Below are 72,089 nucleotides of genomic sequence, written 5' to 3'. Positions count from 1 at the left end.
TGATCAGTACCATAGTACCATTTGTACCATAGTACCAAGGACTGGGAGCTGCTTTGTTCGAATTCTTCCACCGGTTGTGCTCTCTCAGGTTCTCCCAGGATTTTCTGGCAGACTTCCCAGACAAATACCAGAACAGTCTGTCCAGGACGCAAACTTACCCTCTAGAGGAGTTTGCATGAATACAACCGAAGCGTATTGAGGCCACTTGTCGAATTCAATCCTCCCATGCCTCCTCCCATCCCTCCTCGCTATGAAAGCACATCGCATCCAATTCCCTAAACAAATATGGATCGAGACGATGAATGCGCATGTAAAGAGCGCATGTAAACGGGAGATGTGCATCAGGTAAAGAGCGAGGCGCATGTACGACAAAATGCGGGACGTGTCGTGTGATTAGTCGCAGAGTTTCGCGTCACGCCTTGTCGCATACTGCATGCGCGAACACACGGACCGCGAGATCTCTACGACATCCCCACTCCGAACCGCCGTGTTGGTAGAACAGCGCGGCCGGAAACACATTCGCTTACACGTCATGTAGCATAACGAAATTCCCTGACATACTTAAACACTATAAACGAGAATAGAATAAAATAGAAATAGAAGTTAAAAAATAGATCGCATTGGTGCGACCAGCTGTTCCATAACGCTTGATATGTGAAAGCACTGAATGATTAAACGAGAACAATTCCTTCCTTATTTCGTTTGTTTTTTCAATTAGCAGCACGACAGAATGAGTCACCCGTTGCATTCCGTATAGAATATTTATTTCACTTGTTTACGAAATGTGCATGGTATGACCAAACATGACCGAACACGAACTGTTCTAAACGCGCACTGTCCGCCATTTTATCACGGTCCCACCATATCTACCAGCGAGGCAATACCGTTTGATGCTTGGTTCGAGACGTCACCGCCACCAGACGACAGCCCGCCGACGTGAACAGATATATCGAGCAGTTTGTGGCGCTGCGACGACCTCTTTCGCCAGAATCCGTCTCATTTTGGCCGGGTTTTGCCAACGTCGTTTAACGTTTGAACCGAGATCAACGGCCCCTTTACTTGAATTTAACGCTTTACTCTGCTTCATTAAAGAGAGTTATTGTCACTGAAACATTCATCACGTCGCCAACTAACGCTTGTAAACAAGAATTGAGTGTTAACTTTAAGTTTTAGAAACCCTTGATCTCGGTGCAAAGTTAACCAGCATTGGTGGTCTAACACGTGTCTCGCCCTTTAAGGAAGTGTTATCGGAATGCGTCCGCTGCGAGTCGTCTGGACTCGACTGCTGCCAGCTGAGAAAATGGCGGTAAGTTCATCGTCAGGGGCTGTTTTTCTTTTCTCTCTCGCGCGCGAGCAAATGCGAGCGTTCGGGGGGTAGAAGTCGAGTGGACTTTCAAAAAGTTCGGGGAGAACCGCAGGCTGTATCTATGTTACCGGTGGATATGGCAGTAGCGGAGTATACATCGGAAGAATTTGAAGTCCAGGCACAACAATACATTTTCATAATGCTAGTTTTCATATGACCTTTTCTTTATTAAGAAACCAGTGGACAGGACCAGGCTGTGATCATCTTCGGTGCAAAGACGGCGCAACACCTGAAATAGTCCAAGCCCAAGTGCACCTTCTACTTTCACATATGACACCGCGTAGCGCCACCTTTGAGACAGACTCGGTTCGCATGCATGTAAATGGTGATGTATCCACTTCGTTAGAAGTGCATATATGGAACAACATCGAGTGATTGTTCCATCCATTGGACCGCGCCATTGCCGAACCTTTGCTATGCTGCAAATAACGAGACTACAGAAAAAAGATAAAAAAACGTTCACCAAGGTCTAAAAATTAGCCTTAACATCGCTGTAGTGGTTCCGGCGAATCGTTTTAGTGATTCTAGCACACTTAAGAGCACATCTTCAGGTCTGGGTTACTAAAGAGCTGTTGACCACTCATTCTAATGAACGCGCTTCAATAGCGTGTAACAACTGTTACTGCTCCGGATATGCGATCAATCTGCTCTGTAGTCCCTTGCACTTCAATACATGTATCTAAAAACAGAAGGAGGAATACAAACTGTCTTCAGGAGATTGGGCACATAGAGGAATCACTGCTGAAGACATGATTCGTCTCATCATGACAAGTCTAGAGTCGGCTACCACGACAGTGAAGGTCTGCGCCGGACACGCAGGTATCAACCCAGAAGTCGAGCGTCTTCGGACGCACAGAAGGCGTGCTGAACGTAAGCCTCGACGCTCTGGTCAACTGAACGATGTCCAAGAGGCATTTTTTTGTCCAGAGTCAATTTAACCTGTTGCTTACGCGATGTCCTTGAGCGAATAGTCTTACACAGGCTGGATAAAGGATACTGTTGCTTCATATAATGGTGAGATAACCCCAAGTTTCCGCATTCTTTCTAAGTCTTCTCGTGTCTTTTTGAAGAGAGGGAGTGGCACGCGGCGCGGATAAACGGCAGCATAAGGTTTTGCATCTTGTTTGAGAACAAGAGTATATTCCTCCTTGAGGTTACCGAGTCCATTGAAGAGCTGAGGGAAGTACTTACACGGATTGCCTTGGTACCCTGTGTCTTGGTACCCTCAACACGAAGGGTAGAAGCCACGTCGTTCACTTGTGGGAACAAACAAAACTTTTCTATTGCTGATTTGCCAAGCAACGACTTCCCTTTGCCACATAGTTCACTTGTTTTACCTTTTTGCCATTTAGCTCGAGGTCACAATCGATCGTTCCTGGGATTTGGAGTGGTTTGCCGTCGGGACAGTGTAGCTTTTGGGCTTTGTATGCGTGATGCCTGGCTTACGGTGCTGACAGAACGTTTCATAAGATATAACGGGGGGGGGGGGATATGTTTATTGCGAAAAAAAAAGAGGCAGGTAAAAAGGAAAGGTCAGCCAGGCAGGAGCCGACTTGCTATTCCTTGTAAAAAGAAAAGAAAGAAAAGGAAAAAAAAACAGAAAGGGAGAAAGACGCAAGCGGCACATGGGCAGCAGAGGGGCATGAGTACACGACCGCTCAGAGGCAGTCCAGGAGCCCAGTGTCACCCAGGAAGCATATGAGCGCTCTGGTAACAGCCCAAGCAACAGCCAACAGCCAGCAAGCAGATATAACGGGTTCATCTGCTCCCGTGTCTATTTTGAAAAGGTGTGGCCTACCGTTGAGGAGTACCTATATATCCCAGCGATGCTTACGAAGCCAACGTCCTGCTGTGCTTCAATTGCGTGCACTGTTGAGCAGGATTGGCACACGAGTGCGAAATGTGCTTTCTTTTGTACTTTGCAGATGGCACTTTTCGCAGGACACTGCTGTGCCACATACCCCTTCGCTCTTTCAGCCATCGGTACCTGCCAATATCCCCTCACAAGGTCTAGGGTAGGTATGTATCTCACACGGCTGACTTTTCCCACCCTCACTTCCACGTTCGGTATTGGGTACACTTGGTTCTTCGTTACCACATTCAACTTTCGGTTCACGCGAAGGAGCATGCTTCCATATCGTCTTTCTGTGGCTAGACAGCAGCTCCAGTACTCCACCTCATGCAAGTTCTTGGGTGTAACGCTGGACACCCGGCTCTCGTGGAGAAGGCATATAGCGAGCCTAGAGGCGAAACTCTCCAAGGGGATCGCCCTAATGCGACACATTGCTGGCCTTATATAGGTGGGGCTGCGATGCGCGATCTCTCTTGGCCATTCATCGAGCCTTGGTGCGTGGTCCGCTCCTATACAGCCTTCCAGTATTACACGGAATCTCGCCATCCTCCGAGTCTAAGCTTCAGTGTCTTCTGGCACGTAGCATTCGTGCGTGTCTGGGCGTGTCAAGAACAGCGGATACTTGTTTGGTCATGGCAGAAGCGAGAGATACTCCGCTTGCTATCCAGCGCTTTAATGAGACGAGCCGTCACTATCTCCGTATGTTGGCTCATCACCGGCGGCACCCTTTACTGCTGAAGCTTTCCCCTCGCAAGAATAACAAGTTCCGGTCCTGCATTCAACAGCTGAAGCCTGACCTGCCACGTTTTCAAGTTGAGCCCCAGGCGCGTCCAACTCTACCTTTGACCCTCCCTCTACCATCTGCTTCGCTATCCGTTCCCGGGCTGCAGAGAAAGGATGATGTCGCTGCAGGTGTGTCCAAGGCGCTCACACTGGATATGATGAGCGAGCTGTATGCAGGCTTTACTCCTGTTTTTACGGACGGTTCGTCCACAAAAACCAGCTCCGCATGCGCCTATATTATTCCATCCGAAGACATAACTGGTATCTCCCGTCTCTCGCATCCGACGTCGTCAACATGTGCTGAGCTGCATGCTTTGCTCTTTGCCATGCGCAAAATCCTGCAATGTTCAGCTCGGCCATGGGTCTTTTACACAGACTCGAAGGCTGCTATCCAACGCCTCGCAACAATGGGCATTCGCGGTCCTCTCATGTCCATTGTTGCTGCCGTGCTTGAAACTTACAAGGAGCTGCTGGACTTGGGCCACTGCACAGTATTACAGCGGGTACCTGGTCATGTCGGCGTACCCCGCAACGAAGACGCCGACCGGGCTGCCCTACGGGGTCATCAGATATTTTCAGCCCACTCTATCATCTTGCCCAAAGGTGATCGTCAGGGCCTCGTCCGTGCTCCTTCTGCAGACAAGACAAGATCACAGTGGCTGCATGACATTACACCCTACTCTCTGCTCCACGCAGTGGATCCGTCTCTTTCACTGTCGCTTCCTCATCGCCTTCCGCGACACTGCGCATCTCTTCTTCACCGCATGCGGCTGAATGTTGCATTCACACCAGTTATGAGGCAGCGTATTGGTCGTGCGCCATCGGACCTATGTGCATCATGCAATGTGCGCCCAGACCTGCACCACCTACTTATGGACTGCCCGGGCTACCAGCGGGAGCGCGAGATCTTGCAGCACGAACTACATGCAATCGATCGGCGCCCATTTACCATAGGCAAGGTGCTGGGCCCATGGTCCAGTACCGCTCATACGCACCAAGGTCTCCGTCACATTTGGGATTTCCTTTCATCGACAGGCCTCTCCACCCTGCTTTGATTACCGGACTCCTCATCATCTCCATCATCATCTCTCATTACGTACAAGTGGCACTGGGGCAGCACCCAGCCTGCTGGCCGGCATCAGCCCCACTCATCATCGTATCTTTCTCTGTGTGTGTATGTGTGTGTCTGTGTGCGATAATCGATACAAGGTCTGGGGTCCTTACCTGGTACCTCCATGATGATCATCGGCGAAGCATAATCACTTTCCCCCGCCTCGATTATTCCCAAATCAAGCATGGGCTTGAGTTCTTTTCTCATTATCCCTTCCTGGCGTGGGGAAACCTGGTAGCGGCGTGAGCGCACAGGGGTGTCCGAGGTGAGCTCTATGTCGTGGGTCAATAATTCAGTTCTGCCCGGTGTGTCCGAGAAAAGATCCTCAAGGACAGGCACTATGCACAATATCGGATTTCTGACTGCTCGGTAGCGTGGCATGGCCGACAACCATGTCCACAATAGCATCTACGGTCGGATAGGTATCCCTATGTCACCCCACTCATGGATCTCATCGGGTTGTTCCTCGGGCGCATTTAGAGCCACACTAACTACGTGCGTCGAACTAATGTAGGGCTTCATTAGGTTCGCATGATAAGTACGCACCTCTTTTCGTTTCCTCCTGAATTCTACCATGTAGATGGTATCAGAGAGCTTGCGTAACACTTTGCATGGGCTGTCCCAGTGTACTTGCAGTTTGTTGGCTCTCGTGAGCCGCAACCTTGAGCCGCAACACCTTGTCGCCCTCGTTATAAACTCTGTGTTGGACATTCCTGTCGTAATACGACTTAGCCCTTTTCTGTGCTTCTCGCATGATGATCTCGGAAATGTAACGTGAATCCTGCAGTCGTTGCAGTACGTCGAGAACATGCTCTACTACTGTGGTGTCACTGTGCTTGCTTTTCCAGCTTCCTCTAATCAAACGCGTGGGTGAACGAAGAGTCCGTCCGTAGACCACTTCGGCCGAACGGAAGCCGGTTGCCTCGTGAGGCACAGATCGCAGCGCGAACAGTGACCCAGTCTGCCTCGTATTCACACGTTAACGCCCTCAGTACACGCTTCAGTACATGCTTCAATGGCGAGATGAGTCGTAACATCGGTCATCAAGGAATATGAGTTATATTTACGCAGTGCGGTCCGCGCGTTCAAATTTCACGTGTAACCTACGTAAATCAGTTGTCGGAACTTTGCGTTCCACAATCTACAACAATAGTCAACGTTGAATTTACCCTTCATGTACCATGTGGTGGTGGTGGTGCGGGTGAAAGGGCTCGCCGTTATCGGCCTCACAAAGGTGTCGGCTTCTAAGGGAACTGTGTCGAGATATGTATGAAAGCGTCTGAGGAAAACCCAGGAAAAACCCCAGACAGCACAGCCGGCACCGGGATTCGAACCCGGGTACCACGTGCCATGTGTGTTGACTGTGTAGGTGCGACACGTGCATATATGTAGCTTATCCAGTCTTATAGGCGAACACCTGCGTACTGCGAAAATGGCAGGTACTCCTGTCGCACGGAAACAGTTATTGTAAAGACTTCACGTTGAAACCTACCGAAAGGCATGCGACAGGGAACAGTATAACGGCTCGTAGCAGAATCGGGTCGAAATCAGATGTGGCCAGCGCACAGACCTGTATACTAACGAAACACTTAGCCCTCACAATTACTGCCATCAACACCGAACAAGCGAAATATTGGACTCTTCTTCGCAGGCGCGAACACCGAAAACCACAAGACCAAAATGTTGTTTACTGCGTTGACAGGATCCTGAGATTTTTGGACAACACATAAGCCATTCATCATCATTGTTATCGTTCTTGTGACATGACGCACGAGATCGTACGCGTATACGCACGAGAGCGCGTAGCCCCACATTGTCATTGCCATCCTGGCTAAGTAGCATTCCACTGCTCCTAAACTCGCTGGTGGCTTGTTACAGCTTGACATACCGGTACTTGGCCAGTTGCTCCTTGAAACCACTGCACAGGATCGCGATGACAGAGAAGCAGTCCGAAGCGTCTCGCCCCTCTGCCCCACCTGGAGAGCAAGACCTCAGTCTAGTCGCCAGCGGTGGCACGGATGCCGGCCTTCACAGCACTCTGCTAAGTACTGAGCATGAACCAAGCAAAACTACCAGTCTCACTACTACCACACGTGGCAGTACCACGCTCGGCAGTGTGACATTTGATACTGCTAATACTACTGACACTTCTGCTGGCGCTACTACTCTTGACATTACTCCTAGCAGTACTGCTGGTACTACTACGCTTGCCATTACTTCTGCTGGCACTACTACGCTTGGAACTACTACTACCGCACTGACGCAACTAGAATCCATGCAGTCTGCAGTAGGACCCCACGAAGTTGGCCTTGCAATGTTAGTAGTGCTACATCCATAATTGTGTAGCTTGGTGTGAGCAACGTACGTCAAAGAAAAATATGCTGGACCGTTGCGCTGGACCTAGCAAAATATATTTGTGACCCGATAAATGTGTCGATGATAACTTCAAAAACACAAAATGCTTGCTGTATCAGATGTGTTTCTGTTTCAGTGATAGGGATACTGTGATGATGATGTAAGTACAAGCACCTTTCTTCGTGTTCTGATTCAGCATATCGCCTAAATGTGCGGTTATAAACCGGAGCATTTACATAGGTGGTATATGCTGGTATATGACCGGCATAGACCACCTTTGCCGGCTGAGCTATGTTGCACCCGACTTCCCCAACTGTGAGCAGATGTTTCCTGCTATACTAGCATTTTCCTTCGGTTTCAGTCCCAGTTCCGATAATCAATTTCGTGCGGCAGTAGTGGCAAGCATCTTCCTCGCGTTCGTCAGTGCCACCCTCTTCGCCTTCCTGTTCAAGCTACTATGTCAAGAGAGTATGAGCACATCTTTTCCCTTGTCTTTTTTTTGAGTGTGTGTGTGTGTATGTGTGCAAAACTTCTCAAATCGCTCTCATTGCGATATTTCAGCAAAGCTCGAAGACGACGGTGACGCTGCCATAAGAAGTAAGGTTTTCCAGTAGGCTATCATTGTTAAGGTTGTGAATAAGGGGTATGTTTCTCGCGGGTTACACACAAATATACACAAAATGCGGCATGTCATCGGCAAATGAGTGCAGCGGCGGCGGCGAGGTAGGTTGAAGGTCACGACATCTGCGTCTCTATAGATAGGGTCACTGTTCTCGTAAGTAAATAACTCTCTGTCAATCTTTGCATTTTTGTTTGGCGACATTTATTTCTATTTATTTATTTTTGTACAGAATAGTATTTGCCTGTAATTAATGATGTCCTACAGGTGCTCCGACCGAAGAGGTCTCCTATCACCCTGTTTCTCCAGCTCCGTCGATGTACCAGCTTCAACTACTCAGTGCATAGTCCACACAACGGACTTACCTACCAATGTTCAACAAACTGAAAAATATTTATAGACTATACCAATCACTTGACTCGATCAATATATTTTAGATTGTGACTGGCGGAAAACGTTGTCAGCTGTGCTGAGTATACGCACGGAGCGAACGCCCTTGCCCAAGCATAAAACGCAAGTTGGGGCATTGTTCCATATCTTCATTGCTCCCAGCAACGGTTTCCTGAATATAAGTAAACGATTTTGCTGGTTTTCGTCTGGCTCGTTGTGGTAGGAAAGGACACGGCTCCTGTGTACGCGTTACTTTTAATCGTTAGTTGCAAGTACAGCCAACCTTCACCAGCTCCCGTGGCTCAGTGGTTAGCGTGCTGGCCATGTCACGTCGAGACTGGGAGGTACGCGGGTTCGAATCCCGGTGCCGGCTGTGCTGTCTGGGGTTTTTCCTGGGTTTTCCTCAGACGCTTTCAGACATCTGTCGGCACAGTTCCCTTAGAAGTCGGCCCAGGACGCACATTCCCCCAGGGCGTGAGTCGTGACGTTGCCCACATACGTGAGGCCGACAACGGCAAGCCCTATCACCACCACCACCACCACAGCCAACCTTCGATTTGCTCCTAGAAAAATCGTTCATAAATCGAGGAATTCATAGATGAAGGCTTGGAATGAGAGAGAGACAGCTCAAATCTTGCAAGAGCAACAGGACATGCATTGTAGCACGCGATTACGTCTGGGTTTGGAAACAGTTTGTGTTAGTAGCGCTATATGCACCGATGAGCTAATCGTGCTCGGGAATGCGATGAAACAAGATGAACGGAGGAAATTGAAAACGGACCAACCTGAGAATCGACTTGATAATGGTATGGCATATCTGTTCGCCCAGCGTCGCATAATAGAGTGGTTTAGTGCATCGTACGCTGGCGCCGTTGCGTTCGTAAGGAATAGCGTGGTGGTTCTGCTTTCTTTGTGTTTAGTGTGTGCGCAGAACCATCTACGCTATCCCTTACGTACACAAAGGCGATAGCGTACGACGCACTAGAGTTGGGGGTTGACGTGACACATTCCAGGCATTTTCATGCGCAATCATTTTGAACGCCCATCAAGACCAGCTACATACTTTCCCATGGACAGAGTAAAGATAATGGCCCACTTGCAACGGCAACGTGACATCTTCTCCTGTTCTGTTTTTTTTTTCTTATTTTTTTAGAATATGAATGCGGGTTATGCGGGTTATGTCTGGTACAAGAAAAGTCACACCGAGTGATCACATGGCAGGCAGATCGCCACCACCATCACCCTGGCACGCCGCGAGCGTTTTGCGATTTAGCCAAATGTTTTCGGGACATTCAAGCACACACCAGCTCGAGTGCTTCGGGCCCTCAGCGAAGGAAAGTGGAACTTATTTGACTTGGTCAACTCGTACTGTCGCACACTCGTGCACCAGATTAATTCCACTGTTTCTTTACCTTTCCTTCATTTTGCTTCTTCACATTCTGCTTATCAGATGGTGGCAATGTGGGGCAATGGAAAACGCATATCCCAACACTAAGTGTTAACCAAGGACGGTCATAACAGATGGTAATGTTGGTTTGTTCGTTGTTTTAACGTCAGCGATGTTGAGAACCACACTGGAAAGCTGGGAAGCATTTGAAGTTTACCCGTTCAATATAGGAACACCGATCGCGACAGCGCTGGGTGATCTGTCACTCAAAATCATACCAAACTGCAAGGTAAGATGTTTGTTTGTTTGTTGGATCAAGCATATCATTCTAAATTTCAAGAAGAAGAGTAATTCTTTCTTCACAGACCAGATGGGAATCATAGTGTATGCCGAACGGCAACACAAGCGCCTGCCGCTGAACTTCGGAAAATTTTGCTGTCAACAACTAGCAACACCAGGAAGACTGTTCTGAACACCCTGAACTTTGGTGTGTGGTGTAGTGTCAGCTTAATATCCGGAAAACTGCAGCATCATACAATTTTGCCAACACACGAAAGTCTGAGCAAGAATTCTTGCCTGTGACTCACCGCACTGCTAAAATCACTGGAAACATAAAAAAAAAAGAGAAAAGAGAACACAGCAAGGGAATAGGCTGAAAACAATATATGGTAACTTATGTCTTATAATAACTTATTTATGATCTATCTCCTCTTTATCTATAACTACGTTTTGCCTACATAACTAGCGCATTTTCGTTTGTGTTCTACTATGTTATTCTGGAATTCCATTTAATTGAAGAGTTTCTCAATATCTGTTCTTGTTAGTATCACGTTATGTCGAAACTGTTTAAACTATGAGACCACGTTCTGTATGTGATTCATAACGATACTATTTTGTGAAGTAAAATAAATGTCAAAATCGTCGAGCATCAAATACATACTGCTGAATTCGGGAACGCCATCATGCTTAACACGACTCGGGAAGACAGCAGTACACAGAGAACGGCGTAAAGAATATTTCATCAGGTGCTAGAAGTGCTGGCTGTTCCAACGGAACATTGGATACAGTACACAGCGCAGACTGGTCTCTACGCCGTAACCATGTTTACCAGACTGCGCAACGTAGCCTATATATTGCAATTACAACTGGACCAACGTTTATCTTGTTCCGAGTTTCACGGACTCCGTACATATGACCACTCTCGTGAAGCTTAATGCATTTTTTCAAGAAGATACGAAGGCAGAAAAATAGGCGATGTCAAGTTGCCGGTGGTGAGTAAATCAAAGAGTGGTATTAAAGGGTCTCTGACCAGAAGCTGGAGAGCCTTTTCCGCAGTGGCTACCGATAGAATACACAAATGCAACTTCACATACGAAAATGCATGCCTCAACACCTCGTAGTTTTCGTAAACTCGAATTTTGAACATCGCGGTTCACGCCGACGCTGGCACACCTAGCGTCAAACGAAGAAAACGTACGCATATATATAGAAAACTCATCTGGTCATCCCACTGGGATGACGTCAATCGCCCATGCAATCAGCGCGCAGAATGCCGTCACGTGATCGAGCACTACAACAACAACTTTCAGCAAGAACCAACATTTTTACGCCGATATACTGTTGTTACAATGTCTGGAAAAGTTTGGAAAAGTCTGGAAAAAACCCCTCAGTTTGACTACAAAGAACCTCCGCCTACAGCAGTCCGCAGTGCTTTCCTTGAATCTATCTTCCAAGACCGTTGCATATGGACGTGACGAGGTTAGTGTCTTCTGTATAATTTATACAGTGATTACTCTCCTTGTGAGAATTACGTTGTGGCATGCAGATGTTAGGAGACCATTTACGCAACAAAGACAAATACGGATTAAAGAAAAATTGAAGTTTACGCACTAAATCAAAAGATTACTGTACAATTCCGAGTGTTGTTGAATGCAGCCATGCCAATGCAGTACGCAACATCCACAGTACGTAAAATGAAGCTGTGTATGCCGCATCTAGGTGTAACATTATAATTGTCACAGCAGTGTGCACCAATGTAGTTCATGACTTCCTTGGACAAGATGTGGAACCAAAGGTTGGAAATACAAGGCAGGGATCAGGTACAGGTTTTCTTCTGTTTGTTTTCCTTATAATATGCAGCATACTGCACATAGTAAAGAAGGATTCTGGATTCTAAACCAACGCATGCAGTTGAAATCCTTAGTTTACCCCAAGCTGTACTACTGTTGTCTAATCTGTTGTCTAATCTGTCTAATCTAAGCTGTACTCTGTTGTCTAATCACAGAGGACAACTACGATAAAATTGCAGTGCACAAAAAAAAAAAAGAAAGAAAGCCTGGTGTACGACAACCATGTCTACAGGTGCAATGTACTGGACCCTCGTTGCAAAGAGGCCCACCAGGGGTGCCACTACAATCCATCCATCCAGCCCCTCAGCTCCTTCAAGACATGCAAAATACAGTAGACAAAGTGTTCACTTGGAAATCAGACATTTACACAAAATTGTCTTGCAAATTCAGGATCTTTTAGCGCCATCCCAAACACTTGCCATTACGGTATGTAATCCATCATTGTGCCACCTTACAAGGTTCCACTGCTACGGACCAACTACAGAAATCAGTAGAAACCGTTCCTCTTCCGAACAATTTTTTTCAGCTGATTGGAAATGGCCTTCCTGTGTCCAGTTTCAAAACAGAGTTACACAAACTTGTTGAAGTGTAATTAGAGACAGGCCACTCTGTTATGTATTTGTGTGTGTGTGTGTGTGTGTGTGAAAATGTGCACAACTCGGTGCAATTGTGTATTTTATTTATGTGGTTGTGATTTGCTGTATGCTCGTAGTGGTAATATCTCAGTTATCGCATTTATATGGCTTTTTTTTAACAATGTTAGGGTGATGACTTCATGGAAGTGGAAGGAACAGGAGAGGAAGACATCTGGCAATGGTCATGACAGTTGTCCGTCAGGTACAGGACCAATTTCTTTTATAAATGTGGTATATAGCTTGAAGTTGTTACTAACAAAAAGTTTTTCGTTCCCTTTAAAGGAATCTACAGGTGGTGAGCACGCGTAAGGAATTGACTCTCAATTATCTCAATACAACTTAGACCTGCCTGTTGCATATGAGACGTGTGACTCTACTTACTCACACAAGCTTCTACAGGTTCGATGCATGTATATTTTGAAACATGAAAGACAGAGTGCTAAAAATATATTTGAGGTGAAAAATTGAGCAGTTCACTGCAGTAATTCTATCGATTTATTTTCAGCAGTTTGGGAAAAATATAGTGATGGCAAGATTACATGTGTTGTACTGCCAGACCATCTGCTATTGGAGTCCCATATCCCAGTTATTATATATAATAGCTGTTTGAGGCTATTACATATTCGTTATGCAAGTTTTGTGCCTGTGAGTTCCTGTAAATGTGCTCTGCGGTGATCATACTGGACAGAGAGCTATGCCTGTATAATAACAGTGACTAATGCTCTCCTGCCCATGAACCTATTCCTAGGGTACATCTGCACCCTTGGAAGTCACTGGAGAGGCGTGTTAGCTTAGTTCAATTGGTAAGGGCCCTGGATCGGTAATACAGAAGATGTGAGTTCCAGTCCTACTACTCGCTAACCTTTCCAGTGACTGCCTTCTTTCATCATTCATTTCTTAGGCACTTGATGCTTTGTATGTATTTGTCTTTTCTATGTGTTCCAGTCTCAGAACACCAACTGCCATGTTCAAAAGAACTGGAATATGCCTCTGCAATCTGGGACCCATCCCAACATCTCTTAATCGACAATGTAGAATTTGTACAGAACCGCACGGTTTGTTGCTCGTGATTATCATCCTTTTTCCAGCGTCTCAGCCATTAAAGCCAAACTCTTTCTTACTCCTTTGATTACCAGATGAAAGGTATCAGGCCTGGCATTCTTTCATAAGTTATATTACGGTCACACTCCTCCCCACCCCATTTACTGTCAATCCCCTCACAAGTTACTTCCAAGACTTGATGACCCCCACACAAAGTACTTGCTCCACCTACACAAACAAAAAAATTCCTCTACTCTCCGCACCAGCTGATGGTGTCAAACTGGAATGACCTTCCTGCCCACATAGCATCAGAACAAAATTATCGTATCGTAAAATGCATTGTCATTTATTTCCAAGTGCTATGATCGTTTTCAGATCGAATGAATTTCTTTGTGGTGAGTGAACGAATTTTGTGTACATCATTTTAGTATTTGTCTTTTTTGGATAAAAAACCTCCCCCTTTATGTAAATCCCTTCACAAGGGTCTTTAAAGTAAACAAATGAAATGAAGAACTTCGTGATACGTTCATAGTTGGAGCATTTTTAATGCATATTTTAAAACAGTGGCTGCTAAAAATGTGTCAGACACCGTTACAAAGGCTGCCGTCTGTATCAGGTGAATCATGATTTTTCCCAGAAGCCCAATAATGTATGACGCTGCATCACATATGCTATTTTGGAGCAATCTCTGCAGACATATTATGAAAATATTATCTGAGTGCCACAATAAACTATATGAACCACATTTCATGTTACATCATCTTTGACTACAACATGCCTATTTGAGTATTTGAGCAGCCCAAGATACAAAGCTTGGTTCCTCAAGGACTACATCCTACTCGAACTGAATGTGCACTTTGCACACAAAAGGAAGATAGAGAATGAAAAAATGACTAGGAAGCAAGCTAACTGGGGTTTTACATCATGCATGGAAGATTGAGGTTTTCGATAGTCAACTTGTGTAGTGAGCACTTCTGGAGGACTTGAGAGCTGGAACCGGAGGTCACACACAGGGTAACCTGCATAACAGTCTGATTTACTTCCACATAACGATCATTAAAATACTTGAGGTGCTTAAACAATACTATTTGGGTGCTATCAGACTGTAAGAGTTCGAACAACACTTACGGCATATTGACTGAATGGGTGGACAAAAGGATGTGTCAGAACAGGATTGGATTTGTGTCTGTGGTGGAATTGAGAGCCCAATGTAATTCTTACCAGGCGGAGCAGGCTGATGAGATGGTGCTTTATGTCAGGGGTCAGCACAGTGGTTTATCCAGAATCCCAAGCATGGAGGAGTGTTGAAAAAAGTTCGGGGGAGGGGGGTCATTATTATAGTTACATCATTACCGACATGTGTCTACAGCTGAAATTGCAAGGGCACCCCCTGTAGGGGTTACTTCCACCTAGTATTTTGGGTATTTAAAGCATGTAGTAGTTACTATGGGAAAGGCTTTGCGTATCCGGTTCACCGCGCAGACTGGTATAACGATTCTTTTGTGTTTTTTTTTTTTTTTTTTTTTTCAAGATTGTGCAACACCCATCTCACGAACTGTTGGTATGTAGTGTATTTCCTGTATGAGACACGCAAGCTTTGAACAAAGCTAAAGCTAGTAGGACGCCGAGTATTAATTCAGCTGCACTCTTTCTGAATAAGTGACGAACAATAACGAAAAGTTCAGAAAAACTATTTTTGTATTGAAACTAACCAGCATGATTGTGCATGAGACGCGTACGCTTCCTACTTGTGAATACGAGCGCTAGGTTCGTGCTGCCTTCGAAGTTCTAAATATGCTACTTTAAGAGCAGCTCCTTGCAACATAAGCACTCGACTTCTTTCGGCATTATTATGCATGAACCACTTCGGCCCCTTTACAGGGCGCCGTCAAATATGAAATTTACACAAACTGTTCATGTGCTTTTTTAGCTTTTAGAGCGATTGGCGACGTGGAGAATACGAATATTCAAAATGCGCCGGAAATCGAAAAATCAAGCTGAAAACGTACTGTCTGTCGTTGGAACTTCCTCTTCATGCTGAAGTCGATTCGCAGCTCAACATTTCAAAAGCAAGGCCTTCAAACTCTGCTGTACGTAGCTGGTGCCTCTCAGCTGCTGAAAGGTAGCTGAAAAGCTGACTTGTCGACTCCGCTGTGCTTCCGCGTCTATATTGAAAAAGCACCCAGCAATACGGAAGTCGTGGTAACAACCCGAACTTCCGGTGTGGACTTTCCGCCAATAAACGTCGCGGGCGTTTGGCGTCATACACATGGGAAAACCGCTGCATAATAGCTAGAGTTTTGCGCTGATCGCACGAGTTGAGGGCAGAAATCGAAACCGCTTTTCAGCTCATTGTTTGGAATAGTTGGCGGCTCCGCAGAGACGAAACGTTTCAGTTGTAACTTGGGGGCACCATGTAGGTTCGTTATCCATACAAACAAAGACATTGACCATGCAGGTTCTGGTCAGAGACCCTTTAAACATTCTTTTTTTCAAGTTAGAACTCCGGAAGAAGTGGCGAAACATATCAAATAGAATTCTCGAAGCCGCGGCGTACAAAATTGCAGCCATTGCAGCTGGCTCACCTACCCAGTTGCGAGCAGTTCAGCCGCTGGATGGCGCCAAAGACAAATGCACCCTGGCGTAGTGCACGGGGCCTATATGCACACAAATTCAGTCGTCCCATCCACATCGACTTTAGGTGAATTGCATAAGGTGTTAAAAGAAAAGATGCTACCTATATGCTCTGCACAAGAGATAACAACAACAACAACAACATAGCTGAATGGATGATGATGATGATGTGGGATGTTTCCTTGCGTTGAGTGCAGGACCCTACCCCATTCCAAAACGGTTCACATGAAAGGATGACGAGGGAAGGAAATCGCTACAGTTCGTGAAGGAGGCCGGTGGCCCTCAGAAAGGAAAGAAAAGCGCCAAGTGCACGGCACTGATGTCCAGTGTTACTTCGTGGGCCGAGAACTTTGCAGATGTTGAATGGCCTCTGATCCAGCATTTCAAGTTGACATTTAAAGGCCCGTCACTCGCGTACGTACTGGCTGCAGTCTTCTAGAATGTGTCGGATTGTTGCCGGGAAACCACAAGTTGTACACAGCGCCGCGTTGCTGTAGCCCAGCCTATACAGGAGTGCATGGGTGAATGCAACGCTAAGTCGTAAACGACGCACGAGAGACGTAAAGAGGCCAGGGAAACCGCCTGGCATTTCAAATAAAAGCGTTGGGTCAACAGCATACAGAAGCGACCACCGGGTGATGTCATGACACCATTCCTGATGGGCCCAAGGCGACGAAAACGCGCACAAGAGGGAGCGCCTATCCCCATTCGAAAGTATGATGGGGACTGCTGAGCGGCGATGGTGAGCCGCAGCAAGTGCCCGAACCGCTACTTCATTGCCTTGTATTCCAATGTGGCTAGGGACCCATTGGAGGGTGAGCCGGTGGCCACTGTCTTCTAAAACCTTGAGCGTCGTCAGGATGTTCACTACCACCGGAGCCAAGGAGCCACGGATACTCATGTTGTCTATGCACTGCAGCGCTGCCCGGGAATCTGTGTAAACCACCCAGAGGCGGGGGTGGCGATCCAAAATAGACTTTAGGAATAGCAGGATGGTATACAACTCCGCAGAGGTGGCCGAGGTGCGGTGCGATAGGCGGAACCCACGTGAAATTGACTCCTCTGGAATTACGAATGCCGCAGATGAGCCGCCAGTAGTGGAGGAACAGTCCGTATATACGGCGGTTTGGTGTCCGTATGCAGCGTCCATCCACTCCAGAGTAGCCTGCTTGAGGACCGGAGCAGGGGTTTGGCTCTTCGGCCCCTTGATCCCCGCGATGTGAGACGAGATGGATGGTTTCGGCACTGTCCATGGTGCTACTGAAGAAGCGGTTGGGGCAACAGTGAAGGCAGGTATATGGTGCGTTAGTTCTTGCGCACACTGCGCTATTTTGCTGCGGCTCCGCTTACGAAGCTTCTGTACCAGTGGGTGACGGCGCGGTGAGCGCGCAATCGCAAATAGTGGCGGAAAGTTTCTCTCTGGCGGAGGACGCCAATTGGGAGTTCCCTGGCTTCGGTTACCACCATCCTCGTCTCCGCGCAACGGGGAACGCCAAGACAGGTCCGCAAGCTGCGCGCCAAGACGCAACGGAGCTTGTGTTCCGACGTCCGTGATAGTCGGTGCAACACAGGAAGGCTGTAGACTACTGAGCCACGAACAAGCGCTTTGTGGAGTGCAAGAAGGTCCCGCTCAGTACATCCCCAGCGCAAGCCGGCAAAGTGACATATCACATTTCCCCAACGTTGCGCCTTTGAGGTGAGATAGTCAATGTGTCTTGCCCACGACAGGTTGCAGTCCAACACAACACCGAGGAACCTGTGGTGCCTGACCTGCCTTAAGGGGGATCCTCCGATGTGTAGTTGGAACCGGCGCATCTCTTTCCGGGTAAACGGAAGGGTAGCGCTTTTCTCAGTCGCGATGTCCATCCCTGCGTTCAGGAAGTAGGCATGTATGGCATCAAGTGAGCTCTGGAGCCGACGCTGAATTGCAGGGCGGGCCTTGCCAACCGTCCAGACCCCAATATCATCAGCATAGATGGACAGATGCACCCTCCGAGAAGGCACCCCTTGAGGCCCGTCAAGACAATGTTGAATAACAGGGGGTTAAGGACACTTCCCTGAGGAACTCATACTTCCCTGTGGCACAGTGATCTTTTCCGTGTCCCCCTCGCATGTAGTGACGAAAATCTTCCGTTGACGGAGGAAGTCGGAGAGCCACGTCAGCGCCCGATGAGGCACCTGGGCCTGCAACAACCCATGAATAACTCAAGGATGGCTTACGGAATCCTACGCCCGTTTGATGTCCAGGAAGACAGCCATCGCTATTTGTCTTCGCACCTTCGCTTCTTCGACCGAAGAGCCTAAATCGAGCACCGAATCCATGGAGTTACGGTGCCTGCGGAAACCCGCCATTTCCCGAGGAAAAACAGATCTTCGCTCCATCCACCACTCGAGCCTGTGCAGTATCATACGTTTAAGGACCTTGCCTAAGCAGCTGGTGAGGCTCACGGGTCGGAAAGACGCCAGATCAGAGGGTTGTTTCCCTGGTTTCAGGATGGGGACTGCACGTGCCTCCTTCCACGCAGCAGGGACCTGCCCATCCCTCCATGACGTGTTATAAACCTCTAAGAGCACCAAAAGGGATGCGTCGTCCAAATTGCGAAGCGCCACGAAGGTGACCTTGTCTGGACCCGGCGATGACTTCTTGTGGGAGAGTGCCAGCGCAGCCTTGAGCTCGGCAAACTTGAGGTCTGCGTCCATGTCAGGGTCAAACACTGACGGGGCTTGACTAATAGCATACTGCAGCTCCAATGCATGGTTCCGAAAGGCTGCAAAATTCTGGCAGCAAGGTCCGAGGCAGCGAAATGTGCTGCCTCGGACCTTGCTGCCAGAATTTTGCAGAAGTCGTGGGCAACTTCCTTCTCAGGCCTAGATACTGAGAGTGCCAGAGATCTCAGGGGGTTCCTCGCGGGAGGAGCTTCGCGGAGACAACGCGGAATCCGCCAGACCTTCGCAGGGCTTGAAAACGGAGTCAGAGACGCGCAAAACTGACACCATCTTTTTTTGTCTACAGGCTTCAATGCTGTCTGTATCGATGCATTCGCACGACGCGCGACTTGTGCATCTGCAAGTTGGCCGGATCGCCGAGCCTTCCGCTCTGCCCGTCTCCGAATGGCACGCAAACGATCCACCTCCGGATCCGTACCTGCGTGGACAGCGCTGATCTTTGCAGTCGTGGTGGAAAACGTCAGAGAGTTCACAATATGGCCGGTAAATTCGCCTGCGGTCATTCCCACGCGCACGTCCTTTTTGCACAGTTCACGAAAGGACTGCCAATTTGTTAGCCTTACGGTTCTGCGGCCTGCCCCGGATGCGTACTTGGAGTAGGAGACAAATATAGGAACGTGGTCCCTACCTCTTCCGTCCAGGTCCGTGGACCAGGTCAGGTACGGAAAAACGTCCCTCGAACAAAGCGAAATGTCTAATACGTCTGTTGAGTAGTAAGGAATAAGCGCTGTAGGAATAGGCGTCCGTGTCGAACGAGACACGCGCGAAAACCGATAGCCTTGCACTGCCACAACTAAGATACTTGGAGATATATGCAGCCTCTCGGAGGGCATCCCGCTGGCCGATGGCAATGACCTTGTGGAACCTGTTATCATCAAGGTCAGCGGGACTGAGGGGTTTGGGGAAGCGACTCGCTGGAGTCCGTCGGTGCACCGGCGAGGACGTGAGCGGCAGCGGAAAAGAGGACGATGTGAGTTCTACTTTCGGTGTCAGAGTCATTCTCGGTCAGCAGCACGGAACTTGGCTACTATAGCCCACACCCGTGGGATAGGCTACCTGAATAGGTGCAAATCCCACAAGCTTATGCGAAATATTTCGCCATTCTATAATTTGCACCAGAGCAGACAGCTTTTCTTGATGCAAACGGTAGCTTAAAAAACGCAATACATCTGGAATGCCATTAATGCTGACCGACCGCGTATTTCGCTGTTAGAGATAAAACAACACCGAAAAACCGAAGTCCCCTGTGTCGTCTGAGAGGGTGAAATAAATGATAATTACCATTATCGCAATCATTCAGCCCTCAACGTGCGTTCAAGACGAACAAATAAATAAAAAAAGCGGAGAGTGGAAAGTGATATTGTTTTAGCGCAACGCTCAGTCTCACTCGGAGGTTGAAGGATAAGTGAAACCTCTTTGGACAATAGAACGAAGCGGATGGACGTGGTCTGATTGCTTGATATGAAGGTCTCGTGTTTCCAATCAAGGAACACATCAGAGCCATCGAACGGTTCACAGAAACTCTAGTATCAGAAAGTGGGGTCCAATTACAGAGATAATCGAAAGCAGGAATGGCTTCCTCCGTGTGCCACCGAAAAGCCTTGTGAGATCACCGCTTGAGCAACAGTATAGGAGGCCATTGTCAATTTATAAGCTCACTGTCGGGGAATGGCTCTAACGAACGTTTCGCTACCGAAAGGCCGTTGCGACGGTCCGACAGTCAAGTTCATGAAGACTACAGACGGTGGCGTACATTTCGGCAGCACAGCACGGTGTCAGCTTTAAAGAGAAATAGTATTAATTATTTCATACGTTTTGCCGAGTAAGAGCGTCATGTGAGTGTTGGGGTCAGATATCTAAAACGTAGAGCAAGTGTTCCCACTCAGGTATCCACAGGTCAGCTGGCACCTGCATGACATACTGGGACACACTGGTACAAATGACTTCGGTATCAGAAAATCAAATAGGGCGCGCACTTTCATTCGAAAGTTAGAATGGAAAACGTTAGTCAATGTTGACTCGCGAACATAAAGCAGATTATATAAAGGTAACACGCGCTATCATCGTTGAGCGTTTAAGTGCACCTGCCGTAAACAATGTCTCCTCTGTGGGTGAACAGCAGTAACCAGAACTTCGTGTCATGCGTTTCTGCTCAGTGTTAAAATTGATTCATCTTCACAAGTTTTCATCCAATGATGGCAGTTGAAGAAAAGGCACCAGCAGTGGGACTCGATCCTCTAATGTTTTAAGCGCTCACATGTTAGTTTTCGTAGACGTCCCTACATTCATTCATGTAATTAATAGAGGCGATGTATTAACGAATTAATTAAGCATACAACAAACAATTTGATTGTCCTCTCATGTTTCCTGTGTTTGTAACATCCTTCGTGCTGCTTCATCTCAGGTACAGCTCAACATAACATCGACGCTTCTTGTTTTCTTTTTGTTTTCTTCAACATCGCAAGGCAGTATTGTTTCGAAGTGCTTGTTCATCGAGCATCGTACAGGGAGATATAACAATCATAGAACAGCCATGGATCGCGGCGGCCCTTTACTGACGTTCCGAAAGAAAACCTAACGTACACCTCGCCGTGTTTCACTCAGCCAGACTGATAAGCCTTGCAGAGTGTTCTATGGATGTCCTGACATCTGTTCTTTCGAGCCACATTATCATTTAGAAACGCGCGACATCAAAATTCAATCACGATACTTTTTGTCATGCCCCTCGCCTCATGTGACGTTATAGACACTACTGCATACGGATACCTCATCATATTCTTTCCTCCGCAAAAGCCCAAGAGACTGTCATTATCCTACGAGTAATTGTAAGAACGGTAAAAAGCGGTCGTATTAAATTTCGGGTCACCGATATCGTCTTTTCCATTTAAAAGACGCAAGCAGTGCGCGATCAAAGATGATACATGTGTACTTTTCATCCCCTTCTAAGTATCCCCCACGGAATAACCATTGTTATGTAGAAGAGGTCGCCCGTGAATATTTTCACGATGGGTTCTTCCAAGACGGTTTCGAATTGCTTTCGTCTTATCTTCATTGTAGTAGTGAATCTACGGGGCTATAATATCTTCAAATGCTCCCATTAAGAAGACCCATAATTTGTGCTTCTTTTGGCTGTGCCCCGAGGCCAATTTGAGAAAAAAAAAAGACTAGAGAACCACCCCCCAGTCTCAGATATTGTCTGATCTACCGCTTTTCTCAGTAGTGTAGCGATGGACCCTGCAGCAATGGGCGCATTCGCTATTCACCGCATCGAGGATACAGGATATGAAAATTTTATGGATATCATTATGCTGTGGTGGATTAGAAACGACTGATGGTTGATGGATTCTCCTGTGCTCTCCGAGGCGTCAGTTGATGTTATACACGACACTAGCGTGTTGACAAGCAGTAGCGGGCCATACTCTGCGCTTTGGATTTAATCCACATGGATTTTATTCAGTAGGGTTTTTGAATTTTATCCACTCAATTTAACCGGATCCTTTTGGATTTTCTGCACAAGTGAAATAGTGCTATTAAAGTCAACATTAGTTGAAACGCCGTTTTTCTTTTTTTTTTTTTTTTTCAGAGTGCAAGAATAATGATGTTGGTTTCAAGATTCCATTCTGTGACAACATAGGAAGGTATGTCGACTAGTATGCGTTTATTCTTCATATACAACTTGGTGTGAGATCAAAGACCCCTGTCACTTACAGAAGTGGTGAGCACAAACTTGTACAAAAAGTCATGCGTATCCTCAGAAATGCCTTCATGGGTTTCTGAGTCGTCAGTATTGCAAGGGGGTTTCTTATAGTGCTCCACGCCATTCCGCACGTAGAAAATACATACGGTCAATAGACGTGGCGGTTGCCGGGCACAAAAACAAAGGTGAGCTGACGAAAAGGTAGCATAATCTATGGGCAGACAGTTCTTGAGCATCGCCATGATTTCCCACCTTTTACCCAGTAAAAACCGTTCTACAACTTGAAGGAGCATTACAGATCGACGAAATGCCTGCCTAGTTCCATAATACAAAATCCAGAAAGCCCTAGGTCGTCATATTATGGAGTTCGTTCAGCAGCTTGCCTGCGTCTACGCCATACTGTCTGCCTATCTGTTACTAGAGGAGGTTTATACTTTCAAAGAATAGAAGATGATACAAACAGGGAGTGATTAAAGCAAAACATATTTGGGACCTGCACTCTTTGCACTGCTCGATATTCGATATTATCCAAACGCTATCCAAAAAATCCCGGCTTAATCCAAACAAGACCACTGGAGAGGACTTAAACAAATCATCTGGATTGTTTTAAACCCTGGCTGCCACTGAAGCAAGCCTCCGTCGGGAATTGCACGGTTGTAAGTTACATATAAGCTCATGTACCTGAATCGCTTTACCAATCTTTACGTATCTCAAAATCGTGTCTCTCGTGATACAACATACCTATTTTGATCTCGCCTGGTTCATTTCCGGAACTTCTGGTACCAGAGTTTAAAGGTCAGCTCCGGAAGTACCTTGACTTCTTGAAACTGTAACAATATTCTGGAAGTCCATATCGAACTGCGTCTGAAACCACCGTTCATTTCCACAAAACAGCCCCATATTTTAAATAATCGTAAATTAACCATTTCGAAACAGACATGGGGGCCGCCATTTTTATGACGGCAGCTGTTCACGTGGTCTATGGGCCTGTTTCTCTGGGCTAGGTGTCGCGAGTGAGCAGCAACGTCAGCGCCCCAAATTATGCAACACTCGGTAGTTTAGCAGACGACGCGGCACGTTCAAATACACGTTCTCGAGGAGTTCGCTCCTTTCAAGAAACACCGCTTTTTCTGTGGATTCCCTAGAGGTTTTGTAGCTTTCCTTTGCACCATACCGTCTGAAACACCATGCAAAACCCACTGATGAAACTACCTACTGTTGGGATCCGTGGCCGTTTGGGCCCGAAATGGCGCTGTGCAAACTTCACCGCAACAGCCCCATACCGCCGACGTAAGTGACATCAGTGTTCTTCAAGACTTCCCTCACTCTCTACGGAGCATACGGGAATGTAGACAGGTGATGGTGGCAGGAAGCGTCTGCTCGATCGACGTAGGCTTCTTGATCGCATCGTTTTTTTATTTGTGGGATGGTCTGCCAATGCCAAAACACGCTGTTGATACCACTTGTGCAGTTAGGATTCGTGCAACCTTGCTGTGGCGTTCCGGCCGGCGGCAAACTGGCTAAACACGCAATGAACGTCACGTATATCATCAACCGAACTGTGCTACGTCTGCATACGAAAGATATTTTTATTCGCATTGTAGGTATCTTTGATAAAGTAAGTCAATTCATTGCTTAACTGAACATTGCTGAACACTCTCTTGCAGTTACGGCTCACCACTGCTGCATCACTTGCGCATATCTTTCTTTCCCTCGAATACCTGGCGTTTAACGTTACAGGAACAGTAATCACACTTCTTGGCATTACGATCGGGTGAACGGGTTGTGTTTGGCAACGCCATGTTATCGTATACACACTGCAGGTACGTACGTAAGAATTATGCGTGAATGACAACCTTAGTGCAGATTCGCGATGAACGTATTTGCTGAAATTTTACACTGTCGAGAGAGCAAGCACTAGATAGAAGAACAAGTAAGATACTTACATGAGGGCATACGTGGCTTATGAGAGCTGAAGGGTAGCACAAAAAGAAAGGAAGGAAAAAATAAACAAAAAAAAAATACTGCATAGTACAAGGACACCGTGCAAGTGTAATTATCAGGGATATCTTCGCACCTTATTTCGGCTGGTTTACTAGTCCAGCGCTGCCATGAGCCATCATATTAATCAACCACTAAAAAAAAAAAGAAATGAAGATGATTAGTTGCTTCCATACGTCCTCTACACCAGCATTACATCTTGATCTGCATGCTGGTTTCAGCAGCCGAGTTACTTCTTGAATGCACATCTCCACACATTCCACAGATACTGTAATTTTACACGTAACATTGAATAGACCATAATTTTATTGATCACAAAACTGCCTGACTCTCCCCCATAATCCCTCGCAACAGGTAAACAAGTACACTGCAAGATGGACAGAAAAAACGTGCAGTTGAGGTGTTCTGTGGTAAGTCTTACGCGCAGATTGAGGTTATTCCCCACAACCCAGTGAAAGGGGCTGCAACACCATCATCCCACATGAACATAAAAGTTTCTTTGTACCAATGTGTGTTTTACAAACCAAGGTGGGAATAGTGTGTAGAAAATGGGCACCTTGAATAGCAAAACTCAAGCAGCTCTGATGTCACAGACCTTTGGGCTATCAGAGGAATTGGCTGTATCTCTCAGGTCTTTGACATCCGCGCTTTAGTCGGCCATCTGTACGGGAGCTTATATCTCGCGAAGTATGACACATAAAAAAAAGATTGATCAGCATTATGGAGCGCAATGCATGATGCACCCATGATGTAACAAACCACATGTATGAAAGCATCCTAACCCCTTTAATTTTTCCCTGGCACTCCATGTCGTAAAAATGGCTAAGGAGCCTCGAGTACCTGTTAGGGATTGAGAGGAAGCGACGACGAAGACAGCATGGGGGCACGGGCAAAATTACTGTGTAGTTCTCCCAAGTGCTCTACGGTCTACCAAGGAAATGTCTTCGGTGTCCTTCGGAAACTACAGGTTTTCCCATCGTATCTAATCCTCATACCGCGGAACTTAATCCTTATACCGTAGAATTTAATCCTCATGCCGCCACTTTAACCCTTTTTCGCTGGATTTAATCCTCATGCCACCACTTTTAATTCTGATACCGTGGGAACAACAACCACTTTATTAGGAGATGATGGGTGGGGAGTTTCATCGCCGGGGCGATACTCTACCTCATTGCTGGTGGTGATGGGGGGAACGAAATAATGAGCCCCTTCACAATAAGGATCCAAGCCCTATGGCATCCAGAAAGGGGAAGAGAGCTTTGAGGGCAAAGCGTTGGTGGGCTGGATGTGGCCAGGGACCAAGCAATTTTGTGTGAGAGGGGGGGGGGGGGGGGTCCAGCTCGTCAAGGGATCCGGAGAGTACGATTCGGGAAGTTTGGTAGTGTGGGCAATGGAGAAGAATGTGCTCTAGATGTTCTGCAGCACCGCGGTGGCTGCATTGGGGAGAGTCAACTTGCCTCAAGCGGTAACGCTACTGCGCTGTACAAGCAATATCGAGGCGCATTCGATGAATTAAAGCGGTATCCTGACGAGAGGTATGTCGAGGCATGCAGAAAGCGAGCGCTGAATCAACTCTGCTAAGCATGGCTAGGGGGACAATGTCAGCGGTCCATTGGCGGGAAGCCAGAGGAGTCACGAGGCGTCGAAGTACGGAACGACTATCTCCTCTCAGCAGCGCAATACGCGTCCGTCTCCGAGACGAGAGAGCTGCTTCTGCGGCACTGTCGGCCTGTTTGTTCGCTTCGACACCGCAATGGACTGGAACCCATTGGAGAACAAGTCTGTGCCCTGCTTCGTAGATATGGTTGTAAGCCATTAACACAGTTAAGGCGGAGATTTGGGCAACAACAACAACACCAACAATCAATGATAACGATGAGATGGCGTGTTTCACCGAGGAGATTTGGGCAAGCTGGCGCATAACTACGTAAAAACCATTAACACATCCAACACCAACGGTGCGGAGGAGCCTCGGATGCCAGAATTTTCAACTGCTTGGAGCGCAGATGTAGACACAATGAATACGACCCATTCCCGCGGGGCAAAATCAACGATGTTCTGCAGAAAGAAAAGTATGGCATAGAGTTCCGCAGCTGTGGATGAGGTTTGATGCAAAAGGCGACGTCCTTGCACTACGCCCTCAGACGGGATGACGAATGCTGAGGCGGACTTGCCATTTCGAGATGCACCATCGGTGTATGCGGCGGTGGAGGTAGGAAACTTCGCGTCTACCAGGGCATAAAAGTGGGCTCCAAGGACTTCAGGGGGACCTGAGCTCTTCGTTCCTGGAGGTCCGGAAGGCGTACGAAGGTGGCTGGCGCAGGCACAGACCAGAGGCTTCCGGTGGTGTGACGTCCTTAGCTACGCAGCCAGTGAGAGCATGGCGTATCCTCTGAGCTACGCGACGAAAATCACTTTCGGAACGTGGGATACCGTATACCGTGGGACTTCATCCTTCCTCTGTTAAATTTAATACTCCTGCTACCTATTTTAATCCTTATGCCGTGGAATTTAATCCTACATTCTCGGGTTATCTTTTCATTACTCTTTTCATAGAGTGCGACAGTGTGGGACTACCTCTATGATTTATGACCTGTTTTGACTATTTCCTCGTTTATAGCTGACACTGACTTTTTCTGACTGTCACTGTTGTTGTTGCTTTTAAGTGTTGAGAGAGGTCAGCTGCTGACTATCACTGCTCGATGCACCGCTATATGATAGTATGGGACTACCTGCATAATTTGTGACCTGATGTGACTATTTCTTTTTTACGGCGATAAGTTGACTTTTTATGACTATGCCTACTCTATGCAGTACTAGGGATGCTATGGGACTACCTGCATGATTTATGACCTGTTATGACTATTTCCTCGTTTACAGCCATAAGTTGACTTTTTGTGACTATGCCAACTCTATGCACTACTATGTGATGGCATGGGATTACTTGCATGATGTATGACTTGTTTTGAGTATCTCCTCGTTTACAGCCATAAACTGACTTTTTATGACTATGACTACTACATGGACTATTATGTGATAGCATGAACTACCTGCACGATCCATGACCTGATATGACTATTTCCATGTTTACGGCTATAAATTGACTTTTCTATTATTCTGCCTACTCTGTGCACTACTGTGGGGTGGTATGGACTACCTGCATGATTTAAGACCTGTTTTGACTATTTCCTCGTTTACGGTCATAAATTGACTTTATTGTGACTATGGAATTCCATGCACTACTATGGGATGGTGTGGGACTACCTGCATGATTTATGGCCTGTGATGACTATTTCCTTGTTCATAACTATAAATTGACGTTTTGTGACTATTGCTGCTCTAAGCCCTACAATGGGGTAGTATGGGACTACCTGTATCATATATGACATGTTATGAGTATTTCCTTTTTCACACTTATCAACTGACTATTTATGACTGCCTGCTATCACTACTATGGGATAGTATGGGACTACCTGGAGCTACCTCGAACTACCTGGAAAGTAATTGCTCTAAAACTGGAACATAGAAACAAACACACCACAAGCTTCAAGTTACCTGGGAACAAGAACAATTGAAGTATCACATTCATCATGAAAAGCCCCTTCTTTTTCACGCCCCATTCCAAATGTAAGTTGGTCAGTAATGACAGGCACATCACAGTATCACATCCTGGTCATCAGTCCTTTATAATCCTCTTCATGTTCCCCTGATTTTATCGCTTCATTTATCTCTTTGCTCGTCACAGGCCTTCCATGTTAAAATGGCGTGGGCTCCGATCTTGAATTCTCACATAGCAAGCGTTATCGTGAACGTAGCCGTATACTCTCCCATCATTATGTAAGAAGTAGTCGTAATTATAAGTGCATTTGTAGCTGCAAACCAGGAAATTGTCATAACAGGTCATAAATCAGGCAGGTAGTCTTATAATACCCCTTTGTTGTGCAAAGAATACCCGTATTCATCAAAATCAACTTGTAGCTACAAAGAAGGGAAGAGTCATAACAGGTCATAAACCAGTCATGTATATTAAATTATCCCATGGTAGTTCAAGTAGTACACATAGTCATAAAAAGTAAATTTATTGTTGTAAACAAGGAGATAGTCACAAGAGGTCATATATTAAGCAGGCAGTACCATACTATCCCATAGTAGTGCAGAGAGCAGCCATAGTCATAAAAATTCAGTTTATAGCTGTAAACAAGCAAATACTCATAACAGGTAATAGATCATGCAGGTACTCCCATACTATCGCATAGTAGTGCATTTACCAGTGACAGTTACAAAAGTCAACTTATAGCTGCAAACGAGGAAATAGTCATAACTGGTCATAAACATTGCAGGTAGTTCTATGCCACCCCATAGTAGTGCATGAAGGAGGAGGCATAGTCAGAAGTCAATTTGTAGCCATAAACAAGGAAATAGTCATAGCTAGTCATAAATCATGCAGGTAGTCCTATACTATCCCATTATATGTAGCGCATAGAGCTGTCAGTCATAAAAAGCCAGTTTATAGCCCTAAACAAGGCAATAGTCATATCAGGCCATAAGTCGTGCAGGTAGTCCCATAGTATCACGTAGTAGTGCATAGAGCATAGATAGTCACAAAAATTCAATATATAGCCGTAATGAAGTAAATAGTCATATCAGGTCATAAATCGTGCAGGTAGTCCCATGCTATCACATATTGGTGCATTGAGCAGTGCTAGTCACAAAAAGGTCAATTTAGAGCCGTAAACAAGAAAATAGTCATATCAGGTCACAAAGCGTGCAGGTTGTTCATGTAGGTAGTTAAATCCAGCGAAACCAGGATTAGAAGTGACGGCATAAGGACTAAATTTCACGGTATAAGGATTATTTTCCGCGGTATAAGGTTTAATATCCGCAGTATAAGGATTAAATACGACAGGAAAACCTGTAGTTATGCAATGAATTTTTTTAGAAGTATATGATATCCAAACTGAGGCAATTTGCCGTCTCAAAGGTCCAACCAACAACAACAACAACATAGATGAATGGGTGATGATGTGGGATGTTTCCCTGCGTTGAGTGCAGGACCCTACCCCATTCCAAAGAGGTTCATATGAGAGCATGAAGAGGGAAGGAAATCCCTACAGTTCGTGAAGGAGGCCGGTGGCCCAACCAAGCAAAGCATGGAACGTTCCCAAAGCTACATTTCCCAATAAGGAGTGTATGCGGATGTAAGGAAGGACATTGGGTGATATAATGTAATGCTAATAATTGGAAGTAGATTTACACGTGAGGTGAGTCAGCCTATAGTGCGACATATTTTTTTGGCACGAGGAACTAATTACCATGGCGAATTCAGGAAAGCCCCGCTAAACGAGTTAGGGCTACACCGTTCCCCAGATCCAATTATGCGAGGCTGTAGGAAATTCACTGAGAAGAAAATAAATCAATTATCGATCACGGGGACCAGTCTCTTTCCCTCTCTTCCTTTTTTTTCCTGTGGATTTTTTGTTCAGAGCCACAATCAGAGCTGCACAAACGAAGCTGTGGCAGGCAGGGTGAACTAATTTCACGTTCATTCAGCGATTCGTGCTGTTGGGCTCATTTAAAGTGCCACTATGAACTGAAAATATTAGGCTTATTTTATTTAGTATTATAAGTTTCTCTCAAGGACTGATCGCGCAAAATATAAACATCAACCAACATTACACGTTTCCATAAATTTTCGAAAGGAACCATTAGATTTGAAAGTTTCGGATTCGCCAAGAGTGCGCGACGTCACTGATAACCGTAGCGTCTGTCTCCTAGCAACAGCGCGCGCTCCATCCCGGTTTGCGCTCTCCGCCACACGTTGGAAGAGACAGGAACCGACCTTGGAGGCGCATGCTATACAGCGCATAACATGACGTCAAGCTTCGAAAAACGAGAAATTATTTATCAATTTTAATTAATTTTGTAATGCTTCCGCGTCACGTAGCGGAACAAGAGGCGGGCGTAGCAGAATTTATCCGGACGAACAAAGTTGGAGGACGGAAGCTAGCTTGTCTATGCGCCATGAGAACATCGTTGAGGAGACATGGAAGGACTGCGACTGAATTGCCACTGAACTGTGGCTGCATTGCCACAAATACTCAAACAATTAGGGCATGTACCAGAGCTATGTACGATGATGAAAAGGCTCAATGTCAGCAAGGCTACAAAAACCCGACGACGTACCGCGCAATGTTGGTGTACATACATCCTAGGCTTCTTCTGGTCGGTCTGCTCAATAAATCTAAGTCTCGATAGGGAGCGTTCCTTTGCCGAAGTGTTTGCAGTGACGCTCTCTGTCGTCGTGTATCCCAACTTGCTACGGCACTGTAACGTTGGCTACCTTACTAGGTCCCGTTCTTCAGCCGACCCAGTGGGCCGTCACCATTACGCTTCTCTGCTTCCTCCATGCTTCGAACCTTGTCAACGGCTTGTGATTGTGTGAGCATGTGTGTGATTTTTCATTTTTAGTTTTGTGTTCTTTTTTTCTTCTTTCCTTTCCTTCTTGTCCTTTTCCTTTCTTCTTTTTTTTTGGAATAGCAAGCCGACCTCCGTCTGGCTTACCTTTCCTTTCTTACACAACAGCGCAGAGACAGGACGTGAGTAGACAAACGAAGCGCTGACTAACAACTACGGTTTATTGGGTAGGGATGAAAACATCCGGAACAAGTTAGTGGTTGACATACCGGATCTCGTGGGAAGGGAGGTTAATAGAAGTCACGCTCACACTCTTATCACCTCTATTATGAATTTGAATGCGGGGATATGTTTATTGAAGAAGAAGAAAAAAAGGAAAGGTCAGACAAGCCGAGGCCGACTTTCTATTCCCAAAAGAGAAAAAAGAAGCAAAAAAGGAAAAGAAGAAGTGGCGGGGGACAATGGGGTGGCTCAAATGCAGCCCAGCGTCGTTCATGGTAGCGTAGGAGGGCTCAGGTGACTGCCCACTGTCTGGAGTGCCGGACAAGTCCCAGCAGCGTCGCCAGGGAAAGTTCCCTGTGGCCTAGGGAAGTGAGACTTGAGGGGAGAACGGCTCGAGGGCCGGCGTACCGCTTGCAGTGCAACAAAAGATGGCATATGTCGGCGACAGCAGCACTGCAGGGACACATCGCGGACGTCCGTCTATCCATCTTAGAGAGGAGCAGCGGGGTCAGGGCAACATCGAGGCGTAGGCGATGGAGGATCGACTCCTCCTGTCGCGACAGCCGCTTGGAGAGGGTGAGTTCCATCCTCGGGTGGTTGGAGTGGAGGAACGTGTTTGCCACTACAGCGTTTGAGCTAAACGCGAGGGTGCTGCAAGTCGTCTGGCGGCGGATCTGTGTCAGGCAAGCCGATGGAGTGCGAGGAATGGTGGTGGTAATAGTGATGGCAGCTGCCCCGTGCGAGCCTCTCGCCGCAGCGTCAGCGCGGGTATTTCCCGGCAGGCCGATGTGGCTGGGGACCCTTGAAGCCACACACTGTGGCCGGAGGCGGTGAGACGGCTGTATGTCGTGAGGGCTAGGGAGCAGATGTCTGTGACAATCTTGGAGGAAGGAGAAGATAATCTTTGCAGCGCCGCCTTCCTGTCCGTAAGCACAGTCCAGTTGTTTGGGGGCCTCGTTGATATAAGTTTCAGGGCTTCATTGATGGCGGCGAGCTCTGCTTCGGTGGAGGATGTCTCATGAGGAAGCTTGAGCGCTAGTTCGTAATTTTCAGAAGGCACAACATCGGCTAAAGTTGAGACGCCCGCGGAGACCGACGCGTCAGTGTAGACCGCTACTCTTCGGGAGTGCACGTTACTAAGGTGTTCCAGCACGAGTTGAAGCAAAGGGACTGGAGGGTGGTCGCCTTCTTTGAAGGCACCAGGGATGCTGGAGCACGCGGGAGGAGTAGCGAGGGTCCACATGGGAGGGAGGTGAGACGGCATGTTGGAGGGCGAGGGAATAGACGTCCTCAGCCGCAGAACGCAGGACCCGAAAGCGGACGATGGGCACTCCTTGGCGATATCTGCCAAGTAGTGGTGCGGGTGACGTGTCAGGTACCTTGTGTAGATGATGAGGGTCTCCTTGTCACGCAAGGTGGGCATCGGTGACTCCCTCGCCTCTGCGAGAACGGAGATGGTCTCTGTCGTCTTAGGGACGCCCAGGCAGACGCGAAGACTGCGGGCCTGGAGGTTGAGGAGCTCCCGTTCGCTAGCTCTGCCTAGTCCATGTAAGATGGGGAGGCTGTAGCGCAGCGTTCCAAGTACAAAGGAGCAGTGGACAAACCTAAGGTCAGCACACGTAGGGCCCCACGACATTCCAGAGACGCGACGAAGAACGCTGACGATGGTGTTTACCTTAGAAGAGAGACATTTCGAGCTGCTTCGACCAGGTCAGGCCCCTGTCGATAATGATGCCCAGATATCTGTAGCTCGGTGCAAAATGCTCTGGAGACCCTGCGACGTGGAGTGGGAAGCTACGGAAGGAGCGGCGGGTAAATGCCATGGCGACAGTTTTATCATTAACTTATTTGTTGTTGTTGTTGGGGGAGACAGACAACCCACGATCAGAAAGGTATGCTACGACCGTGTCGAGCGCTCCTTGGAGACGGCGTTGGATCACATCGCGGCGCCGACTGGACGTCCAGAGGCAGATGTCGTCCGCGTAGACTGTGATATTGGTGTGGTCTTGTAGGAGGGCTGTTAGGGAAGCCATAATGATGTTGAAATGAAGAGGGCTAAGCACACTACCTTGTGGGACCCCGCGGCAGACGGAGAAGGATCGGGTGTCACCATTAGAAGTGCGAACAAAGAGGGACCGTGACGAGAGGAAGTCCTGGATCCAGAGGAGCATGCGACCGCCCACGCCAGCCTGCTGCAGCGTCGCCACGGCAGCACTGTGCAGCACGCTGTCATAAGCCTTCATGACATCCAGGAATACCGCTGTGGTAAACCGGCCATCGGATTGAGCTAAAATAATAGGAATTTAAATAGCTTAGAAGATTTCCATGGTCCTTACCGTTACCTGGCCCTTGCACACGTGTGTCTGTGTGTGTGAGAGAGGGGGAGGGTTCGTTTATCTAAAGCAATTAAAAAATAAGAAAGAGAGGGCGGTGTGCCTGCCGAGGCGGGCGGCAACCCGAGCAGCACAATCTACTGAAAGGCAATAGGGATGTACGGGTAGGTGGAAGGCCTTCAACAGACTCGTGAAACTAAAGGACATTGATAAGACACATACAGTCCACCCCGATTGCACTTGACTTTCAGTACATTGCGCCGCTTGGGAAGTTGCCACAGAGAGAAAGAAAGAAAAGGCAAGAAAAAAGTATGTTAGTACGATATCGAGATAAAAAATCCAGGGAAATATTCGAAGCTATTCAAATTCATAATAGAGGTGATAACAGTGTGAGCATGGCTTGTATTAGCCTCCTTTCCCACGAGTTCCAGTATGACAACCATTAACCTGTTCCTGATGTTTTCATTCCTTCCCAATCAACCGCAGTTGTTAGTCAGCGCTTCGCTTGTCTACTCACGTCCTGTCTCTTCGCTGTTTCGTGCTGTCACTATGTACCAACTGGCCCACACCATTGCCTTGACTCAGTTAATTTGCTTTCTTTTTTCTTAATAAACATATCACCCCCCCCCCCCCCAGTATTCTCCTGTTCACAATTCAGGAGGAGTTAGATTGTATGGCTGAATAACATAGGAAAGGTGCACTTTATCTTTTGGAGTGAACAGTAGGCAAATTACGAAAAATGTGCTAACTATTACACACTTGCTGCGCGATAGAGATGTGGACATTAAAGATCAACATCTGTTAATGCAATACAGTCGACATCGTGTTTCAGCTCCCTTTCCCAACTGAATGGGAATCGCATTGAACACCCCTTAAGCCTCTTTCTTTCAGGCAACAGCTCCAGTTTGTACTTGGCCGATCGCTCAAGCACTTCAACGTCCAACGGTTCATTTACCCCTATATAACAGAGGCCCAGAACATGATGTATGGAATTTGGCACACTTCATAAGACCGGTCGCTTGAAAGACCGCACACATCTCAAGGAGCTTATTAGCGGCCCACTGTAGAAAGCATTCCGCTGCTGCGCACGAACCCCGGCACTTTGTTGCCAGGGCAACGATCACGCCCATGCAGATCGCCTACGCAATGGGTAAATATCAAAGACACGGGCGGCTGTCTCCTCTAATACGGACGTGATTAAAACCGAAAATTATTTCTTTCGGGCACAGCTTTGCGTTACGTATAGTCGAAAGTATTTCGAATCTCCGTATTCGAGTGCATACTTTGCATCAGCATTCGTCTGGTGTCGTGTCTATTGCATGTGCATCACGGCACATGGGAAACACAGAAGAAAGTTTGGGAATACAATGAGGCAGGCTGGTTCGTCAACTCTACAATACGGTGTAAGATACACCACAACTCGCAATGCCTGCTGCAACACAGTTGTGTAATCCCATAAGATAAGCAGTTTGTTGAGTATATGTTATCGCAACAAAAGGCTCACATTCCGAAACGTAATTTTCCTTTCATTAGCTTCGCTTAGTTAACCAGCTTAGTTTAATGTGCTTGTGTAAGGAAACTAATTTCTCTTTTAGCATGTCCTGTACAGTGATCAAGTAAACTTTGAACTGTTGCAACTGTTTGAACCTGGCTGCAATTCTTGGCCCATGTCAGAGCCATGTGCAGCACCGTCGAGGTCTTTCTGATGTTCTTGGAGTTCCTCTTTTCTAGCGGTTTACTCCAGACGCTGTAGGGTCCTCCCTTGCATCTCAGTGACCATTGGCCCTTCTTTCATCTGTTTCTTTCTTCACCTTTTATGTGACGTAGCGCTGCGCAGCAAGTGGAGGAGAGTTCAAGTGTTGTACTTGCAGATAACCTCATTTCCATATCTCACATCTCATGTTTCGCGTGCAATGGGGTAGTTTACTGCTCTCCAGCGGTGAATCAACCTAGGCCATAGTAATGATCTATTTGTTGTTGTTGTTGTTGTTTGAACTGTATTGCACACATGAACAATTGATACCCGCCGCGCCAGTCTTCTGTGGAAGCTTGCCCACGACGTTCTTCCACCGTATTGTACAGTATATTCATATATGTATCTCGGACTGATGGTTGCCCGTCTTACGGGATGTGTGAAATGGCCGAACGCTGTTTCAGACGTTATCAAGTCCTTCTTTTACTGCTACTCACTCATGCTCAATGTAGCGAATGAGTTGAATATAAGCGAGGGGTGATATATTTATTAGGGCAGAGAAAAAAAAAAGGGGGAAGGTCAGCCAAACGGGACGTCGGCTTGCTATTCCGCAGAGAAAAAAGAGAAATAAATGAAAGAAGAATAAAATAAATAAGAAAGAAAAGAAAATAATTAGGAAATAAAAGGTAAACTAACAAACGGTGAAAGAAGGATGGGATGGGTTACAGAAGAAGATGATTTTAAAACAAAAGCATGAGCTGAATGAGTTGAGGGTGAGAGTGGGGCACTGAAGAATGAGAGTGCACGACTGGAGTTCACAGGCTGTTCATCAGACCTGAATCGCTCAAGAAAATCAAAACTGCTTTGGTCTAGACCGCTGTGTGTGATGTCGTACTGGGCCGAGCAGAGTGGCCAGAGTCTGTGCACCGCAGCTCGAGTAGCCGTCGTGTGAGCGTGGCTCGAGGGTCGTCGAATTTGCGACAGTCGAGGTGAAGATGTTGAATATCAACTTCAACAGCGCACATGGGACATTTGGGCGACTGGAGAAGACCCGTTTTACACAGAACCAGAGGTGTCCTGACGGCATTAAGTTGTAGTCGGTGTATAATGGACGCTTCTTGACGCGAGCAGTGGTGTGTGGCAACGACATCCATCGACGGGTCGATAGACCGGAGATGATCGTTCAGTCGGACTGCGTCCTCTTGAAATTGCCCAGCGCCGCTGTGACGGAGCCGCTGTGTCTGTAACCGACATGCTGAGGCTGAAAGTGGTAGGAGAGACTTATTGAAGTTAACGTCCCCATGTGCCCGACGTGCTAAGGCGTCTGCGCGGGTGTTTCCGTGCAGGCCGGTGCGGCTGGGTACCCATTGGAAACAGAGGCTATGACCGGAGGATAGAAGTCAGTTGTACGTTGCGACTGTCATGGTGTCTAGGCCGCCGATTGTTCTGGTAGAATAATTTGCCAGAACTTCTAGCGCCGCCTTACTGTCCGTGAACACAGTCCAAGCGTCAGGCGCTGATCCCGCTATGTGGTTCAACGCGGTCAGTATGTCGAAGAGCTCGGACTCGGTAGATGACGTTTGGTAGGAGAGTTTGTGCGCCACTTCAAGGTTTTCATGTGGGATATAAAAGGATGCTGTGCATCTGCCTTGAGACACTGATCCATCGGTGTACACAGGGAGTCGTTGAGAGTAAGCTGAGTTGAGGTGCTCCAGCGTAAGTTGATGAGCAACAACGGGAGGTACAGAGTTTTTCTTCAGAAGACCAGGAATGTGGTCACATATACAGGATGCCTGCGAAGAGTCCACATTGGCGGGGCATAGGAACGCACTGATGGTGTGGAGGGGAGGTACACTTTCAGATGGTCAACAGCAATACGAGAGCTAGAGTCCGGACAGTCAATATCAATGAACCGAAGATAATGGTAGGGGAGCTGTGTGAGGTACCGCGCATATATCCGGAGTGTTTCCACGTCTCGTAGGACGCCTGCTGGCGTTTCGCGTGCCTCTGCCAGGACAGAGTACGTATCTGTCGTTCTAGGAACGCTCAAACAGACGCGGAGGCTTTGGGCCTGAATACTGAGAAGCTCACACTCTCCGGATATGCTGAGGCCGTGTAGAAGAGGCAGGCTGCACCGCAATGCGCCCAGAATCAACGCTGTGTGTACGTGACGGAGGTCAGCGCATGAAGGGCCCCACGACGATCCAGCAATGCAACGTAGAGCATTTACAAAACCGCTGGTCTTGGTGGTTATTGTTTTTACATGCCGGGACCACGTCATGCCTCCGTCTAATGTCACGCCAAGGTACGTGCAATGAGGCTCAAAGTCCAGCGGTGCACCACTGACGAACAATCGATACCTTTGGAATGAGCGTCGGGTGAATGCCATGGCAATGGTCTTAACAGGGGAGACCGATAAGCCTCGGTCGGCAAGGTATTCTACAATAGAATCCAAGGCGCATTGCAACCGGTGTTGGACAGTGTCTCGATGGGCGGCAGAGGTCCATATGCAGATGTCGTCTGCGTACAAAGTGATGTGGGTATGATCACGAAACTGGGCGGGAAGCGAAGTCATTATAACATTAAAGCGGAGAGGGCTCAATACACTTTCTTGTGGAACACCACGACGGGCGGGATGGAAAGCGGTGTCACCTTCCGTTGTGCGCACGAAGATGCGTCGGTCAGATAGAAAGTCCTGGATTCATGAGACGGCGCAACTTCCTACTTCAGCCCCGTGTAGCGTCGCGACGATGGCGCTGTGCAACACGTTCTCATAAGCTTTCTCTACGTCAAGAAAAACTGCACCGGTGTAGTTACCTTCAGCCTCCGCTTGTTGCACTTCAGCGACGAGATCGAGTACGTTGTCAATTGCTGAACGTCCCTGACGAAGGCCTGCCATGATCTCAGGAAAAAAAAAGGCGCGTTCCGGGCGAAAGGAATCAATATTATGCGGCGACCTGCTTGGTTTCAGAAGAGGAACAACCATTGCAGTTTTCCATCCGCGTGGAACTTCACCTGTACGCCAGGTTCTGTAAAGAGAGCCTGAACAGGAGCCGACGCCCACATAAGGTGAGATTCCGGAGGGCGAGCAAGCTGAGAACTGAACGGGGAGTGAGTGAGCATGAGTGAACATAGGGAGAGCTGAGTGACGAGTAAGGGAGCATAAGTGAGCAAACAAAGAGCTGTGTGGGAAATGATAGAGCAAGAGTACGCAGGATTCACAAATGCCCACACACACAAAAACTCTATCGAGCACCGTGTGATCCGTCTGTCTCAGAGGACGTCCTCAACTACGGCTGAGCTCTACGCCGTCGAGGAAGCTCCCCTACACATAGCGTCAAAAGAAACCCCGACTTCATGGGTTATTTTCTCTGATTCAAGATCTGGCCTCAAAGCAATGCAAGGTTCGACGACATCCTCACTTGTGCCGATCGTCTACAGTGTTATCGCAGCTTACAACTCTGCCGAAACAAAGGGTCACAGCGTCATCATCCAGTGGATCCCAGGGCATTGCGGTATCAGTAGAAATGGGAAGCCGGACCAGGCTGCTCGAATTGCTCACCATAAAAGAACTACTCATAAAATATACTTCACGCAATCCGATGCAAAGCATTGCTTTGATTTGTAAAAGAAAACAAATGGAGATGCAAAGTACTTGCTCGCCTCCTTACGTAATCACCTCTCTAAAACCATGTGGACAGGCGACGTCATGAATCACTCGTTGCTCGCGCGAATCGACCCCAACTGCACCTAGTGCCTCTAATCGAAGATGCCAAGGCTATTAGAGTCCGTCATCCACCGCCTGTCACTCAACGTCCCGTTCGAAGCAGCATTCCTCCATAAGATAGGTGTCGTTGGATCGCCGAACTGTTCAACTTGCGGAACTGTGGAGAACACGGAGCAGGTCGTCAGGTAATGTAATAAAAACACATGCAACCGAATCACATTATTTTTAGCCGAGGAGGATATGTAAAATTTTCATGTATGTAAATTCTTTTAACTTTTTCACACCTTTCCACGGAAAGGCAGTTGTGTAGTCCCAAAATAAAGGACACACAAACATATCATACCAACTAGCCAATCTATATCTTCGAAGTTTCATCCTTCATGCGAACTTTGCTTTTTTTAGGTATATGGGCTTGTAACAGTTTTATAAGTGTATGACCTGCCTTTTACTGTGTTTTATACCTCAATTTGTAAAAACTTTGGTATTAACTCAACCATTACAGTTTTAGCTGTATAATCTTGTAATATTCTTTCTTCGAGACATAGGGGCAGAAAATTTGACTCTTTGTGCTCTCCCTTCCTTAACTGAGTTTTTTGTCAGTCTACTCGTCTTTGGAGTCACATGTTTCTCCACTCATTTCCGTATACGTATTCTGTTTAATTCATTCCTCCTCTGAGGCGGATTTTAAAGTGTGTTGATCTGTTCATCGTGTGTCTGGCTGTGCACGTACTGTTTTTGGACCCTGCACCGGTTTGTTCTTAGCTTTTTGATTTCGGGGACAGATTTTGTGCCCGGACGCCCTATTGAAAATTTTTGGCCACCAGGCCTGAGGTGGCCGAACAGTTGTGTATCTCCAAAGCAGTACCGTGCAGAATCACTCACATGTGGAAAAGACAGTTTTAATGGTAGAGTAATGAAAGTCCAGGGGCCAAGAGGGAGATGCGTAATACTCTTTCCTAACGCATCACAGATCAACGGCCAATCTCCACGGCACGGACTGCAAGACAGATAGACGCACGTCGTCAATGACTCATTGCAGACGCAATAACATGAGCTCACCTCTGTTTCGAACGGAATAATTGGTCGATCCTACTTGTTACACTTCTCATTACTAGTCAAGATGGAGTGCAGACTGAAAATAATACTCAATTCAATCAACCGACTCCATCGAACAAAGGTTATGAGTGACTGCGAAGTGGTCGTTGGTTGGTTGGTGGTTGGTAAAATAACAAGGGGAGGTTGAATTCGCGCAAGCGAATTCTGCTACCCCCCAAAAAAGAAAGGAAACGGTACGATTGCATCACAGAAGGTGCGAGTTCAAAAGCAAAACCGCAAAAGTTCACCAGGGCGAGCGTCTCGACCACGCAGGACCGAGCGCGCCGTTCACATCAAGGATCATAGTAATGTCCACGAACCGTCTAGTATAGGGTTTCTAGTCCAGATTTCACAATGAAATTGACAAGAGCATTTGGAGGCCGCGTCCCTGTGCTTAGCGTACCATACGCCTCAGACTTTCTCTATGCTGAAGTCCCTGCTGTCGAGATGGCCAAGGGTCTGCCTCAAGATGCCTCTTTGTGCAGCATGTTTTGGACAATGCATGCTCAGTGTTTTCCAGTGTCCCGCATAGTAGACAGTTGGGCGAGTCCACCTTGCCCACTTTATGAAGAAACTGGCGACCATAGGGCACATTCAGGCGTAGACGATGCAGGAGAGTTTCTATGTGTCTGGGCGTTTTTGAAGGTATGGTAAAATTCAGCTCCGGGTCTAGCGTATGCGCAGCAGTGACGGACCACTGTCGGCTTGGTGCCATTTTGTCCTGCGGATGTCATCAGTCATATATTTTAGGTGAAATTTGATATCCTGCTTAGAAAACGTGACAAGGTGCTCTGTCGATGACAGGTGTGCGCTGTTCGCCATTTCGTCCGCCTTCTCGTTACCACTTATGCCAATATGACCAGGTATCCACTGAAGAATGACGTCGTGACCGATGTCTGTGCAGTTGCGATACCCTAACAGGAGGTCTCGTACTGTTGACGCCGTACGGCCTTTTTCCAAGAACGATGAGATAGCGTCAAGGCCGGCTTTGGAGTCGCAGTACACTATCCATTGCGCAGGCAGCTCGAGCGTGGCAAGGTGAGTCATGGCTAGCTAGTACGGCTACCAGCTCCGCTGTCGTCGATGAGGTCCTGTGAGACAATCGTGCTATGCCTTCCCTCTTGTGCTCTGGTATTACAAATGCGGAGGCAGACCCGGATAGAGTCGTGGACCCGTCGGTGAAGATGGCTACACGACCTTTGTGCCTTTCCATCAATTCGAGGCAGTGCTGTCTCATGGCCAAAGGCGGGAGACTTGACTTTCCCTGGTTGATCCCGGGCACGGTGGTACAGATAGGAGGTGTCTGTAGCGTCCATTGGAGAGTGTGGGTCCGCTTGTTGTGGCCGTGCTGTTGGCAATGCACGTCGATATGGAGAGAGTGCTTTTAAGAAAGAAGAGTTTCAGCGAAGCACCTTCGGCACCAGGGGATGGTGATCATGCTGAGTGCACAGGCGAAGGTAATGCCGAACCGTTTCACGCACCCTTAGTGCCTCGAATGGGGGTTCTTTGGCCTCTGCTACGGTCAGTGTGTTAGAGGTGGCACTGGGTACCCAAAGGCAGACCTTCAAACTCCTTGCTAAGACGCCTTGCAGCGTGTTCTCCGACGTAGCGAAAATGTTGTTCAGAACTAGAAGTTTATACGCTGCCATTTGCTGGATGAGGGCTCTGTGCACAGTGAGTAGTGACGACGTTGACATTCACCACCAGGGCCCCGTGAGATGCCGTAGTATGTTAATCCGAGCGTCGGCTCTGCCCTTCATATACTTGGTATGGGCGGCCCATGTTAGTTGTGCGTCGATTATAACTCCCAGAAAGCGATGATGTGAAACCCATTGGACTGGCTGTGTCGAGAGCTGCAATTGGAAGTTGTTTATCTTTTTCCATGTGAAGGGTAGGAAGACCGTCTTTTCGGGAGATATGTCCATTCCCCTCTGTCTCAAGAATGCTAGCGTACAGTCGAGGGCATCTTGAAGCCGCCGTTGCAGCGCTGGTAACTGTACGCCCGATGTCCACAGGCAGATGTCATCGGCGTACATACTGATGTGTATATTTTTGTGCAGGTGCTGTGGAAGGTCCGCCATAACCACATTGAAAAGCAACGGACTGAGAACGCTGCCTTGTGGCGCTGCACTCGGGAGGTCGTATCTGTCGCTGTCTCCATCTTCTGTCTTCATGTATACGGACTGCCCTCGAAGAAAATCCGCAACCCAACGTAGGGTCCGACCCTTGATCCCACGAGCATACAGTTCATGGACAACATGGCTGTGGCTTACCGTGCCGTACGCTCTTCGGATATCGAGGAACACTGCGACCGTAATCCGACCCTCGCCGCGCTCGTGTTCTACAAAGGTAATTAGGTCCAGGATCCCGTCCATGGTGCACCTGCCTTTGCGAAAGCCGGACATGCAGTCTGGAAATTGCTTCTCCGTCTCTAAAAACCACTCCAGTCGGCTTAAAACCATCTTTTCTAGCACTTTACATACACAGCTCGATAGGCTTATTGGCCTGAAGGATGATAAGTCCCGGGGCGAAGTGGTCGTGTTAAGCCTTACCGTATTCAGAAACATCTCTCCCGTCCGTGTGGATTGATTTTGTACCAACTGCGTTCAGTACGAAGAACCTTCAGAAATGTATCAATTCCTTTGCACACCGAGTTTCACATATTCCATCCGCAACGTCTCAGCCACAATGACAACCTACAACCACATGTGTCGCCGACGGGCGAACGCCGTCGTGAAAGATGAAATAGCGTAGGGTACAAGTGTCCGGTACAATCAAATATGTTCACAGATAAAATGCGTGTGTTGGTTGAGGACGAATGAGTTACATAGTGCACCTATTGTATGTCAACATGGAGGTGTATATTCGAGCTTTTAACATGTATAAATATTTAAAAATCCTCGGAACTACTTAGTCCTATACACGCTGATGAACGTGCAAGGCGGCGGCGCAAAGTTGCAGAAGGAGCTCACCAGCACCATCAGATGCAATCTAGTTGTCCACCAGACATCACCAACGGAAATTTGGCGGTACATTAGGTACCACCAACGATAGTCTATTGGTGCATTAGACATCAACAGGGACGGTCTGCTGGTCTCTGCTGGGAGGTACCCGGGTTCGAATCCCGGTGCCGACTGTGCTGTCTGGGGTTTTTCCTGGGTTTTCCTCAGACGCTTTCAGACATATGTCGGCACAGTTCCCTTAGAAGTCGGCCCAGGACGCACATCCCCCAGGGCGTGAGTCGTGACGTTGCCCACATACGTGAGGCCGACAACGGCAAGCCTTATCACCACCACCACCACCACCACCACCTGCTGGTCTCTCAGGCGCCATCAAGGACGGTTTAGTGGTCCACCAGGAAGCATCAAGGTGGATTTGATGGTCCATTAGATGTCATCAGAATATTTCGATGGTTCATCAAGTTTTCTGGTGGTCCATCAGAAAAATTTCCAATCGGCCGGCACGTCCTGTTTTGAGGTGGAGGGCTCTTGGCAGGTTGTTATCAACGTGCTGGTCACCTGCCTACGCTTCGACTCTAGTCGGCGAACACTGAAGTACGCCCTCGCTAAACTTGATAACCGACCTTTAGTGTTGAGAAGGTACTGGGGAGCTGGCCAAGGCAGCACCAGCAACTTGTACTGTGTGCACTGACGAACTACCTCGAGGACATACGTGCTGAAATAATATTTTCAATCATTCAGCGCTTTCACACGTCAAGCGTCCTGGAACAGTTGGTCGCACCAGTGCGACCTACGTTTCCATTTTTTTCTTTCTATTTCTATTTCTTCGAGTTATTCAAAGTGCAAGAACTTTTCGCTTTGGAGAACAAAAGAATGGCTAAAGATCTGCTGGCCGGCCTACCCCTGAAGAACATTTAAAAGGCTTAAAGGTTTTATGTATGTTCGAACTCAAACGGACAAGCCGAAGTCTTTGTCGAACGGTTATTTTTCTGTGTAGCATCTCTAATCAGTAATTGCAAAACCAGACGATTATTATCGAATAAAACTATCAATGTCCAAGGCAGTCAGGAGACTGTTAGTAGGGATGGAGTTTATTCCGCACCATGCGTGTTGTACAAGCGAATATCGAACTGTCGCACGCGCATCCCGCGATGCCAGTGTGGCTGTCCCGGAGCTCCATAAACCAGTATATAACACTCCCCCATTTTAATATAAACATGACAGACTCCCCCCTTTTAGTGTAAACAAGACACGCTTTCACCCTTTAGTACAAAACAAAGTATCTGAAACGGGTTGGAAGTTTAGATTGTCGATTTGTGCGAACTCTACCAGTGGGCTCGGCAATCCTGTCTGCAGTCTGTCTGTGGTGTTCCGCTGTCGGTTCGTTGGTGGTAGGAGAGACTGATGTAGCCGGCAGAGGAATGGTGTGTGCAGCTGTCATTTCCGCAGCGCTGCACTGCGTTGGTACATCCTCAAAGTCTCGTAAATGGTCAATATGTCTTCGACGTAGCTTGCCATCCTTGTACGGAGAAGGTATGAGCGAGGTCCTACACGTCGCAGCACTACCGCTTGCACCCAATGGGGTTTGCCCTGAAAATCTCGCATTATCACTCGCTGGTTGACGGTGTACACCTTTGCGTGCATTGGGGGCTGTTCGTGGTCACCCGAGTTGTTGCTCGTTGGGTGAATAGCGTGGAGTGCTGTTTTCAGTTGACGGCCGAACATTAGTTCTGCTGGAGATCTTCCCGTCGTGGTGTGCGGGGTGGTGTGCTGTCGAAACAGGAATCGAGCGAGACGGCACACGATACTGCCCTTTGTGAGCTTCCTGAGCGCCAACTTCGTCTCCACCACCATCCGTTCAGCTTGTCCATTTGTGGCAGGATGGAAGGGCGCTGAGGTGATGTGACGAATGCCATTCTTTTGACAGAAGACAGCCATTTCTCGCGAAGTGAACGCTGTACCGTTGTCCGTCACCAGTAGTCGTGGTATTCCAAAGGTAGCGAAAATGGGCCGCAAGGTCTCGATAAGTGCTGTTGTCGTTGTAGATGTCATTATCCGTACTTCCAACCATTTAGAAAAAGCGTCTATAGCGATCAAGTATGTAGTCCCGTCCACAGGACCAGTAAAATCCATATGCACAGTGTCCCATGGAACGTGACTACGTTGCCAAACAGGTGAAGGAGCCGCCCGTGGCATTCTGGAGTTGAGCTGACACTGCGTACAGCTCCTGACTGTCCTTTCTATTTCGTGATCCATGCTGGGCCACCACATGTGACTACGTGCCATCTCTTCATTGCAGTCATACCGACATGATTAGCATGCAGTAACTGTAATGCCGAAGGACGAGCTTCCTCGGGGATAACGACCCTAGTTCCCCATAATACACAGCCTTTATGTAACGAGAGCTCCTGTTTCCTACTCCGATATGGTGAAAGTTCCGGGCTTGACCAGTCAATATCCTCCGCTGACTGCAAAACTGTGAGTAGTAGTTTCAGTACCGGGTCCGTCTTCGTAAACTGACTTATCTGCGCAGCGGTCAGAGGTAGCGCTGTATGCGCCTCAGTCATTAACACGTCACCGGGAGGTTCCAATTCATCACATGAACTTGGAAGAGGTAGACGGCTCAACGCGTCCGCATTGGCATGTTTGACACCTGGTCGATAGTGGAGGTCGTAGTCATACGCTCCAAGGGTAACGCACCAACAGATCATTCGGGGTGACAGAATAGGTGGCATCGGTTTTGACCGACCAAAAATACCCAAAAGAGGCTTGTGGTCTGTAAAAATGACCACTTGACGGCCTGCGATGTAACGATGAAAGTGTGTTACTCCGAATACAATTGCCAGTCCTTCTTTATCAAGCTGTGAGTAGTTACGCTCACTAGCTCCCAATGTGCGTGACGCGAAGGCAATTGGAGCCTCAAGTTCCTTGTCGTCTGGTTGTGCCAGCACAGCTCCAATCCCGTAGGGCGACGCATCACACGACAAATGAAGTTGTCGTTCTTCGTCGAAATGTGCAGGTACTGGACTGCTTGCTATACGGTCTTTCAAGGCACAGAACGCTTGCTCATGGTCGTGTTCCCATGTCCAATCGGCACCTTTGTCTAACAAGCGGTACAAAGGTTCTGCAATGGTCGCACGGTCCTTTATGAAAATATCATAGAATGATACCATTCCCAAAAAGGATTGCAATTCTGCTTTGCATGTTGGAGCAGGGGCCTTCTTTATAGCTGTTATCTTTTCAGCGGTCGGCTGTACACCCGATGCAGACACTTTGTAGCCAAGGAATTCAATTTCCTTCACCGCGAAAAGACATTTGTCTTTTTTTGCCTTCAACCCAGCCTGTTGGAGTCTCGTCAATACCTGTCGTAAGCGTTAAAGGTGCTCCTTTGGATCCTTTCCGCATATGAGAATATCATCGAGATAAACATTAACTCCTGAAAGTCCAGCCAGCAGATTGTCCATGAATCGCTGGAACAAGGTTGGTGCTACGGACACTCCAAACGGAAGGCGTCGTAATCTGTAAAGTCCTTTGATTGTGTTAATGCACAAAAGATGCGATGATTCTTGGTCCAACAGAAGCTGTTGATATGCTTGGGCTAAGTCGATCTTGGAGAATACGGAGCCACCTTTTAGGCTACTAAGTATCTCCGTTGCGGTTGGCAAAGGATACGCGCTCGTAGCCACTGAAACGTTTACTGTGCTACGGTAATCGCCACACAGGCGTAATGAACCGTCTTTCTTGCGCAGCACGACTATTGGTGTTGCCCACGCTGAAGATTGTGTTGGCTCAATAATGCCTTGATCTTGAAGACGATCCAGTTCACGGATAACCGCATCTCGTAATGCAAAAGGCACAGGACGGCTCTTCAAGAAGCGAGGGACGGCATTTGACTTTAGGTCAATATGCACTGGAGGTCCAATGTGTCCATTTAGAGTTGTATCAAAAACCGACGAAAACTCTTCCAGTAGCTGTGCCAATGACTCACACTTCATGTTATGGATTCCAGCCAGTTGTATGCCAAGAGGCTTAAACCAATCTCTACCCAGTAGGCTTGTGCCTGAACCCTCTATTACTCTGACAAGGACCTTGGCGCGTTTATCCTTCAACCTTGCTTCTACCGTTGTCTTCCCAAGAACGCTTAGTTTGTGACCTGACCAAGTTCGGAGGTGCAAGTCGTCCTGCACAAGTATGGGCTGACTTTGACCTGCAGGCCAGAGCTTATTAAATGTCTTCTCGCTTATGATGGAGAACGTAGCGCCCGAATCCACTTCCATGCGTAGTGGTTGATCATTCAGGTGAACGGTAACCGCAAACGTAGGTGTGCTCGATTTCCCACGCATATTGTACAATGTATACAATGTTTCGGAATTGTCGTCTCCTGACAGATCATGAGTGTCCTGTAGCGCTACTTGCTTGGCCTGTCCGCCTTTCTTTGTACGTTTCTTCTTCGAGAAACTAACTCGTTCCATATGACCCTTTTTGTGGCAAAAATTGCACACAATAGAGTCCGGAAAAGTGCAGTCTGGCATGCGATGCTCACCTCCGCATCTGTAACAAGCGATCTTCTTATTCTTTGCTTTCTTTGTCTTGGACGACGTTGTCGCTGACATCTTGTGCACCTTAGTGTCTAGACATTCTCGTCGAAGCTGCGTCCGCTCACGCAGTGCCGTTTCTGCCGTTAATGCGATTTGCAGTGCCTGTTGAAAAGTGATGCCTCCTCTCTCTGCCAAGAGTCGTCGTTGTAAATGGGAATCAGCCACGCCGCAAACGAATCTATCGCGTAGCATAATGTCCAGTGGTAAAACAGTGGAAGTCGTTGTACCGGAAGTTGTTGTTGCACCTGTCGTATGTGTCTGCTCTCCGGCGTCCAAAGCAGCAGACTCGGGCGTTGGTGGTGGTGAAGTACCAAAATTGCAGTCTTTGGCCAGCGCGCGCAACGCTGCCACGTAATCTGCAATCGATTCCGTGGGCCATTGGTCCCGCTTGTAGAAAATGCATCTTGCAAGTAGCTCTGAAGGTCTCGGGTTGTAGTGCTCAGTAAGAACTTTGACTATGTCAGCTTGGGACACCTCAGAAGGACGTCGTGGAACCAGGAGCGACCTCAATGTGTCGTAGACCTCTTCACCACATAAGCTTAGCAGGGATGCTCGGCGTTTACCGGAATCCGTGATTTCGTTGGCCTCGAAGTAAAATTCGAGGCGTTCCACCCATGATGACCAGTTGCCGCGTCACGCGTCCAACAGACATGGTGAAGCCAGACGACTTCTGGTTGAATAGCACGAAGGTTCCTAACGCTCGTCGCCAGTATCGATGTCCAAGGCAGTGAGGAGACTGTTAGTAGGGATGGAGTTTATTCCGCACCATGCGTGTTGTACAAGCGAATATCGAACTGTCGCACGCGCATCCCGCGATGCCAGTGTGGCAGTCCCGGAGCTCCATAAACCAGTATATAACAAAAACATTTTCGGTGATCGCAGAACAGATGGATGAATGAATGAATGAATGCATGTTAAAGATAAAAAGAGGAATTGGTTCACCTACAGACTTGATAAGGAATGGGACTTGCTACTGTGCTATGTATAAAACACGGACGTTTTTCGTGCAACTCGAAAAATTGAGTTTTCTGTTCATCTAGTGTCTATAAACATTATTTGTGGTATTCAAATGACCAAATTCATTCAAATGAAGTATTTACAAAATGTGGGAGGCTCTTTGCAGCGTTTTTCATCATTTTCTTTTTTAAACATCAATTTATAGTAGACCCTCAGGTTCAGAAGAGATGCTTTCTTCTCATTATTCGTCGCTTTTCAACGCATGTTGAAAAGCGACCAAATCTCCAGGGGTGCTTAGAAAGGAGGTCCTCCACATGCTTCACAGTAGTACCGTGTGTGGCCACTATGGTGTGAATAAGACGTTCTCCAAAGTTCGGGAAAGGTACTACTGGTTCGAATACAAACGAGATCTTGAAGAATGGTGCCGAGCTTGTGACCTTTGTTCTTCGAGAAAAGGACCGCACACTCTAACACGAGCTAAACTTCAGGAGTGTGCCTCCTGCATACCGTTAGAAAGAGTTGCCTTGGATGAATATTATCGGTCTTCTACCGGCTACAGCGCGTGGGAAAAAGATATGTTGGTTGTCATGGACTACTTTACTAACTGGCCTGAGGCTTACCCACTACGAAATCAAGAGACGGTGACAGTGGGCCGAGACGTTGGTAAATGAATGCGTTTCAGGCTTCGGAGCGCCAATCCGACTGCACTCGGATCAAGGCCGGAACACCGAGTCTCAGGTGTTCCAGGCAAATATCTCGACATAGCCAAGACACGCACGACACCGCTACATCTTGAGTCGACCGGATGGTCGAAAGGTTCAACCGTACCATCCTGCAACATATGAGCCTTTTCGTTTCCTATTATCAACGAAACTAGCATGGGCTCATCCCTCTTTTCCTTCTATCCTATCGCTGCATGAAGGCACACGCGAAACTCCAGCTATGATGGTCAACCGGCGGAAGCTGCGCCGCCCCAATGACGTAGCGGTTTGTCCAACACCTGACGGTGAAATTGACGTTCCCACCTAGTTTCAGGGCGTGCGCTTCTGCTTGGAAAAGGTGCATGGCCTCCGCTTGAGCTGACCTATACAACGAGAGCGTCAGACGCAGGTTTCTCAGAAGGCCAGTCGGTGTGGCTCCTCAGCCCAGTCCGACAACGCGGACTTTCGCCAAAGCTTCAACAGCCCTCGCATGGACCCTACGTTCATAACGAAGCGTCTGAACGACGTTGTGTACAGTGTCAAGCGTTCTGGACGTTCCCGGCCTATTGTCGTCCACGTTGACCAACTAGCCCTGTATCGTGGAAACTTGGATTCCAGAGATCCACACCAACTCTCGTCGGAACATCCTGATCAATACTAAGGGGAAGGGAAGGGGGGAGGGGGCAATGTTACGAAAATAAGGAAGAGGTCCGAGGAGAATGGCACGGACACTTCGACTTCGTGATAGAACTAACTGAGGCTAAGGAATCGGGACCTTGTAACAATACACATTGACCTCGGCGCGGTTATTGATGCGTAGGCACTTTTCTCACAGCAACTAACGTAGCAAAGAAGTAATCGAGAGAGGCTATTTTCTGTCCCAGAAGTACTTCTATGGGAAATATCATTCGAAAACTGGGATCCGGGGCGTCATGGATTGTCACGAGCTCTGAGGGCACTCGATTATACCTTGCGTTCGGTTTGGGACTTTTCACATACAGTATTGTACCAGACAACTTTCTTGTTGAGCAACTGAAGCCATATTGACTGGCCTCGTTTATTGCATGTTCTTCTGTGCCGTGTACAGTGTTGGCCGACGCTCAATGCATTCCCTTCCCTTTATAAGAACATAAATCGTAGCAATCAACTGCCTCACATCACATACCGAGCTGTTACTCTTGCCATTGTGCCAAGAGTGTGCCAAAAGTGTGCCAATTTTGGGCTATGCATGTTCTTTCCTTACATGACATTGATTAGTAGGCGAAACGTGAGTTCTTGCAGCATACGTTAAGTGCGACATGCGGCCCGCTCGAGGTTGGTGAACATGTTGGGGATGGGCACATAATCAGCTGAAAAAGATTAGGCGAAATGGAAATACTCGGTTTACCTGCTGCGATCAATAAACTTATCGTCAAAATATAATTGTAGTTGTTGTTGTTATATATATACATACATTATATACAGGGTGTCCACCCTAACTATAGATATAATCTTTAAAAATAGAAAAATCACTTTTTCCCAGTTTTAACCAATGGCAATGTACTCCACGCCTAAAGGCCCACCTTAAGATGGCTCACACCAGCTTCTGTGAGGATGCATTAATTAACTTCCGTTCATTGACTTTTTAATTTTCAACGATAGAAGATTGACCCAATGAGGACATCTGTTCCCTTGGGGTCACTGGTAATGTTACCGTTTTCAGAACAAAAATTTAGGCAGTTACAGCGCGAGGACAGGCCTGTAAATAATGTGCTCTGGTGGTCGTCTTTCGACGCTCAAGTAGAAGCGCTCCCGTTTTCATTTCCCGTGTATGCGGGGTGAGAAATAGCTGTCGAACCAATCTGTCCCCCCTGCGACAGTGTTTTCCCTCCCCCACATACAGAGGAAAAGAAAAGGTGAGCGCTTCTTGAGCGTCAGAAAACGGCCACCAGATCGCCTTACTTCCAGGCCCTTGCCTCGCGCTATAACTCTCTCGATTTTGCTCTGAAAACGGTAATGTTACCTGTGACTGTAAGGGATTCGGTGTTCTCATTGGGTCAATCTTCAATCGTTGATAATTAAAAAGTTATAACTAGCCAAAGTTAATTAATGCATAAAGTTAATTAATAATTAATGCATCGACACAGAAGCTTGCCTGTGCCCTCTTAAGGTGGGCCTTTAGGCGTAGAGAACATCGCCATTGGTTAAAACTGAGAAAACGTGATTTTTCTATTTTTAAAAATTACTTCTATAGTTACGGTGGACACCTGTCATATATATATATATATATATATATATATATAGCTAGAAAATATATACCTAGAAAATGCAAACATAATTGGTTAGCGTCTGAGCTACTCGAAGCGACTTGTATAGTTTTCGTTATATTCAGCGGGGCGGGGCTTAGAAGAGTAGTTGAAATCCCAGAGGATGAGGATGTGAAAGAAAAAAAAAGGCTACGCAGAAAAAGTTGGCCACAAAAAAAAAAAAAAAGTAGGACCTGCAACTCTACGTTTGTGGGTTGTTGGCTCTGAACGAAGGAGCCAGGTGCTGCCAAAACGAAAGTAGGGGTGTCCAGTTTGTGTAAGACACCGAAATGCACCGCGTCAGGTATGACGTCATGTGGTACAGTTAAAGATGAGTGGTCAGTCCTGTATCCCTACAGAAATGTTTGCAGCACAGTGAAGGAGGACAGTACATCCAAGCGGTTACATGGTCATTTTCCCTGTGGTTCTTGCATCCATTCGCTTTCATTTCACGTATGCACAACGCTACAGAGGGAAGACTAACATAACTCATCTTTCACGCCGTCCTTAGTACGACAACCATTTGCTTCTCGCACATTCTTCCTTATCATTCATCATGGTAGCTGTCGTCCAACGAGCCCTTTCAGGCACCCTTCTCTGCACTGCAATGCTGAAACTTTAGCCTTTTTTAGATTCATTCGTTTTCCTTTTTTGAGTCAGTGCGTGGATCGCCGAGACGGACTGCAAATGTTTGGCAGGGGTGAAGGCAAGGACGCCTTGCTCAAGAACTCCGTAGTTCGCTTCATGACATATTTACCGCCGTCACTTCCTGCACTGTACATGGACAACTATTCACTCATCACCTCGTCATTCCATATAACGTACTAAGCAGTGCGCCCTATTGTGTGCAAACCCAAAAGCTAAGTAGAAACATTTCTTAATTCAACGTAACTTCACGCATTTGTTGCTGTCGTCACGCCATTTCAGCTTGTGACATCCAAAGATGTCGAATTCCAGCTTATATCGACGACGATTTAATATATTCCCCAAAATTCATAAAAGCGACATGTCTTCGTATTACAGATAAATAGTTCACGAGAGCCCATCTGAGAACAGCCCAGCCACTACCTTTGCTGGCGAGAGCTTGCAATGGCATGTGCGACTGTGGAGGGTTTCTATTATTTCGGGACTCGCCGAGCCGTTATAGTAAGAAGCCAGGATTCCGCAGAAAAACCTATTTGAATATTTAGATGCACGCACGGGAAGAAGTTATAGTGGAATCAAGAGAAAAAAAAAACCTAAGCGTACCAAGCATCGCCGTTGGAATGACGGAGAGGTATATAAAACGAGGGAAATTTATAATCAACTTTGCATGCCGGAAAACATCCTTGGGAAGGCGCTGGTGGTAGAAGGAAAATATAAAAGCCTAATAAAACGGCGTGGAAAAGCGGACGCGAACGCCTCGATAACAGAGAAAGGGACTCATTACTCAGCGAGACGTGTTGCCGTGGAAACCATCCCCGGCGTGCATCCAACGCTGTGCTGCAGCTATGCCCGTCAACGCCGAGGGAATAAATAAAAGGGAATAAAAAGGAAGGTCTTATATCTCAAGTCCATTTTATCGGTCGACGAGTCTGTCGACCGCGGCATCGCTTATTAAGATCAAGCAAGCGTAACTTGAAAGCTACTTTCCACGAGTTTTTTTTAAAGACAGAAATGAAGAATGGATGCGGAGCATGCGTTAGCGCCCTCGAGGGTTAAGCCTCTAGAAAGCTCGATGAATGCTCCTGTTTCGTTTTTGGAGCTGGTAGCGGTACTACGAGAGCACCTACAACGTCGTAGGAAAAATGAGGATGTCCTCTCACTGCTCCTGCTAAGGTTTCAATTTTTAGAATTTCCGTTCTGCGCATGGAATGGAGCAATCGCCCATGGGCGCATTGGCGGTAAGAAAGCAACCCGGGGTAAAGCAGTTGCTGTCCTAAGTTGAGCTATCTTTCGATGCAATTGGTCACTGTATTTTTTAGCTTAGTATCTATGTACTTCTTTACGTCGGTCGCGCTCTGCAAATTAGATGAGTACGTAAATAGGCATTCGACAACACTCTTTTGTGCACTGAGTAGGGGTCATGAACTTTAGCTTTGAAGGCAAAGTCAGGGTCCTTGCGCATGACTTGTTCCCTGAAGGAAACGGAAAAGGCTTTGAGTGTTCGCGAAGTTTCGGTTGCTCAACAGCCACTGGTACGTAGGCCCCACACTGTTAAAACAGAACTTCACCACACAGCACGCTCCTAGCCAACCACCATTCCGAATAATATCATTCTGTGTCGTGATTTGTTCAAAACAGAGGGGAGGCGCGTATCTGGGACAAGATAGTGTCCCAGAAGGGCGCATCAATTCAGCATCATTTTAATCATTTTCAGCAAATCAATACATAGAATGACGTAATTCGGAATGATGGTTCGCTGGTTCGCTATGAGCGTGCTATGTGGCGCAGTTCTGTTTTAACATTGCAGAAACAAATTTTCGATCCTCAGGCATGACTGTCGTACATTTGTAATGCTGGGGTCCTGTGAGCAGTTCCCAAGATTATTTACAGGCCAACACCCCAGAACGTCCTGGGTACATAACAGAACACTTCAGCGTAACCATATTTTTTCTTATGGTATCCCCAGGACGTCTTTGGGTAACTCAGGACGTCTTTGAGTTACCGCAGGGAGTCTTGCGGCTACCCTAGGGCGTCTTGCGGAAACCCTAAAGGGTCGTGGGGTAACCCTAGGGCGTCTTAGGGTAACCTCAACAGAACTTCAGCATATCTGTGGTACCCTCAAGATTTTCTGAGCTTTCCTCAGACATGTTTTCAATAACATTTGACAGAACATTCTACAGAGTTGGAAGAGAATGAAGTAAAGCGCCAACCGCATGAGACGTTTTGCGAGCGGCAGGGCGTTGCACTTTTCTCAGCGACAAGCGACACTTGGCAAAAAACGCTCGGAGCTCACCGCATGCAGCGTTTCTGCAACGGCCGATGGACGGCGTCTCATGCGAACGTTTCCGTAATCTCTCAGGGAAAGCAACTCTACGTAACTTAATAAACACTTTATTACCAGTGAAGAATCTCAAACACGGGTGCTTTTGAGTGATAACACGCTGTAACGAATAAGATACTGCAGCAATGTACGCTCACGAAGCCATATTTGTTGTGAATCCCGATCCCGCTATTCACAAGGTTCGCGCTTCGTGTATTTAGACGGAGCGAACTCAGCATTCCAGTTGACATCTTCATCCAGCTGTTGCACAATTCTCCTTGTGTTTTGTAGGTTTGGCAGTCACACGAGAATTGCGTTCTTAACATCAGCAACAAACTTCTGTTCTTCTGCCGATCACCGTGGCCGAACAATGAGCAACAATCTGAGCAATTCCGGGTGCCGCCATCTATGGGGCTCCCGAAAATGGGCGCGACCGGATAACCTATCCCGAGGTTAATCCCTCATTGGCCACTTGCGCGCGTCGTCCTCGCCTCTTCCGTCGCCCAACCCTGAATTATCTATTCGCCTCGGACTTCGAGGGGAGCGTCGCGCGCCTATTGTTCCACGACGCCTTGGCTTGACGCTCGCCAAACGCCGCGGCAGGACGCTCGATAAACGCTAGAGAAACGCCTCATGTGGCTGGCGCTTAAAGGGCAGAAGCGCGTACTTAAAGCACGGGCAAGGTTACACCATGGGTGCGTTTTCTTATTCAACTCTGGCACCCTCGAGTTATTTTGAGCCGGCAAAAAGTAGCCACAGTAGCGGAAATGACGCCTTAACGCTGCGGCGAAAATTAGCTAGAGTACTCCAGGGAGTGACAACTTTTTGTTTTTTTAATGTTTTATTCACAGTGATTACTTAGGTGTCACAGATGAAAATCAATCGCCGCCTATTTACACGATCTTTTGTTGTTGTTTTTTTTTTTTTTCATTTCATGCCTATGCCTTGAAAACGACCTTTCTCCTTGTATTCCTTTCCTTTTCACAGTGCACGTTCGCAAGCACTGAAGTTATGCCATTCTTGCTCGAAAGTTGTTAACAGTTTCACCCGGGAGTCAGCAACCTCGACTATGTTGACACAAGTCCACGCAGACGAAAATGCTGTCTCACCCATCATCAGCAACTGTCTTTCGAGAAACTGTTTCACATCACTTCCAACACAGTCGACCAACATCATCACGGAGCACCACTGCGTGGACTGTATGGTGTCACTGCGTCGGGCCTTGAAAAGAGCTTGTTCTGCAATTGCTGTGAACAGAACCCGAAGCTTGCCTTCTGTTGTACCGTACGATCTTGTCTGGAGCCCAGCAAGGAGCCGCAAGCTGACCATACTCTGCGGGCCACAGGGCATTCACAGAAAACATGCACTGCGGACTCTTCTACTGTTGTTTGGGAAAAATTTATTGAGTGGGTGGCGTAATTACAGGTGGCACGAAGACATGACTTTTAAAACTACTGTACTAATGAACATGCGTGAATGTGAGGGGCAGGTGAGGCCTATATATGCTACGGCAAATTTACTCTTCTACTTCTTTAGAAAAAATCTTCCCGGAAACACCGCAAGCGATGCTGCCCCGATGACCGTTGAAGAAGGGTAGCCGTCGTTATGGCGTCACACACAAGTTAGCAGACGTCGTCTTCTACCAACCGTCCTGTTGACAGACAATTTGGGTGGTGTTCAATTTATAAATCTAGGACTGGTTAAAAACTGTCGTTTTCAAAATCTGCTAGAGTGCACGCATCTCCGGTTAGCAGTTAAACAGACAGTATGCCACCACTTCCACATCGTCTCATCCCTCAGTCCAGTCAGCCATTTTGAGCGCAGAGTAACTCTAGCCGTTCGAAAATTCCGGTCAAAGGTGGCTACTCTGAAGTCACGTGATAATAAAGGCTCTGACGTCGTTACCTAATTCCCTGGGTACTCGGGTTGAATAAGCAAACGCGCCCCATACAAAATCAGTTTTTCTCTTTTACTCCCCTTCTCCCGTCCTCTTTCGCCTTCCCCTTTCACAACGGAGTGAATCGTGCCGCATTGTCTGAGCAGGCAGACCTCGCTCCTCTTCCTACCGTCATACCACCACCTATCTACATCATACCAGCACCCCACCACCACAGTAACGAAGGTACACGTCTTGGGGTAGCCCTAGGGCGTCTTGGGGTAACCCTAGGGCATCTTGGGGTACCCATAGGTCATCTTGGGGTTGCCCCAGCGCGTCTTGGGGTAACCCTAGGAGTTGCTGGGGCTCTCACTCCAGCAGAACCTCAGGATTTCGGGGGTAACCTCAAGATTTTCTGCTGTAACCTCAGGCCTGTTTACAATAGGGCCGTCATCCAGCGTACCATTTCAACACGAAAATATCTCAGAATGTGTTCAATAGTCTCGTTTTGCTGACATGTCTGCAACTTGCATTGCTTCAGGAGCTGATAATTATAATTACAATTCAGTGCGTGCACATCATGTTCGCAGCCTACAGTGCATGTTCGTATGTTCCGCGCAAATCCTTTCGCGGGAAGATTTAGCCTATGCTTTTGCAGAGTTACCCTGATCCCAGGGCGTTGTGCTCGTACTTGTGAATTAAGATTTATTTGCCAGTCGCTGTCTTCCCGATCCCAAAATTCCAAAGCCTGGTACGAATGCAGTATGCCAAACGACGACTGAGACCCGATTTCACCAACGTGGATTAACATTTAAACCGAGATTAGAGACCCCTAAACTCTGAGTTGACCCTCAGTTCTGTTTTACCAACTATGGTTAGCGAAGTCTCACGTCAAAAGTATGTCGATCGGTGAACCCGAGTGTGGTGGCGTTGATATTGTAGCGAAACCCCCGACTTGCTCACTCCGGAGAATAGCACCTCAGAAACAAAATAATGCTTGAAATTGTAAATAAATGATTCAATTTGTGTGCGGAGATATGTCACGGGTTCGCTCTGATAATATCAGATAAACATCCGGATGTGTTGCTTCTTGTGTGAACAGTACTTGTTGATTGATATCCTCTAGATACGCACGTTACTGCAGGCATCACAGAAATCTTTCTAGACGCTCTGAAGGCAACGCACACCTCCTGCAACTGTTCCGTTTAATAGTACGGAATGCGGAAAAGCATGCCTGTGTACCGGCCATATGCTCTCCCTTCAGTCGTAAGTAGCATTTCACATATAACTGTGCACGAAAGGCACATTCCAAGGTGCTGCAACCCTGACGTACGTCCAATTTGTGCCATATATCATATTTGCACAACAACAAACCTCAAGCAACGGCGCATGAATAATCAATGACCAACGGTACAGACGCCGTTACGCCGTGCTTCTGTGCAGGATTTTTTTTTCAGGGAAACGAAGTGGAGAAAAGCCACCCGTGTCCAAAGTACAGAAGAGCACAAAGTACACAATTTGAAATGTATTTAAAGTGGAACACAAGTCCTCATAAACGTATTTATAGTTGCATAGTTGGCATTTCAAGTACTCGCCGTCAGTGCAGCCACCGATTTCGGGTGCGGAAATGGCGGTCCAAACATAACCTCTCAACGAATCACGTTCCTTTCTTTTTCATTAGCCTAGGGAACCCGTTTAGTAAACTGGCAAGCTTAACAGAGAGTTATTGTTGGTGAAACTCGTTTAACTTAATCTTCCGTCTGTGGTGCGGAGCTCTCGGTTCATAAATCTCAGATTAGCACTAACTTGAATAAGGGTTGCCACCTCTTGCCACGAAAAATACCGGCTGAGTGAGACCAAGAGGGAAAGGAGGAGCAGCAGTTGATTGGGCAAGGGCGAATCGAAAAGGGTGAAAGAGTAGTGTATCGAGAGCGAAAGGGCGCTCATTCAGCAGCGTACACGAAAACTTGCTGTTTGTTCTGTTTGGACATTCGCGTTACAATGTAAGTATATAGATAACGAGACTACTACTCGGGACTAGAGGCTGCTACTAAAGACTAGCGATTAAATAAGGAAAAATACTGCCACAAATAATTTAGTTTTAAAGATATACGTTGCATACTTCTCGAAAGAACGCCTGCTGGAAAATACCGATCCAAGACGCTGTCGATATTGCCCTTCAACCGGCAGCCGGCACGAGTAACAATAGACCTCTCCCTGCTTGTAAACAAATGACGTCATAGTGTTCGATAGCGCCACCAATGGACCTTTTTCACATACGCGTCGTATCCTAGCGGCTCTCCAACGAACCATGCTGGGCGCGCGTCAAAAACAAATCAACGTGGATAGCACAAAGGACCAAAACCGTTCCGGGGTGGTGCCGACAAGGTCGCCGCATTCGCGCGGTATCCCCACTGGTCAGAGCCGTTTAAAGAGAGGGTTTGGCCATTGGGAGGAGCCTAACTTAAAGCGCGTCATGCGACGTCACGGCTGAACGACCTCCCTCGTCGTGCTCCATTGTTTTCCAGTCGTTAACTGGTCGCCGACGCCGTATTGATGCTGATCGTTGTTTACAATCCAAGGAGAGAAGACACGTGCGTACTTCTTTCTTCGAAAGCCTTTCGTCCTTGAACTCTTTCAGTTCGGCAACAAAGCCCCCTTATCACCGGCACCAGTGAGCCGGTTATTCCTGTAGGTTACATTCAACGCGACCACGAAGCTGTCGACCAGCTGGCGGACAGCATCAATATGGCGCGGACTAAATGGCTGATAAGCGGATTCCGCTCGGATTCAGGCTTTTTGGGCGGCGCAACGACGACTCTGACGTCAAAATAAGCTCCACCCATGAGGCGGCAAAAGATCAAAGAATGTCCAAACTCTCCCTATAAATGGCTCTGCCACTGGTCCCCATAGTGCGCCTCTAGTGAAGACAGAGATAATCCTCTTCGGCGCCTCAAAGTTATACGCATGCGCATAGGCCATTGTGAAAAAGGTCCATTTGAACTACGCTCGAAGTTAGGGGCGAACAATGCCGTGCCCGAAAGCTATACGGTCTTTAGGGGATTAGATGATCACTGAAAGGGACGCGACCTTCGGTCCTACTTTGCTTTCAATAGGAGGCAGCGAACAAGTGTCAATTCGTGGAACCCAGCCCTCCCCTTCCGATTTCAGTCTGTGTACCAACGTCATGCTGACGTTTCTCGGGCAGAAATCTATTGGCCGTTCCGTTTAAATAGAGGCTGGGTAGCAACTCGAAGTTGAACATACGTTGGTAAAACCAGGCCTGATTGAAGCTTTCTTGTATAACCAAAATGTCAATGCCCCCCTCCTGTAACAGGAGCTGGAGGTCGACGTGTCAAGCTTCTGGCACATAAACTGCATATGGCTGACCTCCAGCGTTCTTACACTGCAGAACACAGGGCGGAAGACTATGCTGTCTCTGTCTCTCAGCTGTCTGTCTCTCTGCTGTCTCCTTTTTCCGTCTGTACTCATTCTTTCATTACCATTTAATTTGGTTGGATCATGAACGTAAAGCGCAGTTGACTTCTGTTGGGACCAGCTTGGACAATTGGACGCGAAACAGGCATCGGCGACGTCGTCGTTTTGTTTCCATGGGACGGCGGCCGTGTGGCGCATAAGTCTGAGATTTTTCAGCAGTGTCAAAGGTTGTCACGGGCCCCAAGGATGTGGTTCGTGTTCGGTCAGGTTTTGTCATACTGTGAACATTTCGTAGACAAGTGAAATAAATATTCTATTCACGACATAAGTTCGTGTATTACGTACATATTTTTACAAGTTGTGATCTCTGTAATCCCTGGTGTACTTGCCAACGTAGAACACATACTCCTCCGCTATCGGGCCTATATCAACGAGAGGCGTATACACTGCAGTCCCAGCTGGCCACCCTTGGCTGCCGCCCCTTCAACTTGTCGAGCATCCTCGGCCCTTGGGACACCGCGGCACACTCCAGGGCGGCCTTACGTCATGTAGTTGGCTTTTTTGAGGAGACAGGCTTAAAGGACTCATTGTAATCCTAACAGCGCTCTCGGACATTCCCACGATCACGATGAGGATCGCCATCGCCGCTCCGATCATTCCCGTAATCTCTCATCGTCATCGCTCATCATCGTCATCACTAATCATTGTCACCGCTCATATTGGACCCCCTAGCTATGGGGTAGCGTTCCACTCCTGGAGTGGAAAACCTCCCCACTTCATCATCAGAATATATCTGTTGTTGTTGTTGTTGTTGTTGTTGAAATCTCCCATAACACATAAACTGATATCACTCTATACTTGGTATTCCCAATTTCCCCCCTCTCTCCCTCTCTCCGTTTGGCAGCACTGGACAATTGTAATTGATGTCACACAAGTTCCTATACAGACACAACTAGCGCACTCAACTTGTGGTGTTTCAACGATTGCGTGCACGCCCAACGAATGCCCAAGAATCATTTCCAAGCAGTTCCGTCGAGGAACATCGTATTCCGCGCTGAAAACTTTCTGTGGATGCACTCTTGGGAGCCTACAACAATTCTTCCTGTGGAAAGTGGTTCTCGATGGTGTGCCTCCACTGCAATTGGAAGATATTTCTTGACTTGCCTGTGTCCTTCGCATGTACCTAAAGCTCTCTCACCGGGATGACGGCGTCGTAAATCTTCTAGCCATTACTCCAACAGAAGGAGACCATCGATCCGATAACAAATGTAGTGCCGTTACGCTCGTAACTTAACGCTACGCAGCTACAGTGCAAATAACTTTCTGATACAAGAAAAATAAACGGCTATTTTGCCGTTGCGGCGAACGATGAAAGGTATGCCGGAGTGAGCTCACGTATTGCGTACATTCTCAGTTTCGTTTGGTTAATGAAATAGGGTGTGTGAATGAAAACTGTGCGGCACTTTTATTTCTGCTTCTTCACGCACCTGCTTATACACATAATAATTATAACAATAATTAGAAGCAGATTTACACGAGAGATGAGGCAGCCTATATTTATGTGGCGACATGCTGTATATGCCGCGCTAAGCTGAAAAATAGCTGATGTATTTTGTTGTTTCTTGCTCGGCGGTGTGTGCTTCGACTCGTTTCGTGTCACTTGTTTCGACATCATATTGTCATGGTCAGTGAATAAACCAACTTGCAAAAGGTAACGGAGCGGATCCAAGACCATGCTTTCCCACGGGGTAACAGCGTCGTGTGGCGAAGCTGCTCTGCCATTCGCCGGAAGCTCCCGTTTACGCAATGGTCCAGGGAAAATGGAGGGCGCCCAACCCACGTGATCTCCAGGAGCCACTCACAGCGGTCCCGAGCAGCAGCGCGGAAAAAAAAGCTGGGCCCAGTGCGCATGCGTAGACCGACCTCCTTTCCCATACTCCTTCCCCTTCTCTCCTCGGGTTTTTCGTCTCTCCTCTCGTCCCCCCTACCCCCCAGCCTCGTCCGTTTGTCTTTGGCGCTTGCTGTACCTAGAGCAATGATCATGCTGTCCCAAAGCAGACAATCAAAAAGCGACGGTGTATGACAAATCAAGTTTATTTGTCCTTGGGAACTGCCTCGAAAAAGCTACAATACATATCTTTTTACGTCTTGTAACAGGCTTCACTGGAGATTTAGGTTCGACATCGAAGGGCAGTTCAGAAGCCAATGCTGAGCTATGTGCGTCGTTGTTGCCCATGGCAGCGGGAGAACTAAAATATATATATATATATATTGATGATCCGTAACTCTGCACGAAAATCACTGCTATGATAGGCAATCGATCTTGATTTCGTATTTGAACACCAAAGCGCACTTGTCACAAATGTTCGTAGATCACAGTGAATGAACGGCTGCGACGTGCATGAAGGGCAACAAAGCATAACCACACATAATTTGATTTGCGGCATATCAGAAACGTACAAGTTACGGCAATGCACTGCACAATGAAACGCCGTTAACGTACCGAGTGACTCGTAAATGTTGTACGTAATACACTTAACGTGATAAACCTGCATTACTTCCTTCGGTCACAAAAAGTAATCAGACTTGTCTTACCGTTCACCTGCGGTACGTCGGAAAGAGTGCGGACTTCCTCTCTGACCATTTTTGCGTCCTTTGGAGGTGCAGGGATTCCCTGTCATGTTCGTCTGCCCGCTGTTGTGATGATCAGGTGGATGTGCCACTCCGTTCTCACATTAGCAGTTTGCCACAATCTAAATCTAAAGCACTGAAAACCCTCCAACTACCCGCTATCGTTTCGTGCACAACGGTTGCAGTCAGAGACAACCCGCGTGGCCGGACAGACGCGATGTCTCCTCTGTCGTTTTTCTTTCTCCTCCGTTCGACCGATGGTGGTGGTGGTGATGGTGAAAGGGCTCGCCGTTGTCGGCCTTACAGATGTGGGCAACGTCACGACTGACGCTCTGGGGGGATGTCCGTCGTGGGCCGACTTCTAGGGGAACTGTGCCCACATATGTCTGAAGGCGTCTGAGGAAAACCCAGGAAAAACCCCAGACAGCACAGCCGGCACCGGGATTCGAACCCAGGTACCTCCCAGTCTCAATGTGAACCCTTCTTCGACCGACCGTTTGGATACTCGCGCCTCAATCAAATGACGCTCGCCCAATCAGCGCGAAGGAAACTGACGACAGTTCTTGGAGACCAATGAGCATCCAAATATATACACATATAATGTGCAGCTAATCAGAGATCCCCAGAGCAGGCGCGCCGGTGGCGACAGTATTTTGGAAGCGGTGCGTTTCGGTTTAGAGCCGGCGGCTGGCTCTGCCCCACCGGAACTGCGTCAGCTGCGTAATTATCGGCGGAAGCGAGAACGGGAGGCGAGTAAAGATTAAATATGCAAAACACAAGATCCCGTAAGTGTTGTCTTTTAAGCAACTCAAGACAGTCAGCGAGGACCAAACGTTAAAGGCGATACTGATTTTGTGCGAGGGCCCTTGTTATAATGGGTAGCTTTCTTCGTGATAGCTCATCAAGCAGTGATTCTGTCTTTTTGGCGACCACAAGGGTAACGGAACTCAGTTTTAACCTTCTTGATCTTTTAAAATGCGTTCTTTAAGAGTTGATACGATTGTCAAAGACAGAAACATCTAGAAGCTCATCGGCATAGTGTATTGTGCTGGACGAAAAAGTAAGGTAACCCCTTTATTACCTCAGCTAGTAAAACGAGTGCTAATTAAATAAAGGAAGCGCTCCACGCAATACTGCGCGCTCTTTGTTCTACGGTTTCGACCTCAAATAGGCTGCCACATTTGCACTTACAGCGTGAAAGCTGAGGGTCGGAAAGCTCGAGCCGATTTCGGTCTCCTTACTTCTCCGCAGACTTGCACGTAACAGGTAACGGGTAATTGCGGTACTAGTAATCAATTACTTTTTGAGTAATTTGCAACGTAGTCGATTACTTTTCTGAACAAGTAATTTTTTGAGTAATTCAATTACAATTTTCAGTAATCAATTACCAAGTAATCGATTACTTTGAGACTGAAGAATCCACACTGTTTTGGAAGACAAGACCAACTGCGCTCTGGAAATTCCAAGACAGCCGTCTTATATCTAGGATTTTTGCCGCAACAATCTCTTACTCGAAGTCAATTGCCACAGTGTTCCGCCCGTGTAGTGTGTTTTTGAGTGCACTGTCCTCTCCCCATTCATGTGGGCTATCTTTCCGTAGCCCGGCTTGCATAGAGTAGGTTGGACTGTAGGTTGTGCTATGAACCTGATGAGTAATTTGTTGGAGTGCCAGTTGGAACTCTTTTGTCTTCTCTCACTATGGCAGATGCACAGAGAACACAGAACTCTCGACCCAGATCACCTATTGGGATTCTTGTACACTCATGAGCTCCTGTCAGTCTTGTGCGGACTACTGGCGATGTCACAACGATGTCGACGATTTGCAATGACTTGTCGCCGTGGCCTAGCTATCCGGCATGTTCAGAGCGGAGGGGAAAACGGTTAAAAAAATCTTGTTCAAATGCCTGCTGTGCCTCCCTCAAGCAAAATTTCTGTCAGCTTTGAGTTTTAACTCATGTAATTTTTCGGTGCCTTGCAGCTTGCAGTACTGGCAGTTATGCACAACGCCGTTCAGACACTTGTGCTTGTACTTTTCCCCTCAGATATCGAAAGTAACCGTTCAAATTTCAAATGAAACCGCCGAGGGTGTACGCAGCACGCAGGCAAGGAAGCGCGAAGTGCCGTTTCCAAATTCCGGTAAGCAATCCGGATGCGCTAGTGGCGTCCGACCATTAGAGAGGCACGGATTGCTCTGTGCGCAGTAACACGCATTTTGATACAGATTTTGCCAGAGCTGTGGGGGACTGACGGCGCCGCCAAGCTGAATTGGTGGAAGTCCGAAAGGCTCGTTTGGCTGCAAATGCTGTCTTGCGTTAGCGTTGTGTAGGGTCGTGTGAAGGGTTGTGTAGCGTTTGTGAATGGTCGTTGGCGGGTTGTGCAACGTTGTGAAGGAGAGTTCTCAAAGGGTTTTCAAGTTTTAACGTTAACGCATTTCCATCTGATCCACCAATAGATCGACCATGTTTTTTCTTGAAATTATGGGGGCGTTTATCAACATCTATTCCAGTTTGAAAAATATATATATATTTTTTTTTTTCATTTAACATTGAGACCCGAAAATAATTGCCCTAATTTGGATGGTTATCACGCAAACTACTATGCCCCGCTTTCACCAACGCCAGTCAACACTTGAACCGAGATTAGACTTCCCTAAGCTTGATGTTAACCGTGAACCCTGTGTTACCAATGGTTCTATGTGACCCTCTTTGACGGGAAATATCGTTATCCCGTATTAATAGGGAGTTTTAGTACATCGTACGCTATCGCCTTTGCGTACGTAAGAAATAGCGTTGATGGTTCTGCGGAGACCCATAACAGAAAGAGAGCTTCGCGCAGTGCGCAGCACCACCAACGCTATTTGTTACGTACGCTATCGCCTCTGCGTACGATCTACTAAAACTCTAATGAAACCGGGCTGACCATTAACACCTTAGTCAGACGGCAAACTTAAGCCTGGTTTAGAGTCCGACGGAGCGGGGCGTAACGACGTGCGGCGCACCGCAGCGCATCGCGAGCCGCCGCCGGTGAGTCTCGGCGCGGCGTCAACGCGCGAATTTTCCAGCCGCCGTCGGGGTAGTAGAACAATGCTCTAGATCTGGCGTGGGCTCCGATGGACTCGCATTTCCCAACATGGCATCGTGAGGTCCCCGGCCGGTTTCGTGTTGCACCCAGGGACAGAATTTAGCATTCCCGGAGACACATAGAACCGATCCAGCCGACTGTGATGGCCACGGTAGCAGGGCTGGGCAGGAATACTCAAAGTCTGTATTATAATACAAATACATAATACTTGCTAAAAATGGTATTATAATACTAATACATAATACATTTTATTTTCAAGTATTATAATACATAATACTATTACTTCCCGGTATTACTCAAGTAATACTAGTAATACTTTTGTGCCGTGGCAGACAGTTATTAGAAAAGGGATCCCAGACATATTTCTGAAGCCACTGGTCCGGTCAACGCATGTTTATTTCAGTTGATTGCACTTAAGAAGGAACATCTTTTCAAATACGCCATCTTCTAACGATCGTCTGTTTGGTCTGAGTAGCAGGTTCGCAAACGAAAGCAATCGTTCAACCGGCGCGGACGAACATAAATTAGTGTTGAACTTTGAGAAAACAGTCTTAACTGATGGGAAGTCGTCCAACATGGACAAGTCTACGCGCTTGTCATCGAGGTACTTGAGGACTTCCAACTTCGCATGGCACAGTGCACTGCTCTCAGGGCAGTCTCTCGCGGGACGCAGGTGTATATGTCTATAATCCCCTTTTTTCTGCCTTACTTTCTGACGCACCGACCCTGGCTCCATTCTACGATATGACCCCATAAGGGCTCCGGGTTGTTAACCCAGAGTGGAGAAGTTTCTCCGAAATTTGAGTCAGCCAGCTCCTGTAATCGTCTCTTTGTTGCACGTTGAAGTGTGATCCTCTGTTGGCAGAACTAGGTCGTGTTCGTAGGACTGGAATGGTACCGAAACCATACACGTGCAAGACCCATCACCCCAGGCAGGACATGCCGTAAGTATTATGAGTTTTGCAGTAATACAATGCAAGTAATACTCGATTTTTTTGTATTTATAATACGTAATACAAATACACTTATCAGATGGGTATTATAATACGTAATACAAATACTCTAAGGTATTACAGTAACGGTATTATAATACAATGTATTTGTAATACTGCCCAGCCCTGCACGGGAGTTCACCCAAGTGAATTCATATCTGTCGCCATGAACGTGAGACCAGGCGTCCGTTAAGCCAATCGCGCTTACAAGGCGTTCGACTTCTCTGCACGCCTGTCTACTGTGTTGGCGGTCGATCGTGCAATTAAAATCACCAGCAAGTATCAAGTTTTGACTGCCAAAAAGAAAGTGTCTAATCGACGGAAGAAGTCCGATCGCTCACTACGACGTACAGGCGCATAAACATTTACAATACGAAATGATTTGCCGTCAAGCTGAAGCTCCAAATATACCACCCTCCCATCCGTATCAATGTATCAAACCACAGGATGGAGCCCTGAAAAGACGGAAATATTAGGATGCCGGTGCCAGCCCGCTGAGGCGAGCCACAGCTGAAGAATGCCTTGACCCCATGTGAAGTTTCTAGAATTTGAATGGACCTTCCGGATAATGGCCTGGTTTCTAGCAGCAAAGAGATTATCAACGTGGGCCAATTTCGCCCATCTGACAACTTCCAACTGTTTGGCCTGTCTGCAAAACCCACGCACATTTAAGGTGGCGACACGAAGCTGGGACATAAAAAAGAGGGATACTAATAACACGAACATAGGTAGAATTGACAATTACAATTACAATACAATTGACAGATAATCTATCAAGTGACGTCCGGATCATCGGGCTTTACTCTCACTTGGGCGCAGCTCTTGAACTTTTGAACTACATGTTGAACTCCATTATCATCTCTGTTCGTCTCTGGACATAATCCCTTTGCGTTTTCATCATCGGTTTGAACAACTTTGTCTTGTCATCATCTGTATTAAGTGTACTGGGGTAGCCAGTTTGACTTCGTCGAAACTTACATCCCCGTTTTTTTCTTCTTTATTCACATCACATCACATCGGGCTTGAGCTTGGAATCAGGAGCCGATGTTTCGTCAGCAACGATGGGGGCGTCTCCCACTTCATCAGAAGACTCGTCCGAGGAGTCATGCTTCCGTTTACAGCCAGGCGTGCCAGGCATCACAGCACCTGCCTCCAGGTCGATTACCAACCTATCGAGCTCGGAAGACGCGACACTTACGCTGTCGTCGTCTACAGTGTTTACCTGCTCGACAGCAGGAGCGAAGGAATCACCCACGGGGGCGGTATCACAGTTGCCGCACTCCGCACCCGGAACAGATGAACGAGCAACTGCCGCGGAACAACCGCTGGTACCCTCTTGAACTGCCACACCGACAGTTAATGCGTCTACTCTAGTAGCTACTGCGGGCGCGTTAGAGGTACACTCCAACTCTACGGAGCGCACAGGCTCTCCCACAACCGCAGGAACAGGCAACACGGGAGCGCCCGGCGACACACTATCACTGACTACACGTGAAGCCCACGTCTTGACTGTGCAATAAGCTATGGCGTGGTCAGCGCCGCACCGCTTGCACAGAGCATCACACGACTCATGCCCAATCTCGGAACAACGGGCGCATACTGGTGCGAAACAATCTTTTTTGACGTGCCCTTCGCAATTGCAGCGTAAGCACACGCGCTTGAGGCCATCATAGCTGCACGCAACCACACACACACACACACACACAAATAGAGATACGATGATGAGATGGGGCTGATGCCGGTCAGCAGGCTGGGCGCTGCCCCAGTGCCACTTGTACGTGATGAGAGATGATGATGGATATGATAAGGGGTCCGGTAAGGGGGCACGCAACCAGCCTTCCACGGAGGTAGATGAAATTGGGAACGGGACTCTTCATTTCCATCAAAACTCGACGGTTACCCGTTTCGATGCCTTCCAACTCTTTCTGCGGGAAGGTTTCCCCTGTAACCTTAGTCACAGGTCCAAACGCAGTAAGCGCCGCCTCCACCACCTGATCCGGGACCGGATCCGGTACGGACACTATCGTCACTGTGATTAAGTTAGATTCCATGGAAACCATCTCAATTTCCTGCCCTTTCACAGTGACCGAACGGAGGGCCTTTAGTGTTTGAGCGGCCTGCTTCGATTTCACTACGAGGGTGCATGCGCCGCCGCTCAAATGACGCATACTTTTCACTATTTTGCCGACTTTCTTAACTAAGGGGATCAGGAAGTCGACACGGGACACATTGGAGGGCAGTGTCACGGAAAAATCTAGCGGCCTACTGGCCATGGTTTGGTTGGGGTCAGGAGACCCAGCACCACGACCAAGACTAAGGCTAAGATCACTCACATGGCAAACAGACCCTAAAAATGGGGAAGCACGTCAAAAAGGAAGAAACTCACACGAAGAAACTCAAACTTACCAAATACCAAACTTACCAAAGTAGAATCGTGCAGAGGAGCGCAGAACAGATGAGGACTAGGATGAGAGCTAGGGCGGTACTAGTATTAGAATGCGACGTAGGCAAGCATTGCGCTTGTTCCATCCTACGGATGGCAATACAAGACAAATCGGCGGGTGTTTTTCAGCATTTTTCGGAAAGTAACGAAGACCAGGAAACCCTGCTTATAAGGAATCCAGGTGTTCGTGTACAATGTGCAGGGTAGAAACATTCCTTTTGGAGGTGTCATTTGTGAAAATTGAGGCACTGAGAAGAGGTGGGACTGTGGGAGCCGCCTTGGAACCCGGTAGGAGACATAGTGTACGTAGTTTCGATCAGTTGTCCTTGATGGGAGAGATGCGCTGTTCTGAAGCTGTTCTGGAGATAGCATACGAGTTGAACAAACAGACTTGGGACACTAAACTAACACTGGACTAGTGTAAACAGGCAAAGAGGTGACATCCTCCCCTATCTTGAGGTCTGCGAAAGAGGGCGGGACCGAGAATCATTCTGTACTATGTTTTCTGCACTCCAATTCGAGGGTGTTGTCAGCTGGTACTGGTTCAAACCAGACTGGTGTAACGTGTTCCCGTCCTGTCAGCTCCGTTACGCCCTTTCACGTAACATTATTCATTACTCTTGATTCACTGGTGCATATTGTTCTACATTACTCAACCATTAATTATCCCCCGTTGTCTTTCGTTCATTATAATGTGTCTGCCACGCTAGCATCGCACATTAAATGTTCATCCGTCAAGTCGTGTTCATTAGCGTGCCCATTAACGTCCTTTGTTTTTCTGTCCACTACAAGACTGCGCTGTGTCTCGTCTCGTGCGTATCAAAATTAAAGTAAGTTCACCAAGCGTCATGCGTAGACGCCTTGACACTGCATTATCTTACGCCGAATGGCTATAATAATAACTATCGTTGTGAACTTGGGTGAAACAAAGATATCGCGAACTGAACTTATGAGAGGCCACGGTTGACATGGCGAAGGGTCTTCTTTCTTCCATTTTTCGCTTGGGGTCGGCTCATGCGTTCATTCTTTTTCTGCTTAGCTAGCTGTATCCGTACATGCAGGGACCAGTTTTTGGAGGCTTCGCCCGTAACAAAACTTCCCCGAGCGTTTATGCCTGCCCGTGCTACCTATCTCTCGAGCCTACCGATATCTTCCTGGAGCAGGGCTCAACCTAACGAGGGTACCCAAAGATCCAGTTATCACTGATGTTGAAGAGTCATCCATTAAAAAATGAAGTGTAACATCGAATTCTTACTGGTCTTACATAATAGCTTAGATCGTGATGTTGCAGTTGTCAATTATTAATTATCTGCGCACGTGGAGGTTGCAGCGATAATGTTTCCGTGTTAGCGCCTCGAAGCAACACTGGCTATGACAGACGTGGACAGATGGAAAGAGGACAGCAGGAAGGCGTGGACAGGGGGACAGCGAGAATGTGTGTAATGGTACGGCCAAACGAAAGTGGCTGGTTAGTGTAAAGGTGTGGAGAAATACGGTGAGGTTGGCTCAACTCTGCATTGGGCTGGCTACTCCAGCATGCCTAGTGTGGCGAAGTGTCGCTACCATATTTCTGAATGGATGAGTCGTCGAACGCGTGCAATATTGAAGTATGCATACTTTTATAGACTTTACGTTTCTTTGCTTTAATTACGCTAAGTTTCCCTTTAATTGACGTTAACTACGTTTAGTTGCATTTAATCTTTCTCTCAATTACATTTATCTTACATTTGTTACCTGTAACTTACTTTATTTATCATCGTCATCATGTTTTTCTCTCTCTTTCTTACTTTAATTGAGTTTAATTACTCTTATCTCTTACTCTTAATTACCTTCAAGTACTTCAACTTCATATCATTTACCTTCATTTACATTTAACTTCTGATCTCCCCTTTACATGTCCACTTATACCTCTGGCTCAGTAAGGCTTCATCATCTCATACACACACAGACCACACACACACACATGCATACTGCTTTTTCCATTTTGGCACTCCTAATGCTAACGCATTAACACACAGAAGGTGACTACAGAGTAAAATCATACTATTTCTTACAATATTTGTATAAGTTAATGTAATACGTAATCTCCTCGTGTCGTGAAGGGCGACGTGAGGAAAGCGAAAGAAACTCCTCTGTCGGGCACCAAAACATTGCACCCGCCGTGCTAACACCACGTCACATTCAACCTGTATTTCGCGTAAAATAAATCAGTAAGGCTGATCCTGTTTTTAAATAGCCTGCCGTTCGGCACTGCAGCGAGGAAACTGAAGGTACACAAGAGGTTCATAGATACGCACACCTTTTGGCATATGCTAGAAGTAAAATCACTAAGTATGTAACAAAATAATGAAAAAGATAAGTGGGGAACTATTAATGACCTCCTACTACCGTCTCCAAAACTAGATAGCTAGCGACTGAAAACGTCTATGGGATCATGGGAAGGTTTATAACATCAGGTGCGATGGAGTTCTATTCATGAACTGTCTGCCAAAAAAGAAAAAGACAGTTGAAAGCACTATTTGATGACAATATGTCTTAACCTTGTCAGACCTATATGATACGCGCAGGGCATCACCAAACAGGCTTCCGCTACGACGGCACCGGACCACAATTGCAAGGGGGGTTATCCCGAAGTCCGATAGTTAACAATCCACAGGATGAAATCCCAGACGTTCAAAATCTAAAATCGGCACAGACTAATGCCGGGACCGTTTAGGACGCGGGCAGCGGTAGCCCGTAGTCAACAAATTTGCACTAACCTATAGGTCTCCCTACACACTCCTTCTATAGTTCCAACCTAACCAAAAGCAGGTGCTGGGGTAACTCGTTACTGTAGCTAAGCTACTTTTTTCGGTAACTTTTATCTGAACTCGTTGCTTTTCAACTCCAGTAACTTCTTGAGGAACTCGTTCCTTTTTTAGCTAAATTTGTCAAAGTAACAAGTTCCAAGT

General features: G+C 47.3%; 3 protein-coding genes across 4 annotated transcripts; 1 reads left to right on the top strand and 2 right to left on the bottom strand.

Annotated features, from left to right (window-relative positions):
* Positions 1-6,876: 6,876 nt before the first annotated feature.
* LOC135383387 (uncharacterized) lies at positions 6,877-8,541 on the top strand. 2 transcript variants are annotated; one of them, XM_064612862.1, is made up of 6 exons: positions 6,877-7,428; positions 7,604-7,627; positions 7,829-7,935; positions 8,029-8,064; positions 8,226-8,242; positions 8,354-8,541. In XM_064612862.1, the coding sequence occupies exons 1-6, from the start codon at positions 7,046-7,048 to the stop codon at positions 8,471-8,473; spliced, it is 687 nt and encodes a 228-aa protein (XP_064468932.1). In that variant the 5' UTR covers positions 6,877-7,045; the 3' UTR covers positions 8,474-8,541. The 2 variants fall into 2 exon arrangements, with proteins under 2 accessions (XP_064468932.1, XP_064468933.1); XM_064612863.1 differs by lacking the exon at positions 8,226-8,242.
* A 36,067-nt stretch (positions 8,542-44,608) lies between these two features.
* On the bottom strand, positions 44,609-45,223 carry LOC135384555 (uncharacterized protein K02A2.6-like). Its single transcript, XM_064613751.1, has one exon. It carries the CDS (start codon positions 45,221-45,223, stop codon positions 44,609-44,611), a length of 615 nt encoding a protein of 204 aa, XP_064469821.1.
* Positions 45,224-46,545: 1,322 nt separating this feature from the next.
* Positions 46,546-68,755, bottom strand: LOC135384553 (uncharacterized protein K02A2.6-like). Its single transcript, XM_064613750.1, has 3 exons — positions 68,596-68,755; positions 67,711-68,036; positions 46,546-48,354 (listed from the first exon to the last, which is right to left on the bottom strand). The coding sequence occupies exons 1-3, from the start codon at positions 68,753-68,755 to the stop codon at positions 46,546-46,548; spliced, it is 2,295 nt and encodes a 764-aa protein (XP_064469820.1).
* Between the last annotated feature and the right edge of the window lie 3,334 nt (positions 68,756-72,089).

This window comes from Ornithodoros turicata, chromosome 2 (assembly GCF_037126465.1).
Source record: "Ornithodoros turicata isolate Travis chromosome 2, ASM3712646v1, whole genome shotgun sequence".
NCBI lineage: Eukaryota > Metazoa > Arthropoda > Arachnida > Ixodida > Argasidae > Ornithodoros > Ornithodoros turicata.
Note: the sequence above shows the minus strand (reverse complement) of the source record. Positions and strands in the feature narration are given on the sequence as shown.

Excerpts from the sequence above, each read along its gene's own strand:
- LOC135383387 (XM_064612862.1), top strand. The coding sequence starts at position 7,046 with ATGACAGAGAAGCAGTCCGAAGCGTCTCGCCCCTCTGCCCCACCTGGA. Across the intron at positions 7,628-7,828 it reads AGGGATACTGTGATGATGAT|TCCCAGTTCCGATAATCAAT; the intron begins GTAAGTACAAGC and ends CTTCGGTTTCAG. Across the intron at positions 7,936-8,028 it reads CAAGCTACTATGTCAAGAGA|CAAAGCTCGAAGACGACGGT; the intron begins GTATGAGCACAT and ends GCGATATTTCAG.
- LOC135384555 (XM_064613751.1), bottom strand. The coding sequence starts at position 45,223 with ATGACATCTACAACGACAACAGCACTTATCGAGACCTTGCGGCCCATT.
- LOC135384553 (XM_064613750.1), bottom strand. The coding sequence starts at position 68,755 with ATGGTTTCCATGGAATCTAACTTAATCACAGTGACGATAGTGTCCGTA. Across the intron at positions 68,037-68,595 it reads GTTGGAAGGCATCGAAACGG|TTCAAGAGGGTACCAGCGGT; the intron begins GTAACCGTCGAG and ends TCGGTGTGGCAG. Across the intron at positions 48,355-67,710 it reads ATTCCAAGCTCAAGCCCGAT|GCCAACGAAATCACGGATTC; the intron begins GTGATGTGATGT and ends TTTTACTTCGAG.